Below are 72,089 nucleotides of genomic sequence, written 5' to 3'. Positions count from 1 at the left end.
AAGAAGCCGGGGAGGGGGCTTTTCCTGTCGCCGCAGCTTCCCGAGCGCCCGTTTCACCACCCCGCCCGCCCGCTCACTCGCGGTTCAATCCACAGTGCTCCGTTCTGCCTGCCTGCCTGTCTGGTTGTTTGGGAGCAGCTTCGGCTGAGAATAATAACTATTCGCCTCTTTTTATCAGCCGCTGCTCGAACGAAGAAGGCAGGCAGGCAGGCAGAACGGAGCACTGTGGATTGAACCGCGAGCGGGCGGGCGGGCGGGTGGGGTGAAACGGGCGCTTGGGGAAGCTGTGGCGACAGGAAAAGCCACCCCACCCCGGCTTCTTTGAAGCAGTTTCTTCCTGGGCTGCTGGAAGAGCGATAGAGTGACTGAGAGAGGAACGAGGCAGACACCTGAGGGAGGGAGGGAGACACCTGAGGGATGGGGCTGAGGGAGGCAGGGCCGAGGCGCCCTGAACTTGGTGGTTTGCTGGCAGACGTTTTATTACCCGACTAGGTAACAACATCAGATGTTACCTAGTCAGGTAATGAAACGTCTGCAAGCAAACTACCAAACTCGGATTCTCTCTCCCCCCCGGTCCTTGAAAAAATGTTTCTGCTTGAAACCGGTCCCTGGTACAAAAAAGGTTGGGGACCACTGTTTTACGAGACCAAATACTTTCTACTGAAATCATTTTTTTTTTCCTGAAGATTTGGGTGGCTCTTCATGATTTATAATAGAATAACTTCAGCCATTGGCAGAACTGATATCCTATCTTTTATTCACATAAACCTTTTCTTTGCTGAGATACCAATAGTGAAATACAGTATGACTTAAAGGACTATGGCACAGTACAGGTAGATCCTGACTTAGTTCACTTAGTGACTGTTCAAACTTACAACAGCACTGAAAATAGTGATTTATTATCATTTTTCACACTTAAAACCATTGCAGCATCCAATGGTGCAATGTAAATCACATGATTTACATTCAGATGTTTGACAACTGACTCATTTTTTTTGACGGTTGCAGTATTCAGGAGTTATTTTGCGACCTTCAGACAACAAAGTCAATGGAGGATCCAGATTCACTTAACAATCAGGTTACTAATTTAACTTTGATAAGACCACACCTGAGATACTGCATCTAGTTTTGATCAACATGATGTAAAAAATCAGATAACAGATAACAGATAATCAGAGTTGGAAGGGACCTTGTAGGTCATCTAGTCCAACCCCCTGCCCAAGCAGGAGACCCTACACCATGTCTGACAAATGGCAGTCCATTCTCTTCTTGAAAGTCTCAAGTGATGGTGCTCCCACAACTTCCGAGGGCAAGCTGTCCCATTGGTTGATTGTTCTCACTGTCAGAAAGTTTCTCCTTATTTCCAGGTTTAATCTCTCCTTGTTCAGTTTCCATCCATTATTCCCTGTCTGGCCTGCAGTAATTCACTTAACAAATGTGGCAAGAAAAGTCATAAAATGGTACAAATTCACTTAACAAATTTTTCACTTAACAACATAAATTTTGGGCTCATTATGGTCATATGTTGTGGACTACCTGTAATGATAGTGATAAAAGAAGTTTCTTTTTATCAAGTGATCGAACTTAATTTTTTCTGTTCCATTTTTTAAACTGATAGGTTAAGCCCACTTTATTTAATGAAATGGGCAACTTCATTAAGCAGTTGTTCTCCAGAAATGTTGGAACTGGTAATGAGGACCTAGTACCTCAATGCAAGAAATTCTGAAGCATTCCAGACTGGAACAAATCTGATATACAGGAGTCAGAGGAACGAAGGACATGCACTTTATAATATTAAAATTTGTAAAATTAACTGAAAATATGGGAAGACATGGAAAACTTCCTTCATAAACCCAGATGGGGTGAGAGGGAAAGATGTGTTGTTCCTTTAAGTAACACAGTGCAATAAGAATTTGAAGGATATTGTGTGTGAGCTCTTCAACGCTGACATCTGCAGAGATGAAAGGCCATTAGCATAAATTAATCATTAGTGAATACATCATGGTGCTATCAAACTAGAGGGAGAGAAATCTAGTGCAAAGTTTGGGAGTGGAAAAGTAAGATAACCAGGGAACAGCAAGATTTTTTTTATCAGACTCAAGTTTTGAGTGATATGTGGTCAGTCTCATTAGCATATCTTAATTAGGAATTAGTCTATCATTTGTGGAACAGATTATTATTTAAGACAGATAGGGTTAGAAGTAATTAATTTATACTTTGGAAAGGCAAATTTGGAGGCTGTTTAAATTATCTAGCTTTGTACAATACAAGCTTCCCACTTAACTCTTCATTTTTGCCTTCCCTTTGTATAAGACAAATAGTTCCTGAGAAAATAGTCTTTTAGCTTTAAAATGCTAATGAAATACAATTCCAGTTTCCCACTTACATATGGCCAGAACTGTTCATCAATGAAAAGCAGAAAAATGTTATCAGTAAAAATAATGATAATAAAAGAAATATTGCTCATGTATAAATTCATGCAGGCTTCTAAACAGAGCTTATCTCACTGATGTCTCCTAAGCATGCTTAGTGCAGTTTTGATAGTGTTACAGATCCCAGCCCAAATAATCTGATATCCAGCCAACATATCATAGATGGAAAACAGTCTTGATCAGGGTGTCACAACCCCTGGGACGGATGTGTCACATGCTGGCCATGCCCCCGCCCGGTTTAGCAAAGGGGGGGAAAGTCTTGATATGTCATGTGACATTGCCATGATGACGCGGGTTTGACACCCCTGGTCTTGATACTGGGGTGGGATAAATTCCTGCTGACAATGTTTCCTTTAAATAAACTAAACAGGTATGTAGAAATTATAATGATTGCCTCAGGAGCTGATGAGTGTATTTTTGCCGGAACTTCTTAAATTCTCACTTTGTGGCTTTTCATTGTGGAGATAATAGTCAATAGATGATAGGGAGAAGGTAAATTGGAATCTATTGCTAATTTATACATGACTTTTATTCCATTCACAAGAGTCACTTTTCTCTCAGTTTTAAAAGAATGCTAGAAATAAAACATTTACCAAAGAAAAGGTTTAAGATAACCAAAAGTAGATTTTTAAATGAAACTGAGGTTGAGTCCAATGAGATATTCAAAACAAAAGCTAGGTTTAGAATGTTGTATTTCTTAGAGGGGGGAGGGAGGGAGAGACAGAGAGACAGAGAACATATCTGTGTTATTTAGCATACAAAACTTTTTCCAGGCCTTTGATTCTACGAATTACTTAGAAACTGAAAACTGAAACAAGCATCCACTTTCATTCAACCATTTAGCCATGCCAACATCTGGACAATTTAACAGATTCTGGAACTCCCTGAGACTGTTTCACAGTTTGTTCCTCCTGTTTACTGCAGCCTATTTACCTGTCCCATTTTCATGTTAAGGGGTTCATTCATTCATTTTCAAGATTGCACATCTTTTGCCTAGTGGATGCCTCTAACAGGTATACCACCATATTTTAGACAGTAGTCCAAGGTACAAAAACCTGGATATTTTAAATAAACACTTATTCCAAAAGAGGGTTTCAAAGATATGATGTTTCTCTTTGATTTTATGACTCTCTGCAACTTTATATACTTCTAGACCAGGGGTGTCCAACCTTGGCAACTTTAAGACTTGTGGACTTCAACTCCCAGAATTCCTCAGCCAGCAAAGCTGGCTGAGGAATTCTGGGAGTTGAAGTCCACAAGTCTTAAAGTTGCCAAGGTTGGATACCCCTGTTCTAGACTGAAGTAGTTATACTGAATTCCCACATTACAGCACTACTAATTCTTGCATAATGGCTGATAGAGATATAATCTATCACATCAAGGTTTAGAAGTGGCTGATCCCCTTTATTGGAATAAAGTCTTGCAAATCTTTAATCTCTCAACTTCAATTCTTAATCTGTCACATGATAATAAAGATCTGACCGATCATTTAAACTCCCCAGAGATGATGATAATCCACTGATATAGAGATGTGAGGATAAATCATATCCATTCAGGTAACTTTAGAGGTAGCAAATAACAGAGAAGAGATTTTGAAGTCAACACCTGCATGGTAGGAAACTGAGGTGCTGCAGAAGTGAATGTGAGAGGAAGTTTATTGGAGTCTTTTGGAGAGTCTTTTGGATTTTGCTTGTAATGTTAAACCTTACTGCTGTTGACCAGCTTTAAAAGTAAAAATACAAAGTCAAGACTTTTGTGAAAAGTCTCTGGAAACTCTATTATAGTAGCACGCAACCAGGTCAGCAGATTACAACAGTTAGCCCAAGAACATCTGCGGCTCCAGCTGCTTCCACCAAAATGATGACAGATGTGTCATGCCACAGGCTCCATCTCTTTTAGATATCCATGTGATGTCAAAAGTCTCATATAAGTACGGCAAGGGTGGTACAACAATGCTTTAATTGGATTTGACTGCTTTGACCTTGTTGCTGAGCTGGCTTCTTTTTAAATAGCCTTCCAATGGGATAGTGCAGATGCATATGTGGGTCGTGATGGATAATGTTCTGATGAATCTCACAAGGACCTATCAAAGCCCCACTCACAATCTTTCCACCACTGCTGGGCAATATTGTCAATGTAATACTGCCACTAGCATCTTTTCTCCTAAGAAATCCGTCTGTACTCGTGTTTACTTAGGAGGAAGAAAGTGATAATCCTCCTTCCATCAGTAGCTTTAATAGAGGGGGGAACCTCGGGAGAAGGCCCTGAGGAATAAGAGAATTGGGTGCACAGGCATGAGAGGTCCCTTAACCATCCCAGCTCTCTGAGAGCAGAATTACTTATTGCATCCTTGGACTGCCATCTAGTGGCTCTTTTTTTAAACAAACCTGGAGCCTTTTAGAGAAGGACATGCCAGAAGAGCGGATACCTGGACTCTCTCTCTCTGAGATATTAGCGAACATTTTTAGATAAAATTGATATTCTCTCAAAATTAGAAGGTGGTTGGACAGAGTCCAATAGGGTTCTAAAGGTAATCTCTTCAAGGTTATCCGGGAAGACTTCTGCCCCACTAGGTAGTTATATGCAGCCAAGAGTGAAACATGAGGCTGGATCTGGGCTATTGTGAATGCTTCATTGCAGGAGGGGGGATTTTATTGACCTTGAGGAACAGCTGGCTTTACACCCAGTTACACTGAACAATTAACACTACCAAGTCTCCAAGCCAAACTTCCCTTTCTAGGGAAAGTTGTTGAGAAGACTGGTGGACCAACAACTCCAAAGGGTTCTGAAGAAGCGTATTATTTGGATCTTTTAAAATTAAGGTTCAGATGTGTATATGAGGCAGGAATCATGTTGATTATGCTTATGACCTGATTAGAGGTAATTTTTAGATAAGGAAAGCATGACTTAGTTTGCCGAATTTTTTTGTGACATTCGATACTATTCATAACTGTATTTTCCTGAATAACCTGCAAGGACTGATGGTGGATGATTCAACATTTTCCTGAATTCATGGTTCCAGTCAGTGGGTATATAGGAAGAAAACTTGGGTCTAGGCCAATTCAATGGGTAGTGTCTTAGGACATGACCGTCTTGCCTTTTATCTACATAGAGATATGTAGGGAAAGTAATTCAGTGGTTTGGTGTGCATCCCAAATATCATATTGAGGATATTCAAATCAATTCTAATCAGTGCTGTTAATTGAGAAGCTGTGAGAAAAGGACAAATAGAAAATGAAGATTGCCTTCCCTCAGATAAAAGCCCACACAATTAGTTCCTTAGTATTCGATTTTCCAAAGTATTTACCATCTTTACCCCCTAACTGGATTAAAAGATCACCCCATTTTTCATATATTCTTTCTTTGCCAAAACCTTTTGGAATAGGATTTCTTTACAATCATGGCAGTTCTCAACGTCTATTGGGCTGAACATTACAATTATTAACTGAGCAACAGGTCAGATCAGGGCCCACATTCTATATGGAGGAATGGCTCTCAAGTAAACAGCAAAAATAACTAGAGGTGTGAAAGGTCAATATGCTGCAGAAGAGGGAAGGCTGGAAAGACAGCAACAAAATGTGAGGAAGATGGAACATGTAGTAGAAAGTGAAAAGCAAAAGAATACTGATTGCACTGAGTAGGTTGGGAGAGAAAAACTACTTTTGTGCTGTGGAACTTTGGCAACATAATCCGGGGGAACTGAACTGGAGTTTCTGAACAGTTGCAAGTGACCATGACTTCTGCATTTTAGTTTAGATTCCATTGGAGCAATAAAATTAATTCTATAATTACTTTTATTCAGTAGTAAATTGAGCATAAAGAAATAGTGAATGTTTCAAAATGATGTCCAAATGTTTGGGTATGTCTAGTTTAATGAAAAGAAGGACTGGGGTGACATGATAGCAGTGTTTTAAAATCTAAAGGGCTGCCACAAAGAGGAGGTTGTCAACTTATTCTCCAAAGCCACCCAAAGCAGTACAAGAAGCAAAGATGGAAACTAATCAATGAAAGAACCAACCTAGAACTAAGGAGAAATTTCCTGACAGTTAGAGCAATTACTCAATGGAATGACTTGCCTCTAGAAGTTATGGGTGCTACAACATTGGACATTTTTAAGAAGAGAATGGAAAGCCACTTGTCTGAAATTAATCAGAATAGAGCTGGAAGGAACCTTCAAGGTCTTCTAGTCCAGCCCTTGCTCAAGCAGGAGACCCTATACCAGTGGTGGCTAACCTTTTGGGCTCCTATGCCAAAAATTGTGTGCGCGCTTGCGCATGTGCGGTTGCATGCCAGCACCCAGAAGGCAATGCACACCCCCTCCCATGCCCTCTGCGCATGCATGCACAATTTCCCCCCCTTGCCACCCCCCCTTACCTGCACTGCACCTCACAGCTGATTTTCAGCTGGTTTGAGGCCTTTTTTGGCCTCCCAGAGGCTTGAAAAAAGCCTCTGCAAGGCTTTTCAGGATGAATAATAGGCCCGTTTTGTCACTTCCAGTATTACAGGAAGTGATGAAACAGACCTATTCGGCTTGCAGAGGCTTTTTTCAAGCCTCTGGCTGAAAAAGGCCCCAAACCAGCCGAAAATCAGCTGTGAGGCGCGTGCATACGCAGTGAGGTAAGCTTGCCTGCAGCTCGTGTGCCGGCACAAATGGCTCTGCGTGCCACCTGTGGCACTCATGCCATAGGTTCACCATCATGGCCCTATACCATTTCAGACAAGTGACTATCCAGTCTCTTTTTAAAAGCTTTCAGTAATGAAGCACCCACGATTTCTGAAGGCAAACTGTTCCACTGATTAATTGTTTTTACTGTTAGGAAGTTTCTCCTTAATTCCAAGTTGCTTCTCTCCTTGATTAGTTTCCATCCATTGTTTCTTGTCTTGATCCCTGGTGCTTTGGAAACAAACAAACAAGGAGCAAAGTGACACTTTGGTTCTGGATTCCTTGCCCACTTGCTTTAGCCAGGAATTAGAAAAGAGACAGGACCAGTGGAAAAGAAAAAGGAGGGACCAATTTCTCTAAAAAAGAAAGAATGTCTTTGTTTATAACATACAATAGCACCTCAGTATTTGACTGCTTCAAAACTTGTTGAATTTGGTACTCAACACATTTTAATATGAAAATGTTGTCCTGGTACTCATTTATTTGGTATTCAACAGGCTGCGATAGGAAGAGGGGGATGACCACAGAGGATGGACAGGAAGTCAGCCATGCTGGGAAAATCGCTGACATAGAAAAAGGGATAGACAGGAAGTACTTTCTAGCCAAAACAACGGATTGTGTGGTAAGTCATGTGGTTTATTTGGCATTTGTCATTTTTAGTACTCAACGTGCCTCCCAGAACCAGTTTAGGACAGGTACTGAGGTGCCAGTGCATATTAAATGTACCTTACCTCCAAGAAATTAATAGAATAATACACATGTTTTTCTCCCCCCTTTTTACCTTTACAATAGTTCTGCAAAGTAAATGGGGTTGATGGTAGGACAAGATCACCCATTTGACAGTTGAGATTTGATGTTCAGTGTGTTAGTTAAGATTCTGACATTTTAACCACTAGGGTACTTTCTTTGTCTTAACTTTTCTTTGGAGTTAACATTTGGCCTTAGATGTTGGATCTGCATGGCCCTGTCTGGCCACTATGATTATGGATAACCAATTAACTAGAATAAAATAGAATATAGAATAATGTTATATATGAATTTTCATAGCACAAATATTCTAGTATGTAAATTGTGGGAAATTTCTACTCATAGACATATTAGGGGAGTATTGATACTTTGGCCTTGTCTCCTTCTACTTAGCTGAATTTTATCATACTGCCTATAAAATTATGCAGATGTTTTATAATTTACTTATAAACTCACCACCAAATTGTAATATTTTTCTTTCTTTGCTTTTACTTTATTTTTATTTTTAATGTGTTTTTGTTTTTAATTCACTGGTCAGTAAATTAAAAATATTTATTCATACATAGATACATATTTTGGGCTCCTAGGTTTATAAAAATTGTTGTTCTTTTGAAGTATTTGAAAGAGCTGTACCTTGCTTAATCCAGCCAAAGTGTATTCTTAATTGAATATCTACCTTTATCATATAGTTCTACATTGCCTAAAGTACTTGCATTGGAACATACTATACTATGTATTGTAACAGAATGAAGAATGATCTGAAGTTTCCTTTGTTTATTCTCGTAGGAATATGTAAGATCAACACAAATTAGTATCATTTCAAGTCCATCAAACCACATAAGTTTGGTACTTATCAAGATCATTAGCAAAGCATTTGTCATGCAGGGCATGACAGGGTAGTTGGGAATACAGCATGCTGGCTTCTATAGTTTGCAGTCAATATATAATCCATTGACTTTAACTGGTCAAATTAAGCCCAACCATAACTGAGCAGGGGAAATCTGCTGCTAACCTTCACCTGATTTCTGGTAGCATTGCTTAAAATCAACAGAACACATGTCCTGACATTTGTTTATGCCCAGAGCATAAAGAGAAAAAAAACATTGATATGGAAATAAGACTTCAGAAATTATTAGATCTTCAGTGTATCTGTTTCAATTTAAAGTTAAAAAACCAAAAGTATTTTGATGCTCTAGGAGCCAAAGCTCTGATCTTAAATAGGTGTTCTTGAAATCACATTCCACTGCAGTATAATAAATATACTTAGAACTAGGATGTCTAATCAAGATGGAAAATGCTTAACCAGATATTCTCATGCAAAATGTAGGGAGAGGCTGGGGGGAAAGTACATTTAAATATAATTAATATAAATATTTCTTTATTTAGAAAATTTGTATGGCCGACTAACTCATTGTCAGTGATTCTGGGTGGTCTTCAAGGATACAACTCCAATACAAAAATCAATAACCCCCACCCCGATCCCCATAGTGACAACAGTAAGATGAACCTCTTGATGGGTTCTGTCAGAGAAAAGATTAGAGCAGGGGTGTCCAATCTTGGCAACTTTAAGACTTGTGGACTTCAACTCCCAGAATTCCTCAGCCAGCTTTGCTGGCTGAGGAATTCTGGGAGTTGAAGTCCACAAGTCTTAAAGTTGCCAAGGTTGGACACCCCTGGATTAGAGTGTGGATTTCTCCTTGCCATGTATGCTTTGAATGTTCTGGAAATAATTTACTGAAAAGAGCATTTGACTATTTATTACCTCCATAAACAGTCTGAAGCAGGACAATCAGATTCTTATATTCTATGAGGCTGCCAATTATTCTGCTTCTCAGTGAGAAAAATATAGCATCACTATTTGCTGACAAGATTTTTAGATTTTTAATCTAGCATTTTTTTTTCTTTTTGCATTGCACTTTTGTGCATAACTCTCCAGTCCAATTCACTCTATCAAAGATATTTTGATGATGCAGGGGAGACACTGTAAAACTGGTTTGTTTGTTTTATTTGCCAGTGCTAATGGTCATAGCAGCAGCAGTGAAACAGCTGCTTCACTGTTCAATGCTACCTCCAAAAATACTATATCATAAATGAATTTTGTGAGAGTTGTTAGTATGCCTTGGAACTACTTGGCATGATATAGAGGCCAGGAAAGGAAGGAATGATATGCCCCATTTTTAAACAACTGAAATTTTAAACATGTTTTTTTAAGCAACTGAAATCTATTACAGCCATCTCACTTACCACACAACATATAGCAAAGCCTTTAGTCCTCGGTTTTTTACTTTCAGTCATATTTAATATTCTATTGATAGATCCTGTCCTCTAGAGCAGTGGTCCCCAACCTTTTTTGTGCCAGGGACCAGTTTCACTCAGAAACACTTTTTCAAGGACGGGGGGGGGTCGAGTTTGGTGGTTTGCTTGCAGACGTTTCATTATCTGACTAGGTAACATCTGATGTTGTTACCTAGTCGGGTAATAAAACGTCTGCCAGCAAACCACCAAGTTCAGGGAACGCTAATGCCTCCTCATTGCAACCCTGAGCGACAGATAGTCCCTGCAGGACGGCTGAGAAGCCTCGCCTCTCGGCCCTGCCTTCATCAGCCCCATCCCTCAGGTGTCTCCCTCCCTCCCTCAGCCTCATCCCTCAGGTGTCTGCCTCGTTCCTCTCTCAGTCGCTCTCTCACTCCTCCACCAGCCCAGGAAGAAACTGCTTCAAAGAAGCCTGCAGGGTGGCTTTTCCTGTCGGCGCAGCTTCCCCAAAGCGCCCGTTCACCCCCACCCCGCCGCCCACGGTTCAATCCTCCGTTCTGCCTGCCTGCCTTCGTTTCTGGTGGTTTCGGAGCGCAGTTTCTCTGAAGCGCCCGTTCACCCCCGCCCCCCGCCCCGCCCGCCGCCCGCAGTTCAATCCAGTGCCCGTTCTGCCTGCCTGCCTTCGTTTCTGGTGGTTTCGGATCCTCCGAGCGCCCGTTCACCCGCCCGCCCGCCCCACCGCCGCAGTTCAATCCAGTGCTCCGTTCTGCCTGCCTGCCTGCCTGCCTGCCTGCCTTGGTTTCTGGTAGTTTCGGAGCAGCTTTGGCTGAGAAAAAGAGGCGAATAGTTATTATTCTCAGCCGAAGCTGCTCCGAAACTACCAGAAACGAAGGCAGGCAGGCAGGCAGAACGGAGCACTGGATTGAACCTGGATTGATTGGCGGCGGGTGGGGTGAACGGGCGCCGGAGGAGCTGCGGCGACAGGAAAAGCCACCCCCACCCCCGGCTTCTTTGAAGCAGTTTCTTCCTGGGCTGGTGGAGGAGCGAGAGAGCGACTGAGAGAGGAATGAGGCGGGAGGAAGCCGAAGCCACTGAGCCAGAGAGTAGGACAGGCTTCGGTTGCTTCCTCCCTCCCCTTCTCTCATTTGTGTCCTTGATCCCCGATCCCAGCAGCATTCACCGAAGGCGAAGAAAGCCGCCATTTTTTTTCCTTTGCGGCCTGGTACAGAGTGCTCCACGGACCGGGACCGGTCCGCGGCCCGGTGGTTGGGGACCCCTGCTCTAGAGTTTCTCATAACATGTTCAGGTATATACACATATACACACAAGTTTTTCTCCCTTTCCTTCTGTAATGGATTACCAGGAATTTAACCAAATGTCCCACAGGTTAAAGTCGTCATGAAAACTTCATGTCATTGTCTACAGTTAGTCACATATAAGCAATTAAATAATTTGAAATTATTTTCATCTAGTAAATCTGCACTAGATACTAGCTGTAGACCTAAGGCACATTTTACGTGATGCAATAATATAGGTTCTAGTGTGAATTGAGATTTGACCCGATCCATTAGAATTAATTCCACACCAGCCAGGAATAGAGTAAGATTTAGAATTTATATGCACTCCCGAACTTCAATATTTTATGTTACAGTTTGTGATTCTAAAACACTCAAACATGCATATATTAGGAGGAGTGGTGGGATTCAATTTTTTTTTACTACCAGTTCTGTGGGAGTGGCTTGGTGGACGTGGCAGGGAAAGGATACTGTAAAATCTCCAGCAGAGGTGGTATTTGCCAATTCTCCAAACTACTCAAAATTTCCACTACCGGTTCTCCAGAACTGGTCAGAACCTGCTGAATACCGCCTCTGGAGGAGTTACTAAGAAAAGTGTGAAAAATAAAGAACTAAGTACAACAAATGCATTTTTCTATTATAGGTTGCACATGAAAGGTATGCAGACAAGGAAAAACAAAATCCTGCTTTAGAAATGCTTAGGAAAATAGGTTATCAAAAATTCTGCAGACTCTTCCCCCCTTTGAAGTAAGAAAAGTAACAGGAATTACATTTGCAGATCTGTTTTTCTTTACACAGCACTAAAGAGCCATGCTCTTCCACAGCAAATCCATTGTGTGGCAGAATAATGAACCTTAAGTTTCTAACTAACAAGAATTCTATCCAGCCAATGGAAAATAGTTTTACACATCTCTAAGTTGATTGAATATGTTTATTCACCTTAAATATATAAAATTGATTTCAGCAGATTTGTTTTCCTCCTTCAGTGCTTTTAGCATCTAGCCAGAGTGCATTTCCATGTTGTCCTCATATCCCCATGTAACCTAGAAACCTTCAGGTTTCCATATCACACAATACAGATTTGAGGGAATATTTATTATGTACAGAGGAATTAGTTGCTATGGTTGCAAATTAATATAAGAAATTAAAAGAATAGTATTGCTTTATGGAAATACACAAGAAAATGATTTGATTTAATGAAGATTTGATTGACTTGTCCCACAATTGGACTGACTTAAGTGAAATGAATGAAATATGATAGTCACAAAGAACTTTTGTCCTGCTTCCAGGTTGCTACAGAATGTTTGCTTTTCTATTTTCCTCTTATTTAAAATGCTGGGTAATGATAAGCGGTGAATGGTATTATGGTCTCTCTGTCATTGGCATGAATAAACAGTTATTCAGCCTTATCATTTCCATAAATTCTCCTTGTTAAAAAAAAAGTTTGGGAGAAGAATGTTCCTTTGCTTTTCTGCTCTTTGAACATATTTTTTTCTCAATGTCTACCAATGATTTTCTTGCTTTCCTGCTCATTCTATTTTATAAGAAAAAGAGAAGAGAGACCATTCTGTTGCTCTGGCTTCTTGTGATTGGTTCATTTTGTGTGTGTTTCTACCTTTTCATCAAATCCATAAAACATTAAAATCCTTCGATCTATCCAAGTGTGACCTTAGGGTATGGTCAAAAAACTAAAAAAAGCAACTGACATAATGTGATCAAAGCTCCGTCTACGTCTTATGTGAAACACATGTCTAAAAGAAACAGGCAAAGCTTTGATTGCTCTTGTCATCTTGATTTTCTTTTCCCTCACTCCCTCCAAAGACCCTTGTATTTGTGTGATCTACTCTTTAACTTTACCCTTATACCAACTAATAGAATCTTACATTCTGTGCTCGCTGTTCCAATTTAACTCGAATTTCCACTCAGCACTCTGAATGCCTTAAATGTTATTGACCTATTTAAATCAAGCTTTATTTTAAAGTTCCTTGTGAAAGCAAGCTTTATTCAAAAAATTCAAGAAGGTGTGTACTAGGCCAAATGTCACTAGCCAAACATGTACATGTATTGTACATGTATATGTACAATAGGTGATGGCAAGGCTACAACAGGTGGCTCTCCGTTGCATAAGACGACAACTTTTTCTCTGAGTGTCTGCCTCTGTGGCATTATACCTGTGTATCAGCCTGCTTCAGCTGATTCTGCTAAATTGGGCAGAATGTGGTGAGGAGGTCATAATCATTGTTATCTGTCCAGAAGGGCCCAAACTTTTCCAATGATTCCCAGTTTGGCATCTCACTGATGTCAGTAATGAAGAAAACAAGTTTGCTAACCAGCTGTGTCAACACTCCTAGCTTTCTAGAATGATTCCATTCAAAAAGGCAAATTAGTGGTCACTCTCTACTCTCATATCAAGCAGCTAACTTTTGACACAATTTAAAAAGTGTTTCTGGTAAGGTATTTATTGCAGTTGGTTCAGCACAACCTGAACTCTTTATTGGAGGCCGCCTTCTCAATTGTTCCATCTATAGGCAATAAAACATCACCCCACCATGATAGTAGAGGAGAGAGATGACCATGCTATTAACATGCAAAACCTAGCTAGAAGCATGATGGTGTTTTCTATCCAAGATCTGCTCACCAAAAAGCGGTGGCAATGATCCTTTGTGAGATCTCAACTGGTACTGGGTACCCTGTTCCATAAATAGTTTAATATGAATGCCTTTACATAAAGCCGGGCTCCAGAAATAACCTGTGCATCACCACTTTAGGTGCATAGCAGCAATTCTACCTCAGCCTCTGCCAAGCTGGTTATCCTGAAAATACTAGATTGTCCTCATTTTTCCTTCAGGGGAAGAAGTGGTATTGATATATGCTGCGGGAAAATCAATAAGACTCACATGTCTGAGAAATGGAATTTTATTTTATTTTACTTTATTTTATATATCCCTATTTCTAGGGACACTTGTATCAAAATATTTACAATGGCTACACATAAAATAAATGTTGAGCAATGGCAAGTATGACAGAACAATCTAGCAAATACATGTAAAACAGTATAATGAAGAAAGCGAGAAAGAGAATACTGTTTATACTAAACTTGCAACCCTGAACCCCTCCTTACTTTTCATATCACTCAAGTACAACAAAGCAGAGAGAGTATTAGCAACTTCCGAAGCATATTTTCATTATTTTGAACTGATCTATGTGGTAGGAAGGCAAATGGTAACTATGATGTAATAGGAAGTCTTTCCACTTTAATATAGCAATTTTCTGCTTGGCCCTCTCTTTGCAAAATTTAATTAGCCGATCTTATCCCTTGGGAGATGAACTATATGCAATAAAAACATGGAGGGGGGAGAGTTAAGATGGGCACACACACACAAATCAGAAGTGTCGTTTCTATTATCACAAAATTCCGACTAAGGAACCCTGTTTTATAGTACAAATAATTTCTTTCTTGACCAATGCAATATTAAGGTCTGCCCCCATCATAGATTATATATTATAGTTTAAATGCAAGTTCTAATATTGAAAGCCCCACTTTAACAATGTTCCACCCCCATTATATTCAATGAAATGAGAAAATGATTTATCTAATTTGATGCTGGGAGATGAGATCACATGAGCCAGAGTTGAATGCCTCAAGGATTGACAGCTTGAAGAACACAAACTTTATGGACCCAACAGTTCTATCTTCATAGTGTAGTTGTGTAAAATGGACACATCAAGTTTTTCTAGAAAGTTGCATATCTTAATGACATGCTTTATAATGAGAAAATAGTTTGCCTTTCTCCACCCTATTCCATCTTCCTTTACCATTCACCTCTTTTTCATTCCTCAATGGCCTCTGCCTTCTATCTTGTTCAACAACAGCAGCACTATTTCTTTACATGACAATAAAGAGTGGAATTTAAATATTTTAAACATTAAATTTAAAGGGTACAATTTAGATAATATTAAAACAGGTTGATTTTTCACATTTCGTATCTTTAATTCCAAGGAGTTTTTGTATGAAAACAAAAAGAGATGCACAATGGAGTAACATGTCTCCCATTCCAAATTTGGAAATAGGCACAGTGATAAATGGAACTGGTTATGGAACAGTTAGTTGCTGTTAGTTTGAGGTGCTGGTTAGTTTGAGAAGTAATTACAGTTCTGTCACCCAGGACTTCATTGCTATCCTTTAGCATCAGATGAATGAGGCAAGCACCTCATTTTATTTTATAATGTGCCCAGCTCTAACACTGTTTAATTTGGAAGGGAGGTTGATACTTCTAGTGTCTCACTTCATGATATCTTCTTGGATTACTAGAAATGGGTGGGTGGTGTTCATGGGTGTTATGTCATGCTGCTGAAGGATCAAGAAGGAAATTGAACAACTTATTTATTTCTGCCTTTTTGGCTGTCAGTGAAGGAGAACATTGAAGCCTTTAAATGGAGTCTGAGAGATATCACCTCTCTAAGCTGAAGATTCTTCAACCATCTTCATGGTCTTAAATTCATAATAGGAGAAGTCTACAGCAATTCTCTCTTGTGGAGTTTTCTGTGTTTCAGCATGTTGGGTGAATAGTGTATTCATTATTTCTGGCAAACGTCTCATAGCAAAGTGAGTTCACAACCCTCCCACAAGTCCCCCAATTTCTAATCTTCCCTCTCTATTTTACCCTGACAACTCTCATTTTTTCCTGAGTACAAGATACAGGATCCCAATAATGAAGCTAAAGCAAAAGCAGATCCAGGCAAGTATAAAGGAATATCCGTGGTGACCGTCTTTGAAATAGTGAGAAAATCGGGCCGTATAGATCGAGGCAGCAATCAAAATAAACAGCCCTGTGAAAACAAAAGCAACCAAACAAATAAATAATAAAGTAAAGTAAAATTGGGAAGACACTTTAATTCTTTATCCAAACAATTGTAGATTTCACAATGAAAAGAACTGGAAAGAAAAGGATTAACTTCCCTTATTTGAATATTGAAAAAAAATCCAACTGCTTTGTTATTATAAAATAAAAATATATTTTGTTTGAGGCATATGATTTATGATTACCTTATCAGGTAATTCAAAATTCAAAACCTAACATTAATAATGATAGGATTCAGTTGCATGTCTGCAGTAATTCTACACAGAGCCATAACTGATACCCTGAACACTGAACACATTATTTTCCCTTACCCATTTTTCTGTCTTTTTTCCCTTCCTTATCACCATGCCTGATAAGAAGTTCTTGAAAACTCCAATGCCTGCATATGCTACTTTGTAAACTTGAGTTGGTCTAAAAAAGATTTGTTTCAGGCTCAATATAGAATACTTCTATAGTCTCTTATATAGACAAAGACTATCTGAATGCCTTGGAATTATTATACTTTCTTCTCTGTAGTAGGCCCCTGATATCTATAGTAATGTAACTGTTTCTGTAGCCTGTCATTGAAAATAGTATCTCTTTCCACATACAGTGATTTTTTTTTCATTTTTAACATTGGAGCCCCTTGTCCAAGTTAGAAGGTAACCATGAGAAGGTAACCATCAGTAGCCTTTCACAATTATAAAATACCCTCCATGTGGAATTTTCCATGGTACCTTAACATCTATCAAAGAAAGAAGACTTCACGTTTAAGCTTTGGTTTCTATTTTCTTATTTCTGATAAATATTTTATTGTTTAAGCAATGAACTATGTGCCTCTTGCATCCAATAAAATTATGAAGTAATAGATAATAGTATTATCGTATTAGATAGGGTTCCTACTTGAGCAGGAGGTTGGACTAAAAGACCTCCAAGGTCTCTTCCAACTCTGTTATTTTGTTACGTTTACATTCATAAGATGACGGCCAGGATATACCACCCTTCTCCAGTATTTTGGACTAATTTCCAGTTTGCTACTATAGACAATGGTTTTCCTTACAGCAAATCAGCATAATGGATCCAGTGATGTAGAAGCGTTTCCCCTTCTCCATGGTGAAGAGTTGTACCACAAACATGACCAAAGAGATGAAGGAGAAGATGATGGCCAGGATCATGAAGGCCTGCACAGCCTTGAGGGCAGCTAAAGACACAAGGCAAGAAAGAGATAAAGGAATGCAGGAGTTCAATGTATAGCAATATATCAATACAGCAATATCCATAGATGAAAATAAACAATATATTACCCAAGTCATCATTTGGAACAGAAAGGTCAATGCAACTGCTTTCTGAACATTGCTTCCAGAGCCCTGAGGAGTTTGTTTTGCCAGAAATGGTGGTTACAATCCAGACCTAAAATAAAGCAGAAGAAACTTTCATATTTGGATTACTTCCCTTCAGGAACTGACATCAAGCTAAAACTGGAAGCCAGTTTAGCTGAACTTTTGCAAAATTGTCATTCAATAATTACTAGGTTTTCCAGAAAGGGTGATGTTTTTGTACCAAAAGACATTTTGGATTATGCTGAGATATGATACTAGAGTATTTTTTCAGTTATAGAATACACATTGATATGTTTTGATATGATAATTTTGATATGTTTAAGATAATATAAACTTAGAAAAAAGAGTTTCCAAAATGGAAGGCAATTACTGATGTGAAATATAATATTAATTTAGGGATGTAGTTGTTGCAAAATCCAGTCTAGGTTGGTTATTTGGACCAAAGGACTAGTCTTCCAAGTTTTCATGCTGGAGCCTATCCTCGGGGAACTTCTCTCTACTATAATGTGTGCCTTGGGCTATTCTATGCATCATATTTATGTGGTGCCTTCCTATTGGTTGACTGGTGTGTTGATGGATGGCTATTGATTGTTGTTTCCTTGTATTGCCAAGACCTTGGCTCCTAAGTACCTGATAAGTTGTGGTAGGTCAGTACTCCTGTTGACTGACAAGGGGTCCATTTTCAATGTTTCACTTATTTCCCTAGCTATCTTTATACCAGCATGGCCAACAATCTTAGCTGCTGCTAAATTGAATGTATGTCCTTGTTCATTGCAATGTATTTGCCTTCATTCAATAGTTATTGTTGCCCAGGAAACACTACAATTAGTTAATCCTAATTGGAAGCTCATCTAGAAAATTCATTTTGAGTTTCCCTTATTCTTGGGGAAGGGGAGGAAAGCAGATTGTTTTCCAACGAGTGAAATAGCTATTGATAAAATATTTATTTTAAAAAACTTGTTATGTTCAAACTACTTGCAAAGTGGTATTGAGATTGCTGTTGTTGTAGCAAATTTGGAAATGTTTGAAACCAATTATGATCTAAGATAGAGAAACTGGGGGAAGAAAACTCAGTAGGTATAAAATGAGAACATTCGAACCTAAGAACTGCCAGCTGGATTACACCAAAGGGCTATTTACTCCAGCACTGTATCACACAGTGTCATGTCTGTTTCATCTGAGAAATTTATGAGACAGCTCTTTTCATTGTTGTTTCCCAGAGGCTAATGTCTAAAGTACAGTATGCTGCATTTATTCTGGAGATAGTTTACAGCCACTCAGGCTACTAGTCACCAATAGCTATGCCTTCCTGAAATATCTACATCTCTCTTGAAGCATTTAAAGGGATAGCTATTATCACATTTATCTCTCTTGAGCTTCTTGGCTTCTGATAGGAAGACATATTTACTGCTTTGTCCTAGGTAATGAAAATGAATTAGCTTTGACTTTCAACACCTTAATACAATCGTATACACATTCCTTTGAAAACTGTATGACATGGTGATGGTTGCTCCAACTGATGGTGTTTGTCCTTGTATGCCAGGTATAAAGAACTGCCTTGTACTAGTTCACCTATTTCTTCACCAAGTGTTCAGTATTCTGACAATAAGTCTCAATGGCTTGAAGCTGAAACCTCTTACATCATCTTGATCTGATCCTTTTCAATTAGGACCCAAATACATAGCCTACTGCATGAAAACTACTACTGTTCCACTAGGTGCGATCCCTTCCTAGAGATTATTTCAGGAGAGCTAGCTTATCTGTTCACATATTCCTCAGCCTTCTGTTCACAGGGTTTGGATCTGCAGTACTTCCTCAGCAAGTCTGAAATGTAGGATTATCTTTTTCAAAAAAGAAAATAGAGATTCTCAGGTTTAGATTTGTACTGGATGTTAGGATAAAACAGTCGCTGATGGCCCCTTGACTTTTTGTTGAAGAACTGGAATCTAATAACTAAGATTATCAATTCAGTGAAATATAGAACAGCAAATTCAGGAAGCCATGAAGTGAATGACATAAAAGATGGTCAATTCAGAAAAGTCTACTTTAACTACTGATGCTGAATTTTTTTTAAAAAAAGTTTGCCTCATCATATCTTGCAATAATATATCTTAATGCTTGCTGCATTTACTCTTGTTTATAACACAACATATTTATAATTCATAAAGAAGGCTGAATCACTTCCATTCATGGGCATAGACAGGAGAGGGGGTCAAAATCACAAAAAAACGTACTGCAAATCACATGAAACTTTGCCCCTCCGTTGTCTGTTTTGACTGCCCCACCACCACCACCACAGATGAACTATTCCCATTGTGTTAATACCAGAAGCCAGACTGGCTGCTCCATAAAGTGGCTTCCTTATCATTTTGAGAATTCTCCATTACAATGCAGCCACATTCCCAGATTTTAAAAAGTGAAAATAATTAATTAACAAGTATCCTTTAGGAATCATTAGGTGCTAGATGCCTGCAGAATATGGCGGAAAGGGTCATACTTCTGATGTCATAAATATTGTGGTCCAACTGGATTTTGTCTTGAGCTGAATAGTCAGAGTTATTTGCTTTTTGATGCATTTGTGTCTTAAAAATACTTTTAATGTAATCTGATACGTTAGCTATAATTTCATTTATATATGGACCCCTTAGGCTACAAATATATTTTCTATGCTTCAAGGTTATAGTGCGCAGAATAGAGATCCATTTAGGGCAGATTTATTTAGAGGAGGGCCATTGCAACAAATGAAAATACAGTTGTTTATTTCTTGATATAATTTCCGTATAATTTTGGAGGCTACCCAATTCTTAGGATTTCAGATATCATATATATATATATATATATATATATAAACATAAAGCAATTTTAAAAACAAGATTAATGGGATATATGGGCATCAATTTTTCAGAACCTAGTCTAAGATACAGATCTTAGTATTACTTTATGAAAGGGTATAGGAGAGGAACAGCAGTGAATTCTTATAACTTACAACATGAAAATGGTTCCTTGGGTTTTATTCCTTGTAAAACCCATCGAGATGAATGTAACTGAGTGTTCCTGACAGTGGTGGGATTCAATTTTTTTTACTACCAGTTCTGTGGGTGTGGCTTGGTGGGCGTGGCAGGGGAAGGATACTGTAAAATCTCCAGTCAGAGGTGGCATTTGCCAGTTCTCCAAACTACTCAAAATTTCCGCTACCAGTTCTCCAGAACTGGTCAGAACCTGCTGAATACCACCTCTGGTTCCTGAGCTTTAAAAAAATCTACACATTATTTATACAAAAAAGTAATTAGGTTGAGTACTTCAATGATTCCCACACAGCTGATAGGGGCCCATTTGGTCTGAGAGAATCTGACGGAGAAAACATAGAGAAGCAGAGTAAAGGACAGAGTATTTTTGTTCTGGCTGCTTACTTCATGACATATTTTGGAGAATATCCTTGGGGAGAGAAATCTAACTGCATATTTGCTATTTTCCATATTCAAATGAGAGTCATGAGAATCTGGATTGCATACGACAAAGATATTCCTAAGTATCTCTCTCTATTCTATTCTCATGGATTTTTGATGAGGGGGGATAGATGCCAAATACTGGAAGAACAGAGTGCTGAAAAAACAAAGAATTTATTATGGTTTCCTGAGTTTTTTGGCTTCTGAATATCTTTCCTGTTTTTGTTCAATGTTGGCTTGTGTGCTATGGGTGTGTATGAGTGTGGATAAAATAAGTAGGCTGCTTCAGATAGAAGTATCCAGCAGATGTCATCATAAACTAAAGCAAAGGAGCCAGTTGATATGTAAATATGTATGGCCAAAGCAACAATGAGTAGGTCATTCCACTGTCTTCCTGCTTAGTTCTCTTCTACTGTTCATCAGCTAGTCGTCCAGAATCAATGCTGTGAAATCCAAGGAGGCTTATTTCCTAATAAGTATACTTATTCATACAACATTGGGTGTGGGTCATTGAAAATCAGTCCACAGCTGATTTTTTAGTACACTGTTTTCTTTTCCAAAGGAAATGGTGGAAAAAGTATATGGAATTTTGAATCTTTTACCAGAAGTTTTTTTAAAAAGCCACAAGTACTTTCCCACTACCCCCAGAATTGCTCAACCATGCTATTGAATCATTATAAAATAAATAATTGGGGAAAAAACTGTTCCCTCTTATTTGCTTATCTCCTGAGGGTTGTCCTTATTGTGAGCTTATTGAGATTAGTTTAATTAAGAGAACATAACAAGTTATGTAGTTTAGAGCTAATGTCTCTAACAATATCAAATCAACCATACATTAACTTTACTGAAATATTCATAGTAGTCTATAAAAGGAATAACAATAATTGGGGTATTCTTTTGTATTTGATTATTTGTTTATGATTGATGTTAGCAAAACTAAAACCATCTTAAATTTATCTTTCCAACCTGATCATCACTGGACTTCAAGCCACATTACCAGCTGCATAGACTTTGGATTGTAGAAATTTTAGCAGATCAGAAGGGAACCAAATAAGGCCAGATTGCTTCACTTTTAACCCTGGTTCTTTTGAAGTATCAACCAAGTTAAACATGAAAGGTTTTTAATGTAAGAGAGAGGGAGAGGGAAGGAGGGAGGGAAGGGAAAGTGAGGGAGAGAGGAGGGAGGGAGAGAAAAAGAGAAAGAGAAAAAGAATTAACAAAGCAATTCCTGCTCAATTAGAAAAAAACATTGGACTTCAAAACCTATTCACACAGTCACCAAGTGCAATCACAAACATTGGAAAAGCTTCTAGCTTGTGCTAAGTTAATTTTTTATATCCGTTGTAGGAGAAGAGCCATGCTAGTCTATGGTAGACAAAAATCAGAACAACTTTGGGATCACTTTCCAACTAACACATTTTATTACATTTTAGACATAAGACTTCACTAGCTACAGCATCAAATACTGAGCTATAGTTCCCAAAGGCCCTATGCCTTGTAAATAAAATGTGTTAATTTGAAAAGTGCTATAGACTCTTTCTGATTTGTGTATCTGTGCCTGTCCATGTGCGCGTGTGTGTGTGTGTGTGTGTGTGTGTGTGTGTGTGTGTGTGTGTGTCCATGTGAACTTTGTTTTTAGTAAACTGCATCTAAATACTAAACTAAGTAGTTTCAATTCTTCAAGCAATGTTAGAAAAGGCTATTTTGTGATCAAATTACATACTAGCAGGTCTTTATTGCCTATTGCATATCTATGACATTATGGCATTTTTGACATTTGTAGAGGCCTTGGTGTTCCCTTGAACTTGAATGTTTGTATGTTTATGTGTGTATATGTGTGTGTGTGTATGTTTTTTTTTTTAATTTTATTTTGCAGACATTTCATTAGCCAGCTAGGTAAAATCCTCAGAGGTTTTGTCAATCATAATAACAAATTAAACAAATCTTAAAATGCATGCAAATTTTGTCAGAGGAATTTCTACAATGTGGCCCAAAATGCCAAGTACTACGGAATTTAATGGGTGCATTATCTCAAGACTACTTTTGAGAAATTCTTTGCTTTCTGACCAAGGGTGTGGTAGGGAGCCTATCTTTTTTTGTACAGAATGAAAAAAAATCCTTTTGAAATTTACAGGGTGGGGCCATGGTTGTGCTTAATTTATTCAGTGCATAAATAAATGCCTAAAGTTTTATCTATTTTTTACATTAAAAATGCCTTATCCGCACAATTTCCTGGAATGGTGTATTTAATTATTGGGGGAAAAAATAGAAGAAAGCTGTGTGTGATGATCCAATACTGACATTAGACTTCCTTCTCTTCTGATTCTTGGTTGATTTATTTGATGCTTTAGGAACAAGGTTTTCAAGCTCAACATTTTGGAAGAGTGGAAGGAACAAATTTAGAAGAAGATTGCTTTATGTGGGGTCTTGCAAAATGGTTAGACCAATTTTTTTCAACCATGGCAACTTTAAGATATGTGGACTCCAGAATTCCCAGCCAACATTTCTGAACTTTGAATCTTGTTCAGTCACAGGTAATTCCCAGTCATAGAATCACAAAATTATAGAGTTGGAAAGCACATCAAAGGTCATTTAGTTTAACCTCTTGCTCAGTGCAAGATGCAGCAATTCAGATTCCATGAAGTGCTAATTTAACCAGCAAGTGCAAGCTTATTGGTTTTTAATTATCTATTAAACTATTGGTTTTTAATTATCACAGAGGACAAGTAAAATTGGTACAGCAAAAGAAAAATAGTTACACAGATTCATTATACGGTATAGTATTAACAGTGTATGTGAATGCAAGCAGTCCTAATAAGTCATAAATTTTAAAAGAATTCAGTTAATCGAAATGAGTTAATTTACCATCTTGTTGCTTTTGTTACTGATTTTTTTAATGCAGAAAAGACATTTCTGTAATAATATTGGAAATGAATGGTGCTACTCTGCTTGTCACAGTTTGATAGGAAATGGTGAAATAAAAGTTAAAGCTTTGAGAGGAAGAATTAAATTTGTTTTCAGCTATTATTTGGATTATCCACTTAGTGTCAGGAGTGTCAAACTGGTGGCCTGTGAGCCGGATGCGTCACACACAAGCCACACCCACCCCAGTTCTGGGAATGGGGGAAACATTGTGAAACATCATGTGACAGCAACGTGATGCAGCAAGTTTGTCACCTGTGGCTTAGTTCTATGTTTTTGAATAGATAAAAAGAGATACTAGCACGCTCCACTCAGTGCTAATGTTCATATACTAGTCCTAGAACCTGTTTTAATGATTTCAGTGCTCAACACATCTGGAAAACAACAGAGTGAAATATATAGCTAGCTATTTAAAGGAACATTCTCAATACTGATTAATATTTTTCTTTTGCATTAATTCAACCACATTTATAAATTTAGTTTTAGATATGACAGTACAGAAATGTGCAAAATTCATCCTTTGTTCCTAGGTGTTATTGTGCTTTTGTTTTTGCTGCTCTGTATTTGTCAAGTTCCAAAAATATGTAATCTTGAAATTGAGAGAGGACACAGTGTTTCGGCATGGACAGGAAGGAACCAAGCTAGATTTGTCATATAAACCAAGAATCCTGCCAAATGATGTCCCTCTCTCCCCATTGAGTTTGGCTTTGCCAAAGAGTTCATGAGAATGTTTTATGATTCCAAAACAGACAAGCTGGGAAAGACCTTGTAATTATACAACAGACTGTCTGGCAGGTAAGAGAGCAAAGGATCTTATAATTAGTATGTCCTAACTCACTCAACTTGTTTCTGAGTGGGATGGGTCCAGGTGTTTTCAGGATCAGGATAAGAGAATGGAATGATCTCTATTTCACACCTTTAGGCTGTTTTGAATTGCTGCTTTGTTTTAGTTAATACATGGGGAATACGCCAAGCCTTAGGGCGTTACTTCTTTTGTAATTTTCAACAACCAGATTTAGAAACCTTAACTCACATAAATAAACCAGAGGAGTTTTCTGTTGCTTTTTTTCTGGAGGTAATTTGTTTTTGGAAAGTAGTTCAGCATAAGTATATGGTTGATGAATTGGCTTTTAAGGATGTGTAAATCAAGAATGTAGTGACCTGTCTTCCTCATGCCTGCCACTCTCCAAATATAGTCAATTCTATTTGGTCCACACAACACCCAAAACTGTAATGTGATTTATTTGATCTTGCCTTAACATTCCTCGTGTGATCACATTTTAGTTTGCATACTATGGTTAAAGGCTTAGTATAGTGCAAACTAGCCAACTGTTGTTTATTTAATAAAATGTAGTTAAAAGATCCATAGTTTAGTGTGATGTCTGAAATCAGTGTAAGTCCCAGATTCTTAGGCAGGAGGAAAGGAGAAATTGAAGTCTAACATTATTAAATAATCCTGCATTTAGGGAAATGTACTGGACTCAGTCTGAAAATGAAGGGACTGGCAGCTTAGATCACATAGATCAACAAGATATCTAGTTCTAGCCTACTCTGTGTTATTGTAGTGATAGGATTTTTGTTGCTTTATAGCCAGGTATAAACTATGTGCAAAACTTCCAGCAAGACTCACACATTTGTCTTTTTTCAAAATTGTTGTGCTCCTTATCTCTACCCTGCCCCATAGAAATAGAAGCAGGATTGAAAAGTCTTGATCATCCACCCTTATACTTTCACCCTGTCACTACCATGGTGCCCATAACTATCAGATGTCCCCAAACACAGAAAAGCCTCTGGCTGCAAGGCTTTGAACCAAGTTGAGGAGATTATGGCTGCTACTGCAGAACAGAAATGTTGAGAAGGTTTTGCTACTTACGTTAGCAATAGTGGAGACAAAGAGCATGACGACAGTGGCAATATGAACCACAAAAATTCCAGCCAGTAGTACCAACATCTTGGCTCTTCACTTCAGGAACGATCTCAGATGCAGAGAAATCTTTGGGAGAGAAACAGATCTAGGTTAATCTAAAAAGCAAGCACTGAATGTAAGAGCGTGGTTCAATATTAGTTCTATGCAGGCAACAAAGGATGTATTTTTAAAAATCTGATCAGTGACAAAATGCAGTAAGTTGGATCTGCAAACACAGCGTCGACTTACAACCACCATCGACTTATGACCACGATTGAGCCCAAAATGTCTGTTGTTAAATGAGACATTTGTTAAGTGAGTGTTGCCACATTTTACAACCTTTCTTGCCACTGTTGTTAAGTGAATCCCTGCAGCTGACAAGTTAATAACCCGGTTGTTAAGTGAATCTGGCATCCCTATGGACTTTGCTTCTCAGAAGGTCGCAAAGGGTGATTGCAAGACCTTGCACGGAGCAACAGTCATACATATGAACCAGTTGCCAAGCATCTGAATTTTGATCACATGATCATGGGGAAGCTGCAAAGGTTGTAACTGTGAAAAACGGTCATAAGTCACATTTTTCAATGTCACTGTAACTTTGAATAGTCATTAAATGAACTGTTGTAAGTCAAGGACTACCTGTACTAGCAAATCTTTAGTTTAATTATTTTGAGATGTTAGTGAAACATTGAGTAAAAGTAATACATATTTGAAAAAGGAGCCTGAATAAATAAATAAATCTATAAAAATGTATAGGTGGGTAAACCTTTATTACATTTATTTTAATTTAAATCCTATTTCTTTACTATTTACATTTTATCCCAGCCTTCATTTAAAGCAGAGATGGAAAACCTGTCCCCATGAGACCTTGTTCTACTTTCAGTTCTCACCCAGTTTTCCAACTTTGCCCTGCTTCATTGGCTTTGCATTTGCCAACTTTTGCTCTGCCTTGCTCCCTCTAAATTAACCTTGGCAACATTAGGACTTCATCTCCCAGAATTCCCCAGCCAGCACACTGGCATCCTGGCAACCAAGATAGCACAGGCATAAACAAGGAAAAATACCACAAGCAGTACTCTTACCTTGAGGTAAGGTGGGGCAGCCTATAAATTTTATAAATAAAGAAGCAAACAAACCAACTTGGAAGAATCCTGGAAAGGGCTCCTCCACCTGCATTTATTTTTATTAGTATCCTGCAAACTCAACAAAGGCTTTTCTCTCCTCTTTAATGATTGGGGATTTTCTCCTGGTCTAGTTCTTTATTCCAGGCACATGCTATAATTCCAGGGTCTTTGGAGAAAGCAAATAGGTTATTGCTGACTCAGTTTAAAAGCTCTGATCCCCACTATAGAGACAATTACCTGCCAATCCACATATGCAGGTTCAGTAGTCTATGATACACAAGCATACCAAATAACTTGCAAGCAAAAAATATTGGTTTATGCATGATATAAGGTCTATCAATATTAGATGGCTAATGTTAAGCAGAGCTGCGTGAAGCCCAAGTCACACGTGCCTTTTGAATGTCTTGAGAATAGTACCAAAAGACTTTAAAAGTTTTTCCAAATTGCAACTGTTAAAATGACAAAAGGGAAATATTTTCTGTATGACTAGTAAGGGAAATATTTTCTGTATGACCTAGTAAGTTTTGCATTACAAATTATCATATCATTGCTTAAGAGTTGCTTAAGAGAGGGAGCCATGTAAATAAAAAGAAATAAATTAAATTATATATTAACGCTACTTGATTTTAATTAAATATAAATTCCAATTAAAATTATGGTTTGCCCTGATTTCAACCACAATTTTTTGCAATGCAGTTCCAAGTACACTGTTCAAAGACCCAGGGCAGTCTTGCCAGAAAAAAGGTTGCACACTCTGATGTGATTTGGATTCTGTTTATCCCATCTAAATACTTCATTTTCTATCTAAGTTCATATTATGCTTTTGTATCTCTGTACCTAAAATAGGAATAAGAAAAGATATATGGTTTTGCTCTGAGCAAAACAATGCTCATCAGACAGGTACCATCTTTCATTTCAGCAATGATCCAATCTTCCAAAAAACCCAGCCATGTAGGCTTAATGAGAATTAATGTCAACTGTGGAGTGGGCTGTTGGCATTTGTTGATGGATTTTTATAGTATATAAATATAAATATAATGAAAGGATATTTATCTCATTATGAAACTCTCAACATCACAGTTAGCAATGTATTGTGCTTGGGATCACATCCCACAGAATAGTGGGTGAAGTCAAAGCAAACTTCAAGGAAGATAGGAAATATGGCATGATATTGCAACCTTAGAATAAATGGGATTATTATGGAAGCAGGATTCTCTTCCCACCACCACTACCACCCTTAATCCAATGAATTCCATTTGTGAAGGCAATGTCTTCATATGTATATCAGTGATGGGATTCATTTTTTTTTACTACCAGTTCTGTGGGCGTGGCAGGAAGGAAGGATACTGTAAAATCTCTAGTCAGAGGTGGTATTATACCTAAAGAAAAAAATAATTTGGACTTCATAAGGCAAAGTATTCCACAGAACCGATGGCCAGTTTCATTCTTGTTCCAGACTTAGCCTTCTCCATTTGTTCTTCAGAAAGACTCAAGGTGAAACAGAAATTGGTTTCATATATCATAACAACTTGAGGCAACAAAGGCAACAAACTGGCAGCCATTGCATAGTAGTTGCAACATGATCCTGGTTTTAAAGAAGTGCCTATTACTATCCTTGCTACTGCATTAGGAGAGACTACTTATCTGTGAGTATGTGACCACTCTAGCAGGCAGTCTTCCCACATACAGCCTGCATTGGTTATTTCCAGATGGAAACCTTATTGTACAAGAATATGGCTGGCATCTGCAAAGGCAACATGCTAGGCTACTATCAGACTGGATGCAGTGACATTTAAGAAGACCTGTTGTTGGAGAAGAGGGATCAATGATGTTACTGTGGAGTTTTCTGCACAAGAACAATCCAGGCTTTGTAATGTGAGACCCACCCAATTCTTTTTAATTGTATAAGTCTGTCTCAGTACATTTCTGAAGAAAGCTGTCATTTATTTGTAATTAAGTTGATTCATGTTCCCATTCTTTCCTGACTGAACAACTAGTGATTATCTGTGGGATTTCTTAATGGTGCAGCAGTATGTTTTTGTTAGGAAGTGGAAAAAGCTCAACATCTTAATTATCTGCGATTCTGCAGCAATATAGAAGCAAATGCTAAATCCTGCATGACAGTGTTGGAATCTCTGGTCTCATTGATTTTTTAAAAAATAAGGGGTTTGCTATATATATGCTTCCTGTTCCCAAGATACTATATTAGCACTTTTTTCATCTCTGATGACAATACGTGACTTTTGGTCTACCTCACATCTCTGTCACACCAAAAAATAGAGACTAACCAGATATATTATCATATTATCCCTAGAATGAAATAAGCTCAATGTTATTTTATAGCATTGCAATTCAATAAGGAGCAGTTAGAAGAATTTGTCTTAAGAAATAGCTGGGCGTGGCATGGCAGATTAGCAGTTTAGGCTGTTATGCAGCATTACCCTCAGACTAAAAACAGCTGCAAATAAGAGGCTGGGGCTGTGGAGACACTTGCAAAATAATCACTTTAAGGGTAGAGCAAATTTGCAACTGGATCTCATGAGCTACACACTGTGAGAAAAATGATCAGGAAAGTACAAATATCTATCTTGATTATTTTTGATAACATGAATACAAAACACGCAAGTGAAACTACATGATCATGGAAATGAATTATTGCTAACACTTTATAAGTGAGTATCATTGCGGCAAAGGGACAGACAATAACTGCCATAACTCATGACAGAAATTTAAAATAAATGCACAATCTTAAGAAACAAATATTAGCTGTTCTTATCTCTTTTGTAACTCAACAAGTAGAACTAAAGACTAGTTACTTCTATTTCTCTAAAAATTGGGAGTCAGAAATTCCTGTGATCTATTCAGAGGTAGACAACTTGTTTTGCTTACCAAGGGTTACAAATACAATTCCTGCTATCTTCTAGCTAGGAAAAATTCTTATATGAAACCATGGAGAACTACCACCAGTGATGGTAGAGAATGTTAGGCTAGATGGACCAAACTTATTTCTTGATGTTAGGTTCCTACTGCAAGTCACTCAAAGTGACAAATAAATGCTGATATCCATTCCGATTTGCTAGCTATGCAGCTTTATACATTACTCAGAAATTAGTTCTATTATTTCCAGTAGGGTTTATTCCTAGACACAGATAGTTAAGAAAGCAACTTTAATAAGTGGAGAAGAAAACTGTATTAGTGCCATTTTTGCTGCCAGCAGGCATTGTGCCTGTGATCAGAAAGTTAGAAACAGAATAGCTGTGATGATAAAATATATAATATTGCAGATTTCCTTTAACTAAGATGTCATGGAAACCTTAATCATAGAAATTTATAGAATCACATGTGTTACTCATTTATTTTACCATCCCCATTTTCTTTTCTTCATCTAATTGCAGGCCTGCATGCATGAGAGAACAGTTTTTAAACTTTACTTGATCTGTTTTGGAACAAGATGATATATTTCACCCATTTTTACTAGCTCTATCCAATTTTATCATTTCTTCTCTAGCTCTCCTTCATCAAAATTAGTAACCAAACAGAACACTCAAAATGATAGAAACAAGAGACAGATAACAGATAATCAGAGTTGTAAGGCACCTTGTAGGTCACCTAGTCCAACCCCTCCCCCCAGCCCAAGTGGGAGACCCTACACCATTTCTGACAAATGGCAGTCCAATCTCTTCTTGAAAGTCTCAAGTGATGGCGCTCCCACAACTTCCGAGGGCAAGCTGTTCCATTGGTTGATTGTTCTCACTGTCAGAAAGTTTCTCCTTATTTCCAGGTTAAATCTCTCCTTGTTCAGTTTCCATCCATTATTCCTTGTCTGGCCTACAGGGGCTCTAGAAAATAGCTTGACCCCTTCCTCCCTGTGGCAGCCCCTCAAATATTGGAAGACTGCTATCATGTGTCCCCTGGTCCTTCTCTTTACTAGACTAGCCAAGCCCAGTTCCTGCAACACATATTTTGTGCTGTAATCCAGGTATGAGTTAGATTTCTTCTGTGAATATATTCTCAAAACTTTTTTCCCCTAAATCTCTTTCCTTGCATGTTGAATACTAACACTACTTCCAACCTCTATTTTCCTGCTATTGCTTTGGCCTTACAGCTCCATTATCTTTCTTTTCTCTGATACAATGCAATAAATGGGAGGGTTACAATGATAGCAGGAGATGACATCATAAACATGCATTTTCATTTAATAACTGCAGGTAAAGCTATTCCTTTTATAAACGCCCAGAAGCCCAAAGCCATCCAACCAAGAGGTACTTATCCCAAAATGATAATTCTTCAGGGCAAGGAAGTTGTTGATTTACTTAATTGGTAGTTCTAGTCAGTAATTATGGCTTAAATCCACTCCTATTCTGTGAATTTCAACAGTGATATTAGTAGTGGAAGTTCTATATTTAATAATGGAATGACAAGTTTAATGTAGCTTATTTTCTAGAGAACATTATATTCAGTATCACAAACCACAAAGATTGATTCTGTAAAAACAAATTCATGAGCAGTGTTGGCATTTTTTTTCTAAGAAACATTGCTAACAACTATTACTACATGTATTCACAGAGAAGAACTCTTGAATAGACCCTAACCCCAGAAAAGGGAATATATGATGAGGAACACCTTTGCATTTTGTCTGTTATTTGTCCCTATGATGCAAAACTTTGCTGTAACTGTCTAGTTCAGGGGTCTCCAACCTTGGCTACTTTAAGACTTGTGGACTTAAGGCAGAATTCTGGGAGTTGAAGTCCACAAGTCTTAAAGTGGCCAAGGTTGGAGACCCCTTGTCTAGTTTGTCTTTATTTATTGGAAAACATTTCTATACTATCACTTCTGGTATATCTGATACAGAAGAGAGAATCAAGATGGCAACAGGAATACCTCATTGGAAAGATTATTCCAAAGGCAGTTGGCTACCATTGAGAAGGTCCAGTTCTGAGTAGCCATAAACAGGGTTTGATAACATGCTCTAGGGAACACTTGGAAATGCAAGGTTTCTGAAATCCTAGAAAGTTTTGCATTTTCCATTTTCATATCGAAAGGGTAGACTGAAGACAAAAGAATAAATTATATTCTCTAGTACAGAAAAGAGATGTGTAGTCATTTTTTGATTTGCATAGCTAGTAAACCAGTTATGAACAGAATTTAGATCAGAATTTATCAATAGATGTGATCTGCAATCGCTCCATAAGGATATCATTCTCCCAGTTGCTTAACAACAGCAGAAACCAACCAATCTGCTTCATGCCTTAAATTTTATTGCTGACATGAATAAAGCTTGGGATAATAAACACTGGAATTTGCTGCAAGCTCCAGTAAATTCTGGAATTCAAAACAGTTTTTTGGACTCAGAATTCTTTTAATGTTAAGCATATGTTGTTTGTACCAAGCTATGGTTTGATAGATTTTGAGGCTCCAGTACAAAGCAGATTCCATAATTCTGAAGTGTTTCCATTTCTGCATTTAACTATATTTCTTTAGTGTACGTTTCTTCAGTATAAGTTTGTGATGGAAAGTTTTGCTATCCTAATGAGTTCACCCTTTGATGGCCAATTTGAAATTCCTCCACTAAGATCATATACCTTTGCTGATTACACAACCACTATTGCTATTAAAACAGTGTTTTTAAACTTGGCAACTTTAAGATGTGTGGACTTCAATTCCCAGCATGGTGGCTAGGCAATTCTGGGACTTGAAGTTCACACAATATAAAGTTGCCAAGTTTGAAAAACACTTTAGTAAAGTAATGAAAAGATGCAGCAGTTCTTCAGATATTTATGTGAGTGCCCTCCATTCCACTATTCCTTCCCAACCAACTCTGTGAGCTGTATGACAGTTTTAATTTTATAGAAATAGATTTTTTTTTCTTCACATGTTTTCAAAATCTCCTTACCCAAAAGAAAGACAATTAAATGATAGATATAATTTGTATTTTGATGGCAAATATGAAAAGATGAGGATGGAATTTAATCTAACAAAAGCGTGATGATGTTTAAGTCCACTGAGGCAGGATTTTTTTTAATGCCCGCAATACATACGATAACTTGTCTAGCGCTAACTTGCTTCTTTCACCCAAGTTTTCCATGCCTCTTAAGAGACAAAATAATAATAAAAGAAAACCTTGTCTCTCACTTGTGGTATCAAATGAGCAGATGTTGCCCTGCCACACTAGTATTTCATGATATGCAAGATGTCGGGCCTGAGGATTGTCATAGACCAGGGGTCTCCAACCTTGGCAACTTTAAGCCTGGAGGACTTCAACTCCCAGAATTCCCCAGCCAGCTTTGCTGGAATTCTGGGAGTTGAAGTCCTCCAGGCTTAAAGTTGCCAAGGTTGGAGACCCCTGTAATAGACCATGGCTGGAAAAAATAGTTGCAGGGCAAGGGGGGAAAAGTTGTTTCCATAGAAAGGACAAAACTCATCCCTGCCTTTCTGGTAGCAAGGAAAGCCTTCAAGATAGCTGAGGTATTCATAAAACTTTGGAAGATGCATAGGTGCAGAAGGTATCGTAATGTTTGCAAAGTTCAAAACAGCCATCTTTGTGGCAGTTGCTCATAGGCAGGGATTCCTCTTAGAGGTATAATTATATGTGCCTAAGAGCTGTCTCATTCAGTGGGAGGAAGGGGGTGGATGGGAAATTAGCTTCCCTGGGAACAAAATACTTTTCACCCTTCAGACAGAAGTACCTTCACTAGTCTACAGTACTTCTGATCAATAGAAACCATGGAGTAAGGAGTAATTCCTAGGGAATCTTTTTTTTCCTGATATCCATCAGACATACATATACATATATTTTCTTTTAGCTTCAAAATTGAACAGGAGTCTACAAAGAAACGTCCCATTTTCTGGTATCATACTTATTTTCAACAATACCTCTAAGGTTATTGTAAGCTGCCCAGTATCACTCAGGACAGTGAGACAGGTAACATATACATTTAATAAACAATAAATTATAAGCTTCCAGGGGCATAGGAAAACTCTTAGAAAAATTAAAGGGCTGTAATCCAGTGCTTTATTTTAAAGTATTCTTCATCACCCTTCCCACTAACCGCACCTATCAACAAACACATACAAAGTGAAATATAAATAGGGGCTGGCAGGGAATACCCTCATTGATTTACAGCAATAAATGACTAAAGCTAGTTATTCATTTTCTGATGGATAAGACGTCCAAGGACATGCTCCCAAAATTTCCTAGTTCTCTTGCATTGTGAGAAGAAGCAAAGTGGAAATTCCTTATTCACACAGTGATGGAAGGAAAGGTACTAACCTGGATGAAGCAAACCACCCAAAAGCTGTTACTTGCAAGGTTGTTCCTCTTGTAATTCACTCATCCTTCTGCTTGTGGGTAGTTTTCTGAATATCTGGTGGCATATTCTAGCCTATTTGATACCAGGAGTGCCTTTACCCAGAAGTGCCTTCACTTGCCAAATCATATTGTGAGGCCCCAGGAGCACCACTAGGTTTGTAGCAGCAATAACCCAGTTCCACACCTGCCACTTACTCTCTATATGATGTCCTCCTCATCTTCAGCAACATTCCTTATTGTCTGCCCTTGATATGCCATTGTAAATGCCCCTTTACACTCATAATACATAAATAGAAATAAGTAGTGGTAAGGAAGAGAAAAGAGCCATGGCAGTAAAAATAGGGAGGAAGAGAGGAAAGGAGGGAGGGAGGAAGAAAGAGAAGGGAAGAGAAGGGGAGGGAAGGGAAGGGAAGGGGAGGGAGGGAGGGAGGGAGGGAGGAAGGAAGATTTATTGTTGACAAGCCAGGATTTGGCAGAGAAGGAGAAGTGAAAGTTTTATGTTGCACACGAACTACAATCCTCTACAATTTTATATTTCATAGTAAAGATGATGGTAACGGTACTTCTTATCAGGAAGCCCCTTCCCCTGGCTTCTGCCTCCCTCACAAATGTGATTCACTGGTCAAAAGTTAGCTCTTGGTCAACAGGATGAGTAACAGAGCAAATCAAGTACTAGGACATTTGGAAATTAAAGTGATGAATCAAAAGCAAAAGCATGGTAAGATTTGTGATGCATCAAGTGCTGAGTGACGCCCTAAATAAAATATGCCATTTAGCTAACTGGAATCAGGCTAACTGTATTTGGGAGTCTGGGCTCATTTAAGTCATACAAGGCCAACCATCTCCCTGAAAAGAAAGGAAAGAGGCTGGAGTATGTCATTTTTTGTTGTAATCATGTTTCTGACAAAATAACGTTTGTACATATACTACCTGCTCATTAAAGTGGATTCCAGCAACTCAACGCTATAATTAAGGGATTGTTATATTTACTTTATTTTGGAGGAAATTATATTCATGTTAGCATATTCTCCTGAACCATGGAAGAGTATAGCAGAGTGGCAGATTAGCATTAGAACCTGATGTGCATGCAGGAGATTCCACATTCTGAGATCTCCAGGAACAGAAGGACAGACAGCAGACGAGAGGAGAGAACTTCTCTATCTCTAACCCTGGAATGCTACTAATAAGAAGGAAGAATACTAGGCTAGATGGTCATGTAGCCTGATTGAATACAATAAAGACTGAATAGGCAACATAAAAATAATTGCAAATAAAACATCTGACCAGCATATTAATCACATTCTATTCTTCCTTGTATGCAAAGTAACTGACTAGTTTTATCAGTCACCCACAAATAAATCATGAATTCAGTCTAGAATATATGATGGGAAAATCATTGATGATTCTAAAACGAACATTTTATGCAATTCAGTCATTCATTTAAAAAAATCTTCAATTCTATTCCCATTTCTGCAACTTGCTAAATTGTGGGGATGTGTTAATCCAAAAGCAGAAGGCCATGAAGTCAAATCATCATTCCAACAGGTTCTGGCCAGACCTGATCCTCTTGTCTGAAAAGCTACAGAAAAGCTACAGAACTTGTATCCTCTGTTTTGACACTTCATCCTGATGCAGCAAGTTCAATATTTTAAAAGGAAAGGCAAAAGGAAAGTGGATGTCCATATTGTGCATACGACTTTTAGGACATTTCATTTATGAACCAGTAAATAAGAACCGTTAAATATATTATATATATTGTTTATATATAATAATCTGAGGATATACCAACTGCTCAGAAGTACACAAACATGTGCATGATGAACAATATGATAATAGGATATGCCACTGAGCCAACTAAGCATGTGTTGGCTAGTTTTTTAGGAGAGGTTTTGATGAAGGAAAGCCCATGAACCACCTGAGCAGTGGAAACCCTCAGCGAGCATGCCTGGACAGCATCAGTCAATACTCAAAAAAGCATTCTGGCAAGAATAACTGCTTTTACTTGCGTGGTTAGAGGAATGGAAAACATGAGCATCATCTTGCTTTCCTGGTGGCTGTGATTCATTTGGAGAATGGATGACTCTTCTGAAGAGTAATAAATACAGCTGACATTTGCTCAGAAAGTGACAACCGTTGAGCATTAAGTCATGCAAGAATCTATAGAAGGGAGAGATGCAGGCAGCTGCCTGAAGCTGGAAGGTAGCCAAGAGCAACCAGGGAGGAAAATACTGTATCTCTTTGGTCCCACCCACTTTTACTCCAGACGTGCAGGAATGAGGGAACAAGAAGCAGGAACAAGAAAGGGGGCTATCATGGATGAAAGCCACCCAGAGATCTTTCCTCCCCCTTTTCATAGCATAAAATGAGTCTGGGTAGAGATGGGTGGCTATAGAAAAATAAACAAACAATAGAAGTTTTATAAATCGGGACATAATTAAATTGGTGCATCATTCACATCCAGTGCTTTTTGCAAAAGCTGTTACTGAATTCTGTTTTTCTTCTGGTTTACATATAGCCTAAGTTTTTTGAGCTCTTGAAACTTTCTTGGAGAGAGGGAGGGAGGAAGGAAAGAAGGAAGTTAGGAAAGAAGTTAGGAAGGAAGGAAGGAAGGAAGGAAGGAAGGAAGGAAGGAAGGAAGGAAGGAAGGAAGGAAGGAAGGAAGGAAGAAAGGAAGGAAGGAAGGAAGGAAGGAAGGAATATCAGAGCAGAAAAAGAAGATGAAAGATAAATTATAGTGCTGGAATTTAATGTACTGATATGGAACAGGTCTGATACTTAGAAAAGAGTGGTATACTTTATTGTGAGAGACATAACTTTTTATCCGATGGGTGTGCAAATCTTTGGTGAACAAGTCACATTTAATATGGGAAGGAGCCACTTAGAACCAAGTGAATAAATAGTATCACACATGAGGATTCTCTCTCTCTCTCTCCCTCTCTCCCTCCCTCCCTCTCCCTCTCCCTCTCCCTCCCTCTCCCTCTGTGTGTGTGTGTCTGTGTGTGTGTGTGTGTGTGTGTGTGTGTGTGTGTGTGTGTGTATAAATAAATAAGAAACTATGGGGTCAGCTTTTAGCAATTATACAGAGGCCCCTCAGAATTGCAAAAATGAACTTGGGAATTATTTACACATTTGGTACTGCTGATTAAGTATTCCTTTGAAAAGGACAGGTGAGCTTCTCTCTAACTAACAACATTGTGTTCCTAACAATTTCTCATTTGTATGACTTTGCATTTGTGTCCCATTATGGTTTATGTGCACCACTGAAAATCCAGGCTATGAACTAATATATTATTTTGTAGTATGTGGAAACTTATGGCAACTCTGATAACAAATATGCTGCCTCACATGCTACATAAAGAATTGGGAAATTGTGGCCCTTGTATAAATTCTATTTTTTTCATGTTTCCTTGAGCTTTTGGTAGTTGAAGTTCAACTACATCTATAGGAATATTGCTTCCCATTCTTGCTCCAGACCAGAACAAGCCTTACTCCCAATTGCTGATTGGTTAAGATCTGGAAGACATGGGGTCTTCTAGGTTCCAGCCCATAGGGAATATCATTTGATGGAAGCATGAGATCAGGCTTTTTCAGGGGCTACATGGGGTCAGGCCATATCAAGAGCTGCCCTCCTTTTCTGGAACAGCATTCCCCTGAAGTCAAATTAGTCCCAACTTTTAGGGCTTTCAAGATCCGGCTTTTTCAGTGGCTTTTCTGGGTCTGGTGTTATAGTTGTCCTCTCCTGTGTGGGAGTATTTGGAAATGGGTTGATGCCTGACAGCATGCAGTATTTCTTATGGCGATTATATTGTTGTTGTTATTGTTGTTATTATCCAAACACAGAATATATAAATAAAGAAACTAGGAAGTGGATACTGGTTATACTAATTCAATAAGTGTTCTATAATGAGGGCAGGTCTTTCAAACATCACTCCAAAAATGAGGAAATAGAACACAAGTGGAATTATTATACAACTTCTCTTAAAAATGCATTAGGTCAATGCTTCTGTCTCATTGCATGTTTTTAAGAAGCTTAGGATATTAATGGCGAAGGAGCTTAGAAAAATATTGACAGTGGTCAGACTGTCTAAAATTCACCCCTGAACCCTGCAGGTTTTTGTTTAAGCAAAATAAACAGGGATTGGACTTTTTCAAGGCCTTCTTTCAACTACATTAACATATATTTTCCTAAATTGGAAATATTAAATGTGGGACCTGAATGAAAGACATCTATATGCATTTGTTACATATTGCTAAATGAACAACATAGACAACTACCTATGGAAGGTAGCTATTTTTTCATGTTATATCCTGTATTTCTATCCAGAGGTATCTCTTCTACAATTTAATAAAAAAAAAAAAATCACAGCATTTTTGTTGTTGAAGAAATGGGAAAGTAAGTAAGGATGAAATTGCTTCAATGGAGGAGAGAACATTTATTTGATCCAGCAGTCTTGTTTTCACAATTGACTGTAACCATACATTCACCTGGGTAGCCCTAGGCAAGCCACTCTCAGCTCCAGTCCCAACACGTGTAATACAACGATTATATTAACTAGCAAGGCTGTTGCAGTGAGTGCTGAATAATGTGAATAAAGCAAAGCAATTTACTGCTGGGTAGATCCAGAGCTATTGGTGCTTTCTCAGAGGGAATGTTTTTGTCCTGCTTCAAATTCTCCTTATGATTGTTTTCAGGATGTTAGGATAATAAGGTTGGTTCCACTTAGAACTCTAAAGTGTGTAATCTCTTAGAGCTATAATAAAGTTCATGCTGAAACAGGCAATGCGATTTTTGGCTTTAATCCTCATACAAGTATCTACAGGTACAGGACTCATTCTACCTCTGGAAGTGAAATAAAATATGCATATTTGTCATCTGAAAACTTTTTTTCTCATGCATGCCGATGTGGAAAAAAACACATAAAAATATAAATAGATTTTCACAGGTTGTAAGGAATTACCTGGTGGTTTATTAAAATGCCACATATGACCAACCACTGAGATCTACTAACTTTTTAGTAGCTTGATCAAATACAGATAGACAAGTTCTGTGGACTATATTTATTCAATTTATTGATTGAATTTATGTCTGCCCATCTCACTAGTAGGTGACTCTGAATAACATATACAATCAAAATCCAAACTAACAATCACAAAATTGAGGATCTTCTGGAAAGCCATCAGGGTTGGGCCAATCTCACCTTTATTAGTCATACACAAATACTTTCCCATTAATATACTCTTATATATTATATACAGTCAAGAATTTGGCTTAGGCACTGTATATGTATATAGCATGAGATAAAAAAGCAGAGGAATTATTTACCAATTAGCCCAAATAATTTCCCATTAATATACTCTTATATATTATATACAGTCAAGAATTTGGCTTAGGCACTGTATATGTATATAGCATGAGAGAAAAAAGCAGAGGAATTATTTACCAATTAGCCCACCACCTCTTCCCCCTTCCCAATACACAGTTTAGTTTTCTTGAAGTCTTCACTGCCAGCAGTTGTGCTTGATTTAATGAGTTGCTCTGCAATAAATAGCAAGTGGCAATATTTCTCCTCATGTCAGGAAAACTATTGCTAATTGCTGAATATCAATCAGTTTTAAAGGCACAGTCAAAAGGCTGAAAGCCCTTCAAGTGCTTTTTGCAAGAGCAAACATGGCATTAAAATGCTTAAAACAGGGTTGCTGGATGCTGCTTTTCCCTGTCTATCAGCATCACCTGCAGAAAGGCACCACAGTATATTTTCCAGGTATACATTTTGTATCTTTGCTGGAAAGAGGTGGGTAGTAGAGGTTAGTGTAAAAAGTGTAAAAATGGCAGTCCAGAAAACAGAACTGGAAAGACCTCGTTAGATCCTGGTCTAAAATAATAAAACAATATCCTAATTTATCTAGAAAAACCATACCACCCACTACCATTTTCAACACAAACTTGAAATCTTTATTTTACCCTAAATGTATACTGAAAAGAGGGAATTACTTGTAAGATGAAGAGGCTGGTTTGGATGTATAGGAAGTGTTAAAGAGTTCAAAATTAGCTCATGTAGATATAAGTATCAATATTGGCCATATCATGCTATTTTCTACTTAAGCAATATAAGTCTTAGGGATGTGGATGATCTTGGCTTTGGTCCCCCAAATATCAGCCAGGAGAAAGGAGTTAGAAAACAGGTTAGTGGGGTGGGGAGAGAATGGGGATTTTGCAGTATCCTTCCCCTGCCATGCCCACCAAGCCACACCGACAGAACCAGTAGTAAAAAAAATTGAATCCCATCACTGGGTTAACCCCTGACATAAAATTTTAAAAAGTATAGCTGGGGTATAGTGGTTTGCAAAATGGGAATGCTGAACTATGTGGCTATCATGTGGCTGTAAGAATCAATCAAGACAATAACTAAATTGTAGGAAACATATTGGCATTTCCCTCATCGTTTTGCAGCCTACTAGTAGTTATCTAGTTACGGTGGTCTAATCTGTAAAGCTACATTGTTTATTTTAAAATTCTTTTTAACCTTTTACCCAAATCTCTTCCTGAAAATTCAGCTCTGCCTTCTTTGAGTTTTAAAAACCTCTCCAGAATCATTATGAGAAAAGAGTTCTCACTGCTCAACACTTAAAAGAAGGATTATTTATCCCATTTGAGATTGAATAAAAGCTTTATGTTATATTGGATCTTGAGACAGTGAACATGATGTGGCTTAGTCTCAACAGAGGATCCTGTTTAGGAGGAGATTGAACATCTCTGTTCTTTCCACTTTTGCTTTAGGTTTTGAACAATCTACTAAAAACAAAGCAAAACATTGCAAAAATAAAACACACTTCAACTAAGATTTTCTGTATTGTGCAAATACAGGAGTGGAAGGGAGCAGCTCTCCAGACTCCCTTCTCCTCTGCAAGTAGAATAGCACATTTGTAGGAAAGACACCGCTCCTTCCTTAAAGATAATTTTGAGAATTCTCATGTGCCCTTTTGCTTTGTTACTGATGGCAGAAGACAATTTCTGCTCTGTCTCTTTGAATCCTGTCTAGAAAGCAAACTAATAGTCTCAAACATTTGAATCTAATTCTTTGACTCAGAAGTATGCTACATATTGAAAACCAAAGATTTTTTTAAAAGGCATAGTGAAGACTAGACACAAAAAAGTGGGCAAAGCCAAGGCAAAGAACCTGGCAGAACCAATGCAAGTATGACACTTTATTTCATTAAATTGAAATAAATTAACATTAACTTAATAAAATGCAGAGATCATAATTGCTTGTTGTGTAAGTGATCATTTTCTACTTGAGTCATCTAAAGAATTGCAATTTGATAGTGAGTTTTAGAGAGATTCTGAAGTTGCACTGAGATTGCCTTTGGGTTCTACGGGGACCCCTTTGCTTTAAGAAGGCCAGAAGCCACCATTGGCTTCTTATATTCACATATGCTGGACTAAATTAAATTTCTGTTCAATAAACATATAGTTGGTTCTTGGAAAAAGGAACCCAAATAGCTATCAATGCTCCAGAGGCTGAAGATACAGATTCAGAAGTATAAAGTCTGCCACCATTATGGTTCCTAGGGTACAGATCAATACAGAAAAATATAACTCCTCCAAGTTATAAACTATTTCAACCAAGCTTTGTAACAACATTTTCTCTTACGAGAGGACTGTGACCAGATGTTTCCCTGTTCTGAGAAGAATTAGGGTATCTATCCTGCCAAAGACTTGAGCTGATTGGTTTACTAAGCATATTAATCTAAGCCCAAGCCCTTCTCATTGAGAGTAACTATTTTGAACAGTATTATTTTTCTACTCAGACTCCTGTCCACTTAATCACCTTTTGCATTTATGGTATATCTTCCTGGAGCCCTCAAAGTGAGCTTAGAATTTTTTCATTTGTTTTACATATTTTGATGTTTATCATTATATTAATATAAATGCATTAATAGGTTTCTAATGGTAGCCTGTTCAAATGGAAGTTTATTCTCCAGTTGCCAACTCCCTTTCGTGTGGTCAACCAATGACAGACAGATAAATCAAACTACTGTAGAATGAAGGCATTTTCTCTGAAAGTTATGGAACATAACCATACCCAAGGAAGCTCTAGTCTTCCTTTAGGCACAGAAGGTAGGTGGATAACTTTGAGGCAGTCACTTTCACTCAGCCGTAGCCTGGGAAATGGGAGAATATCTATTGATCTACACTGAGCAAGTTGTGTGTGTGTGAATATATTATACCCCAGTTTACAGCTGATCTTTTGAAGTTGCTTTTAAAAAACCCATTTAAAATAACAGTAAAGCTATTCTAACATTAACAGCCACATAGGACTACATGCCCTAACCATAAATATTGGTAGTCATTTTTTTTTTCATTAGCCACTGAAAAGCTTAAAGGGTAGCAGAAAAGCTAATGTTGGGGAATCACATCTGAGCATCTACAGGAGCTAGCAACCTACCCTGGATTTTTTTTCTTCAAAATTGTAACTTTGGGGGAAGTACCCTGGACATCATAGCAGATTGCACAATGATATCAGGTCACCTTCACCTAACATTGTTCATTCAAATCAGTAGCCATTTGCTGTGATAGTTAAACTGATTCTGGGTTTTTATACTTCTGTACACCAGATAGAAAGTGAAAAGCAAAGCTGATAGCCTATGGCCTGGTTTGTACCAATTCCATTCTTGCCACTATTGGAAATTGGATACTGGATGAGCTGGACACGTGGCCTGATCCAGCAGTGCTGTGTCTAATTAGCTGCATTCTAGGACATGCATATGTCCCACCCTCTGCCATATGATTTTCCTTGAGCAAGAATATTATTCTCTTCCCACAATTACATAAATTAAGTCATCTGAAACTTTTTGGCATGGCTGTTATTTCAATCTCATGCTTTCTATTAATGTGAAGTACTGGCCACCATGTCTTTCATGAATAGCACACAAACTAGTGATCTTGGACACTGTAACATAAAGTGCTTAACTTATGACCCAACTTTGTTTTTTGTTTAAAAAAAATCCTGCCTGTTGAGAATCTTTTTAGCCAATAAGTACATCTGGTATTCCTTTTTAAAATAGGCAGCAAAATGGAAAGGAGCAGGAAATTAGGTGGGAGGACAGAAACTACAGCCATTTGCCTGCCAATAGTCCCATTTTTAATAAATGAGGTATTTTCACATGATGGCCTATTAATATAGACAACCTAAATTTGTACATATTCACTTGAAAAAAGAAACTTAGGGTCCATTTAGCCCATTAATGCATATTCACATATGTATATGATCAGGTCTAAAAAGTCTCTCAGAAAGACTTGCATTCTGCAATCTGCAGAATGAACCATTGAAAAAATGGAGATTTCATGGATGGAATATTATTGCAGTTGATATTACACCAGTCTTTTCAATAAACAGCTGCTAATGCTGTGAATTGGTAGGAGATGGTAGGTCATTACTGGAGAAGTTTCATGAGGCCTTTTATGCCATGATTCTGCACCACTATCTTATCTGGAAGCAAACCATATTTCAATGTGAGCTCCCTAATTGTGGAACTCTCCCATTTCAACTTCTCTTTTTTCACATGAGTGGACTCCAGAAGTAGAACACAGTACAGGACTAATGCCATTGCCATAAGAGGAGATGAACAAGTTCTTCTTCCAAATCAGGTGGAGTGTTTTTATCCACTTTATTACATATTCACAGCAACAACAAAAACCACCTCATTGGAAACATGCTGAAACAGGCCACACCTAGGGAAAACTGTTTCCCACCAAACAGAGTATCTCTAAGCTACTTTAAGTCACATGTTCATATACACCCACACATATATTATTATTAATAGGACCTTTGTGCCTCTTAACTTAGAAAAAAACATCTTTTCAACAAACTGCAATGTAGCCTTAGAAATGCTTTTTTGTTCAATCCCACCTTGGAATGTGGGCTGTCTTCAGGGCAAAAATGCAAAGCAGTATCTATTAAGACATCTCTGCAAAGTGACATCTAATCTCCACCAGAGATTATTGATCTATGCTACTGTTGAACGATTAGAAGTTTCATATTGCTTAACTGCCTACATGTTCATCAGTGGATAGCATTAATTAGACACTGTTCTTTAAAGCTGATATTAGGCAAGGAAAGCATCAAGTGAATTGCAATAATAGCATCAACATTATGAAACGTCATATATACATGACACAATCCACATTCAAATAATGCAACTGTAATGCAACTGTAAAGTTAAACCACTCACCTAAACTACATATGATTTATTTGATAATATTTATAACTTGCCTCTCTGCCCAACATACAGCTAAGGGTATGAAATATATGAAAATAAGTAACAAAACTAAGTAAAACAAATAACATAATAATAAAGTAACAGCCATGAACATTATTAGTAAAAATGTAATAGGTATTATATATTACTAATGCATTACAACCAATATAAATCAATATAAAGTATAATGAAAAAGAGTGAAGTTACTCTAAAGTATTACTGCATGAGTATTGTTCTAAGGAAGCCCCTGTCTCAACCGTCTATAAATGTAATCCACTGATGGGATTTCTGAGGATGAGTGCCAATTAGGAGAAAGTTTCAACTAGGAGAAAGTCCAGATATTCCACTTTTCAGTCATATTTTATGTCCTTATAGATTAGATCTAGCACTTCCTTAATTTAAGACTGGAAACAAACTGGAAGCCAGTGCAGTTGATCTGAGACCATTTATAACGTGATTTGGAAAGTGCACAGACAGTAGTGTTTCTAACTTGCTGAAGTTTGCAAACATTTTCCAAACCATCCTGCATAGAACATTAGATTTATAATCTAAAACTGAAGCAATTAAGGCCTGAGTCATTCCTAGAGAAAGCAATTAAGAAAAATTACTCGCAGTTAAAGATTATATCAGTCTATAGGTTCCCCTCTCCAAAATTTTCATAATCAGTGAAGCCACACAAATCTAGGTGCATCTCCTCCCATTTCCATTGTGACCTTCTCTAATTTCTTAAATTATGGACAGTCATCTTTAACATCATCCTTACACTGGGAATTTTCTTACTCTGAGTAAATTACTTTGCTCTAGGTTCTGGGGAGAAAAAAATCCAATGCCATAGCAGACCTAATAATAAAGTCAAGTTATCTAATCACAGTAACGGTGGAAAACATATTACATTCCACAACTCCTTTCTTCTTTATTCCTGTGTTAAAGAAAAGGGATCTTTCCCAGAATAAATTAATTGGACTCTTCACTGTAGCAGTTTCTGCTTCCTCCAGCTCAGATTCGTTACAAGTTGTGTTTTCCTCACAAGGAATGCAAAAGTTTCATAATAAAGGAATGTGGCAACTCCTGAGCTCTCTGCCACACTTAACACCTTAGACTCTCTCTCCTCCATATGCGGGCTTTAATTTTGGCAAGGAACAGCAGCCTCTGCAACCGCTTTTTCTTTTGTCTGGGATGCCTGCTAGAGGAGTGGAGCTGCTGAAGTACGTGCATGAACAATCAAAACTTAAAATCCATTGGAAACCCTAACCGTGCATGTGGATGAGAGGAAAGTCAATCTGCTCCTAGCTCAATGCAAAAATGGGATCTCACAAAGGCAGAGAAGAAATTGGCAGTCAGAGTTGTGGAAAAGCAGACTTACCTTAGTTAAAGAACTTCTGTGATGAGAGCTTCTTCTGCTTGTCCTCCTACTGCCTTGAAAACCAGAGATGCACTGGAGGGAGTGCCCCAGCTGGTGGGGTTATAAGTTATCCCAGCTGTTGTATTGGGATATTCAGTTGGGTGGTGTCCTTTGACTGTGTTTGAGAAGTTTCAATGAATCAGAGTCTCTTTACAGGGAGAATGAAAAAATAATAATCCACTCCACCCTGTTTTCTTGGATCTGAGCCAGAAGCTGCTGGGCGGGAACCGGCAATTGCAAAGTCTCTTTCTTCATGACTCAGTGCAACAAAAGCAGCAGTGAGAGAAGACTGTATAAAAACGGGAGACTTCCAGCCTGATGAGTAATAAAAGAGGGAACAAAGATTCAAGCTATGTCTGCTTAAGAATCAAAAGAATTCTCGTTGCCAATGATAATAGATAAACAAACACTAACAGATAAAAATGTTGCAGAAATGCCAACAAGATCCAGTACACAACTGCTGGGTACAGAGGGTGGTGATAGTCTCATGAGTCATGCTCCAACACCACTCATCTTTGGCCACAGCGTGGAGAATGTTGGTCATTCATAAAAAAAAAAAACAGCAGTGGAGGGGGGGGGGAAATGGAATGTGGTGAATGGTTTATTGGAATGTCAAGTTCTCCAATTTCAGGGTGTGTCCATCATGGAGTTCTGTGAAAACACTGTGACGCCAGCTAATATCTTCAATTTCAGAAGGCATTGGCTCATATAAAGTGTGAATTTGGTGGACTGATGTCTGGCCATGGGCAAACCACGGGCATAATCATTCCCTAGCAGCTCCAGATTTGGAACCTTAGGCAAGATGTTTCAAGAATCCACCTCCAGGAGCAAGCTATTTCTTTTTACTATCACTGCTGCATTTTCATTTGCTATTTACACCCAGTCATAAAACTTGCCCAGAGGGAGAATACATACAAATGATAGATAATCTCCTTAGAGAAATCAGACAGGATCAAGTTATACCAGTCACCCAAAAAACTGAGTACCAGGGTATAAGCAATAAAGCTGCTAAGAACAGCCTGCCATAAAAGCAGAGGTGATATTCAGCAGGTTCTGACCAGTTCTGGAGAACCAGTAGCGGAAATTTTAAGTAGTTCGGAGAACCGTCAAATGCCACCTCTGACTGGAGATTTTACAGTATCCTTTCCATGCCACACCCACCAAGCCACGCCCACAGAACCGGTAGTAAAAAAAAATTGAATCCCACTGACTAAAACACCACAGTCTCCTGATATCTAGCTTGGTATCTTAACCACTAAACCAAACAGTTTCTCAGTTCCTAATTGTCCCTACAGTTAGTTTAAACCTTGAACAGATAAATGTATGCAAACCTTTCATTAACATCATTTAATTTGATTAACTTCTCCCAGACATCCGTTGAAGTAGTTCAACTTTTCAATTCTCTTCTCCAAGTTACCAAGTAGGTGTGCTTACACTATGTGAAACCTGCCCTCATTGTTTAACTCTAAAATACAGGAGGCAATAAGTGGCAGCATGGTTACATGAATACAAGCTATTTGGTAGGAAAATCAATATAGTTGCAGAAAATACAAGCTGTGCCCTTCACATCCAGGGTAACAGGCCACTCAAGTTACAGTTTGTCACACCAATATATATTTGCCTGAATGCTGTATGGCTCGTTATATCTTCATTTCATCACAGTTACATAAATTAAGGGGAGAGCTGAGTACATATGCATGGTAAAATGATATGTTTTGCCTCGTTTTCATCACATATCATCAGATCTTGCTTTTCTTCTTTTGCTGAGCAGGGTCTGGAAATTATAATTTCCAGAAAACAGCAGAGAGGAAAAGAGCTATTTGTTGTTCTCTTGCTACATCTTTCAGCCTCCCTCAGCAACTGTTCTGAACTAAACGTGGGTCTGGAAAAGGATGGAAATGGAATGGGAAAATAAGGGTCTTGAAGAAAGACCAAATCTCTGCTTTCTGCTGCTCTCTATACTTTGTGTGAAAGTCGTGTCCTCCTGACTATACTTTTAAAACTGGGGAAATAGCAGCTAAACAGAGAAGATGTTCAATAACTATCTGGTGATGCTTTGGAACTGTTGCAAACAATCAACTTGTTTACCGAAGTTCTGAAAGACTGAAACACAAAGGCTTTTAGGAAAGGATCACTGGAAGTTGAAGTACTATTTTATTATTGTATATAGAGCATGCACAAGATCTGAAGACATCCATGTGATATCTGTGGCATTCTACAAAAACATGTGATGTCCTTCAGAAGATTGTGATGAATTGAATTTGTCATGCACAAACCAGCAGGGCTACATATAAGAGGCTTTATTGATACTCTGGGGGGGATGGAGACAGAGTGTTCCAGTTTTGTAGTGTGGAATGTGTTATTACATCCCCCACTCAATGACTCGTTCTTTCCAAGCCAAAAGTAGGTTTACCATTGTATCTATGTCATTCTTATGTACTGTAAGTATACTGTGAAGCATTTCAGATTTGAAGGCAAAAAGGTATTTTGTAATATGCAAAGGTGTGAACAGAACAAATCTTTTAAAGCCCTTGTATTATTTCCCAAGTTAATACAACTGTTCTCCATGTTTCCCTTAGTGTTGGGAAAAGATGTATTTGCTTTAAGGAATTGCAAAAATGCTACACATTATGTTTGCATCGCTATTCACCTCTTTGCCTTCAAAAATAAAACATTGCCAGACCCTACTCTGTTTCCCTAAAAATAAGACCTACCCCCAAAAATAAGTGCTAGCCTGATTTTATGTATACGCCTAATATCCCTGGACGCCGTAAAAGAAAGAATATCCAACCTTGAAAAAAAAAGACACAACGCAAAAACCTGAACATCCAATAGCTACAAACCACATCTCTACCCAACAACCACAACCCAATCCAAAACCCAATCCACAAATAAACACAACCCAGACAAATATTGATATCCCAATCCTCATCAGAGAAGCCGTTGAGCGTTAACGGAAACGTCCAAACGCCATCTTATTTGGTCTAGAGGACATCAATGTCAATGATGACATCACAACTGTCCGAAAAATCATCAGTGATTATCAAGCATCAACCATCTCCGCTGATGAAATTCTTGACATTTCCCGCATTGACCGAGAGCTCAAAAACAGAGATGGCTCTGTGGCCCCACGCTTGTGCAGGGTCATTTGCAAAAATGAATCAAGCAAACGTAAATTCATTTACACTATAAATTCACTCGCCAAAACCAACACCAACCATAAGAACCTCCATTGTCGCCCTGACCTAACCATACAGCAACGTGCCCGCTCCCGTGTACTCCGTACTGAATTCAAAAAACGTCTAGACAATGGAGAGAAGGACCTGTACATTGACTACCATGCTGACTGTATCAAAAGTAAGCCACACAACCCGCAACTCGGCTTTAACCCTCAACCACAACCCTACCTCAACCGATCCACCATCACCCAAGACTAGGCATGCACGCCCCTAACTACCTCAATTCCAACTACTACTGGCCTTAAATGCAAACTACTCAATGCAAGAAGCCTCGTGAATAAAATACCTGAATTTTTCCTCCTACTAAATATGGCTAAATTCGACATTATATTTGTCTGTGAAACATGGCTCAATGCATCTCTCCCTGACTCCATTACCACAGTAAGGGACTATCATGTTTACCGATCAGATCGTGAAATTAGTAGAGGAGGTGGTGTTGCTATCTTCTATAAAAAGTCCTTACATCTAAAAAATATCCAAGTTACCCAGGAGCTTGCTCTTCCTGAGACCATCATCTGTGAACTATCCTTAAATATCACAATTCGATTCTTACTATGTTACAGAGCACCTGATTATGACATCGAACATGTAAACAAGCTAAATACATTACTAACATGGGCTGCATCCTGCCCATACCCTTTTATCTTTCTTGGTGATTTCAATCTACCTCATATTGACTGGACCCTAAATGAATGTACAACTGAAATCATACACACAACCTTCTACAATGCTATTACAAATCTGGGACTGGAACAACTAGTAACCAACAACACTAGACTAAACAACTGCCTCGATCTCATCTTCTGCAATAGTTTGAATTTAATTTACGGAATACAAACTAAAGAACCCTTTTCCAGCAGTGACCACAATATGATTGACTTTTGTCTCAACATACGCCCACACAAAAATCACCACAATGATGTAATCCCCAATTGTAACTTCAAAAAAGGCAACTATGATCTTATAGACAACGATCTCTCATCCCTTGATTGGCAATCTCTATTCACTGGATGCAATACTGTTGAAGACCATTACAACATATTTTTACTTGAAGTCAAAAGAGTCATCAAACTATATGTACCAACAACAACTCCCAAAACAAAACAAAAAGCAGATTACCCATAACAATAAGGAAACTTCAATCCAAAAAGAGATCACTCTGGCGGAAAAACAAATCTGGTCACGTTGCCAATTTCAAAAGCCGATACAAAAATTTATGCCACCAGATAAAGACCGAATGCATCAATTATCACATTAAACAAGAGGAAAACCTTCTAAGCACCAATTCCACCCGTGCTTTTTACAATTTTGTAAACAACAAACTAAAAGACTCAAGGTCCATCCCACCCTTGATAGGACCTGATGGTAAAGACTGCAACGACGACACCATTAAAGCCAACCTCTTTAACACATTCTTCGGCTCAGTATTTGTAAACAGCAATGGATCATGCCCAGTATTTCCTAGCCGTACCACAGATAACAACAATGATCTAATACATATCGATTTTACAGAAGACAATGTTGAAAAAGCACTACGCAATCTAAAACCATCTCTATCTATTGGACCGGATGGAATATGTGCCTACTTCTTAAAAAGCTATCCACTGCCATAGCCAAACCTCTAAACATAATCTTTGAAAAATCTTTCAGGACCAACTCCTTGCCTAACCTATGGTCACAAGCCACAGTCACCCCCATCTTCAAAAAGGGAGACCCAAGCCTAGTTGAAAATTACAGACCAATCTCCTTATGCTGCGTCACCTGTAAAGTCATGGAATCAATTATTAACCAATCCATCATCCTCCACTTAGAGACAAACAACCTACTCTCCAATAAACAATTTGGTTTCAGAAAAAAACTATCCTGTAATCTGCAACTCTTACACTGCAAAAACATATGGACGACACAACTCGACCAGGGCAAAGCAATAGACGCAATCTACATAGACTTCTGTAAAGCCTTTGATTCAGTGGTACACGACAAACTACTCCTAAAAATAAAATCCTATGGTATCTCTGGACAACTGAATAACTGGATAGAAGCATTCCTGGCAAACAGACAACAAATGGTCAAAATTGGGAGCGTCCTATCAAATTCTGTACCTGTCAATAGTGGTGTCCCCCAAGGCAGTGTTCTAGGACCAACTCTCTTCATACTCTACATAAATGACCTCTGTGATCATATTAAGAGCAATTGCGTTCTTTTCGCTGATGATGTAAAGCTGTTCAATACCACAGACAATACTGCTACCCTTCAAAAAGACCTTGACTATGTATCAGAATGGTCAAACAAATGGCAACTTCAAATCTCAACAAATAAATGCTCTGTCTTACATATTGGCAAAAAAAATCAGAAAATAAAATACAAGCTGAATAGTCAAGATCTTGTTGATGACCCAAGCTCTGTAAAGGACCTTGGAATACTCACCTCTAATGATCTAAGTGCTAGAGCCCACTGCAACTACATAGCCAAAAAGGCATTAAGAGTTGTTAACCTAATCCTACGTAGCTTTTTCTCTGGTAATATCACACTACTAACCAGAGCATACAAAACATTTGCTAGACCAATACTCGAATACAGTTCATCAGTCTGGAACCCACATTACATATCTGATATTAGCACAATTGAGAAAGTCCAGAAATATTTCACAAGAAGAGTTCTCCCCTCCTCTACTCGTTGTAGAATACCTTATGCCACCAGACTTGAAATTCTAGAACTAGAAAACCTTGAATTACGCCGTCTTCGGTCTGATTTAAACATGGTATATAAAATCATACATTGCAATGTCCTACCTGTCAATGAATACTTCAGCTTCAACCATAACAACACAAGAGCACACAATAGATACAAACTCAATGTTAACCGCACCAAACTTGATTGCAGGAAATATGACTTCAGCAATAGAGTGGTCAATGTCTGGAATACTCTACCCGACTCTGTAGTTTCTTCCCCAAACGCCAAAAACTTTAACCTTAGACTGTCTACTATTGACCTCACCCCTTTCCTAAGAGGTCTGTAGGGGGCGTGCATAAGCGCACCAACGTGCCTACCGTCCCTGTCCTATTGTTTCTCTTATTCTTCTTTTATTTTTCTTATATGTACCCATTTCATGTATTCACAACTATGTATACACTTATACTTATTATCTTGTAAACAATTGGCAAATCAAATAAATAAATAAATAAATAAATAAGCCCTACTCCAAAAATAAGCCCTAGTGAAAGGATTGGGCAAAGCCAGTATAGGAGACAGTGAGTGTGCGCAGTCCAATGGTGTCCAGCATCAGCCACAGCCCGTGCCGTGCAGGTGAGTTGATTACCTGTCCAAGCAGCAGGCGGAGGCATGCAATCTGGGAGGCCACAGGAAAGCCAAGAGTCAGTGGGCCAGGGTAGCGGCTGGCCATAGGAAGCTTATCTTTGCACAGTGGCACCGGCAGCAGACAAAGGCAGAGGAGGGGGTGGATGGTAGGAGATCTTGACACGCTGTGCAAGCCATGGGAAAGCTGAGAATCAGTGGCCTGGAGTAGGTGGGTGGCCGGGGGAGGCTCGTCTTTGCATCTCTCAGCTTGCCTGCATCCCACACAGTGCATCAAGATCACGTACCTTCTGCCTTTTGCCTCTGCCTCCATCTGGTGCCAATGTCGCCATGTGAAGATAAGTCTCCTGTGGCTGGCTGCCCACTCTAGCCCACCAACTCTCAGCTTTCCCACGCCCAAATGTCACGTTTGGATCGCTTGTCTCTGCCTCCATCTGCTGCTTGGACAGGGAATAAACTCACCTGCACTGCATGGGTTGTGCAGCCCCAAAGTGTGCTGACCAAGGGACCGGCGAGCTGCAGTTGCTGCCAGATACTGTTGGTCCCTGTGCGCTTCCACCTCTTGTCCAAATGCTCAGGGGCAGTGCACCCAGGCAGACTGATCACCCTGAAATCATGTTTCCCCGAAAGTAAGCCCTAGGTCTTATTTTTGGAGAAACTGATCTTCTATCTGAGGACTACCATGAGAGAATTACTAGTCAGCCTGCACAGAGATATTTGGCAAACTGTCCACATTTTATAGGATTCTGAAAAGTTTCTTTTTTCAAAACATGTTCCTCTCCCAAGTCTACAACTAGCTCTTAAGCAGTTTCTGCAACTCCATGTGGATCTCCTCCTCAAACCACCAAGCAAAATTTATCAGGCATGGATGGAAAGAAGCATGGCTTAGAGAATCTCCTGGCTATATCTTGTGACATGATCAAATTTACCCTTGATCACATAGCAATTTCTATTTTAATTCAATCTGGCTAGGTGACCAGCCAGGATTTTAAACACAGTTACACAAACATTTCAAAAAGTTGATTTAATTCAATTAGTATGGTTACCCACCCCAGAAGACTCTGGGCAGCTTACAAAATTAAAAAAATAACAGCAAAACAATCAAAACAGTTAAAATGCACATAAACAAACAGCCTGGACTAAAACAAGTAGAACAACAAGCTGGACAGAATCCTACCAATATATAACAACCATATGCCTTATCTATTGTAATCCTGGGTTAGCTCAGGGCTTGGACAGAAGTCTTAATTACCTTCCACAGCTCCAGAAGAATGGGCACCATCCATATCTCGGGAGCCATGCTATTCCAGAGGGCAGGGGTCACAATAGAGATGGCATGGTTCTTCAGACCCACATTAGGGCAACATTTAATTGAATGGATCTAGAGTGCATCTACTCTGCCTGGGTGAGAGAAATAATTGTAGATAGGTGACCATGCCTTATGCCATGAAGGACTTTAGAACAGGCGGGCGTACCTTGAATTGCCAGTTAAAATGTGAATGGTTTTCAATTTGAAGTGCCCCAGTTTGAGTGTAAATAGTTAATTTACACTCAGGATGGGGAATTTCAAATGAAAAACCCTTGTTTCACGCTCAAAATGAGATGTTTCAATTTCATGCTCAAAATATTCTCAAAGTTATTAAAACAACCCATTTTTGATGCAAAACAATTATTCATACCATATTAACAAAAGAGACAGAATAACAGAGTTGGAAGGGACCTTGGAGGTCTTCTAATCCAACCCTCTCTTAGGTAGGAAACCCTACACCACTTCTGACAAATGGTTGTCCAATCTCTTCTTTAAAACTTCCAGTGTTGGAGCATTCACAACCTCTGGAGGCAAGTTGTTCCACTGATTAATTGTTCTGTCAGGAAATTTCTCCTTAATTGTAGGTTGCTTCTCTCCTTGATAAGTTTCCACCCATTGCTTCTTGTCCTACCCTCAGGTGCTTTGGAGAATAGTTTGACTCCCATTTCTTTGTGGCTGAGATACTGGAACACTGCCATCATGTCACTCCTAGTCCTTCTTTTCATTAAACCAGACATATCCAGTTCCTGCAACCATTCTTTATATGTTTTATCATCTTTGTTGCTCTTCTCTGCACTCTTTCTAGGGTCTCAACATCTTTTTTACATCATGGCGACCAAAACTGGATGCAGAATTCCAAATGTGGTCTTACCAAGGCATTATTAAGTGGTATTAACACTTCACATGATCTTGATTCTATCCCTCTGTTAATGCAACCTAAATTTAAATATTCAAAAAAGGCAGGCATTACTATTTGTGATCCTTGGAAATAGGTAAGAGAAATTGGAATCAGTAAAGTACACAAATAGCAAAAGAAGTAACTAAGGCAGCTTTAACCATGCAACAAAAATAAATAGAAACATGCTTGGGAGCCAAGCTTGTTAGTTACATGCATATGTATAACATTTAATGTAAATTTAATTTAATAGTTGTTACATTAATAAATTAAATTAAATGTTAAATTTAATTAAATTGCAAATTAAATTACTTGTCATATTTCTAGGTCACCCAACCACCAGATTACTCTGGCTGATCAAACTTATATCTAGTCATATATGTAGATCATTTGAAATTAGTGGGCTATCAGACATCTCCATCTACTCTATGACAAATTTGATTCAATTCAGAGGTAATGCCCCTGGGTTTTCTGTGCACCTATGCAATACCTAGTTACAGGTAGTCCTCAATTTACAACACAATTGAACCCAACATTTCCATTGCTAAGCAAAACAATTTGTAAGTGGATTTTGCCCCGTTTTATATGCTTTCTTGCCACAATTAAGTGAATGACTGCAGTTGTTAAGTTAGTAACAGTTGTTAAGTGAATCTGGCTTCCCCATTGACCTTGCTTGTCAGAAATTCACAAAAGGTGATCACATGACCCTGGGACACTGCAATTGTCATAAATATGAGTCTGTTGCCAAGCTTCTGAATTTTGATCACATGATCATGGGGAAGTTGCAATGGTCGTAAGTGTGAAATATGGTCATAAATCTTTTTTTTCCAGTGCTGTTGTAACTTCAGTCACTAAAAATATTGTTGGAAGCCAAGGACTATCTGTATACTTCAGGACTAGAATTTCATAGAATAACAGAGTTGGAAGGGACCTTGGAGGTCATCTAGTCCAACCCCCTGCTCGAGCATAAGAGTCTATTCCAAATATTAACCTCTACCTAGCATCGAACTCACAGCATCCTGATTGTGAGGCGAGAGCTCCACCCTCCCAATGTGGATCTCTACAAATTTCTTCTGCTTTGATATAGCCTGTTAGACTTAGCACGTGGTCTACACAGTTCTGCTCTTGTCAGAAGCCAGCTTGTTCCACGGGTAGATGTTCATCTATTATGGGACCTATCTTGCTTATAATTAATCTTTCCAGGAGTTTGTAGCAGGAGCTGAAAAGGGCGATTGGGCGGTAGCTTTCAATTCCGTCTTATGGTTTGCCAGGTTTTAGAAGTGATCTTATTTTAGCTTTTTTTAAATGCGGATGGGAGGCAGCCATTGGAAACTATATCTGAGAGGAATTTACCAATTCAATTCCATGTGCAACTTCTGGAGGAATTCTGGATGAATGCCATCAAGTCTGGTGATTTACCACATTTCAGACTACCAATGCCAGTGTCAATTTCCTTTCTAGAGAAGGGACAAGAGTATCCAGAAAGCATTCAGCGGAAAAGCTGAAAGCACTTTCTTGATGAGAGTGAAGTGTCCTTTTACTTTTGGACTTTGGAGAGAGATATGACTCAAGAGGCTATTTGATCAGGGGTTTCACTGGGTGTTTGTCATGTGAATTGTCTAGCTCTATCCAGTTTCCTGAATAGGCGCCAAACTTTTCTGCTAGATTTGCTAAAATTTAGTGATTCTGTGTATTTTCCCCACTTCTGATGTTGAGCTGCATTCAAGCTGTGTAAGAGATCATCAGTGATTGCTAGATCACCGCTCTGTAGGGAGGTCTGATAGAGTCCTTCAGTCTTTTCGTTCCATCCTGGGCTGTACTTTCTTCTAAATCTTTGAGATGGGTGTCTTTTTGCTGAAGAGATTATTGCTTTCCTGAATCTATGATAGTGCTGACTACTTGGTGGAATCCACTGTATAGTTTTATCAAGATTTTTGGCAAATTTGGGCCATCTGGCTTTTTTGAAAGTTTCTGTCAGCTGTCTCAACTTGTTCAGTTAGAAAAGAAAGACTCTCAGGTCCATGGTTAGCCAAAGGTATACTTTACTTGAGCCAAGTAAAAGAAGAAGTGAAGTTGGATCTCAGGTTTTCACAGCCACAGCATATGGTTAACTTTTCCTTGCTCCCTTCCACCTCCCTGGTTATCAAAAAGTGTCCAATTAGGGACTAACAAATTGTTTGGGTAACAGTCCCTGTCTTTGCAGCTGGCTGCCTTCCTTTGTTTGATCTTGGAATGGCCAGCAATTCTCACAGAACTGTGCAATGCTTAGTTTCGATGCCTCATTGTAACCCTCCCTCTTATCCCACCCCATAGCTCCCTCCCCCACCCACCCAGGTTGCTATGGCAGGCTGTCAGCAGCAGGCAATGCATAACATAGCTGAATGGCAGCCCTGACAGTTCCATCTGGGTCTAGGGGGTGGAACAAATTAGGGGAATTTGGATTCTAACTTCTAGCAAGATAGAACTGTGTTAGCTATGTAGGAATATATCCATTACTTTCCTGTTTATAGGGTTGGGCTGCAAATTTGGGCCTTCTGTGACAAAGCACAAGTCTGGATTAGTTTTGAAGTTCCATGCCACCAATCAAAACGTGCCCTTGTCTTTGGCATTGAAAATCAGTTGGACTTCTTTGCTGATGCCCAGTTGGACAATATTTCACTGTTGTCACCAGTGGAACAGTATTTCCAATTAAGATGCTGGCTATTGAAATCACCTACATGTTGGGTGAAGTTTGATGTTCAGGCCATGCTGTCAGAGGTGGTTTATAGACGTTCACTATTGTTAGATCACCTTGTCTGGATACCATTAAAAACCAGATGCTGACCTAAAGAACTTATGCACATCAAGTCCATGCCAAAGTTTGAGCCAGCTCCCTTTATCTGTAAAGATCGCAGGAAAGGATGGAACTGAACTTTCCTTTCAGCCAAACACTCTGTAAGGAACTTGCTCTGTTCATAGGAGATAGTTTTCTTTATAGTCAATTCTAATACATACATAAAGTCTCCCTCCCATTGTTGACAGTGAAGTACTTCGATCTATATATCTGAAGGAACTAAGCCCCCTCACACGGATCTTAGCCCTGATGCTATAGACCAGGGCTGTCAAACTCGCAGCCTGTGGGCCAGATGCATCATGCGCTGGCCACACCCACGGCCAGTTTTGTGATGGGGGGAAAATTCCTGATACGTCTCGTGACATTGCTGTGATGCCGTGAGTTTGACACCACTGCTATAGGCAATGTTAAGGCCCAACTGCGTAGTACCTGAATTTATCACTTTAAAGAGATGTCACCTGAGTGCACAAAAAAGCCTACATTCTTCTGTTTTCTAGAATGTCATTGTTACTATTTCACATATAGCCCTCTAAAAATATTAGCCACCTGCTTTTCTGCAGATCCATACCTGAATGCCACCCATTCTCATCTATGGGAAGGTAATTTTTTTTAAAATGTTTCCCATGCAAGAAAAAGAGATTCAGAGACAACATATAATCTTTTCCTGTTGTTAATAACAATATCATTCTAATCCCTTTCCCAGATACTTCTAAAACATTAATTAAAAGTCATTGATACACAGTTCTAACTTATTATTTATTTACCTATTTTACTAACTTGAACACAAAACCCATAATTATCATCCACTGGGCTTTCTATAGTTAGAAAAATGGAATAGTTTACTTGAAGATTCAGGAGGAATTCATTCAAAACTTACAATGCTTCACTTTTAGAAGAAGCACTTTTAAAGTCTGATCTGCTAAATGTTCACCTTTCACTATTGGTCATCCCAACTCTTATTTTAATACCTAATATTTTCTTAATAATTAAAAAGAATCTTCAAGGGTATCATTTTATCTCATAATTTAGACATCTAATCTCTACATTCTAAAAAAATGGGGTTAACATTTTATCAACCATTACTCTCTGAGCAAATAAAATTTCTTTTGAAAATTTAAAAAGACATGCATTTTAGAAAGATGCTGATTCTACCACTCTTTCTTCATTCATTGAAAATAGACATGACAAGTAGACCAGTATCGATGTCATTCATTGCTGGGTAAGAGGAGGGAGGGCTGTATTTCATTTTTTTTTCACAAGCAAGATACAAATAAAAGAAAATTGTTTTTATTTTGCTGTGTTGCTCAAATAAATGGTGGTGGCCCTATATCACACTTTGTAAGCCCAGAAGATCCTAGGTGCTAACTTATCAATGCCTGACAATGCCTGTCTAAAGTCCTGCATGTTGCTAATTAATGTAGATCATTCAAGCAGAGTTTGAACACAAAGAATGTTCTTTGTTTTTACCTAAAACCCTGAGATTTATCAACTAGAATTGGTGAAAAAGATATGAACTTAGAATTGAAAAAAGACAATGTCCAGGAATTGATTCTGATCATTGGAATTACACAACAGTTGCAGACTTCCCCACACAGAAAGTCCACTCCACAATGAACATATTGACTTAAGCTGGATATTTACTGGCAAACTTGAAAGAATTGGATTTTTGCAAACTTCCAAACAAAGTTGCTTGAATAGTGAGATGGGCAGCATAATAAATAAATAAACATGAGAATGAAAATGTCCTCATACTTATATTTATTTTTATAAATGTATGCATGTGAAGAAAATACATGTATGTGTATAATAAATAATCTACAAACATACATAAGTTTTTAGATGATATATTTTATCAATTAAATCAACAGATATATTTCAAAATGTATTTTTAAAAACTGTGCACAGATATTTTACTACCGTTTTGAACCAAGACAATGCAGACCCCTGCAACCCCCAAAGCTGCACCAGAAGGATACCTTGGTTGATGGTATCGAAGGCCACTGAGAGATCAAGTAGAGCAACCCCATTGCACTACCCCATTCCGCTCCTGCCAGAGATAATTAAAAAGCTTCCATCCCATATCCAGGCCTGAACCCTGACTGGAAAAGGTCTGGATAATCCATTGCATCCAGGAACCTCTGGAGCTGCTGTGCAACCACCTTCTCAACAACTTTCCCCAAAAAGGGAAGATTGGAGACAGATCGAAAATTATCCAACAAGATGGAATCTAGCAATAGTTTCTTAAGAAAAGGCAGACCAGAGCCTCCTTAAAATGCTCGGAAACAACCCTCTTCCACAAGGAAGCATTCATCACCCCTACAACCCACCCACATGTCACCTCCTGGGAAGCTTTTACCAGCCAGGAGAGGCATAGTTCTAAAACAGATGTGCTCATACTCACTAGAATCCTGTCCAGTGTCCACTTCCTTAGAAGCAGCAGAGTTAAGCCATTCCCGGTTAACAGAGCAAAGACTCGACCAACATGCCTCCACTGGACCAGCAACCACACAAAAACTACCCTGGAGTCGTATTTATACATTAATGGGGAAACACATTTTAATTCATGAAAGAAACTTTAGTTGATTAGCTATACCAACTGAGACAATAAAGCCTCCAGCTGGAATTGCTACCTTATTTCTATAATGCCTGATAACTTTATCTTATGCTACTTCTATGGTGTGTACAATTTAAAAGTTAAAAAATATAGATATAGCCTAAATATATACAACCATGAGAAAGTAAGTTGGATCAGTTTTATAACTGCAGTCCGCCCTTTTTTTACCATATTGCCTGGTCCACTTCTGCCACACACATATGCTAAAGCTGAAAAACATTGCACTCAATCCTGTAGTCCTGAGATTTGACTACATCTGGAAAATGAAACACATACAATATGCAGTGTGTTTGGTATGAATTAACAATGATGTGAGGACTGAGGTAAGCTAGCTTTAAAAGTAAACATGCTTGCAAAGTCATAATATTACAGTGATCATACTGTAGAAAGTAATCATAGCTTATTAGGCAAGCATCTGCTTTTATAATAGGCCTTTCCCAGTTCCAAACTTCCCTCCACTAAAATATCTGTTTCACATTTTCCCCTGTTAAAAATGCTTGCATATTTCTATGCTGAATCTCAGAAAATCATTTCCTGCCCATATGGTCATAAAATAGAATGACAATATAATGCGAAAAAGAAAAAAGCAAGAAAAGAAAACTGACTATAAATGAAGATGAGGAAAAGGTGCATTAATTCTCAATTTATTTTGTGTGGGGGTGGGGTGGGGGGTGAGAGTCACATGAGTGTGTTGCTTCATCTCGCCTGGTTGAGAGCTGGGGAGGAGGAGAGTGGCTCCCTGCATGGTGGGTGAGGGTGACTGGGCAGAGGCTGTTATGAACTGAGTGGATGTATAGTGAGTGTGTGAGGGATATGGAGGTGGTGGGTGTGATCCCTCTGCTGTGAGGAAGGGGTGGTACAGGCTTGAGGGCACTGAGAGTAAGTGCTATAGTGCCTGTTGGGTTCATTTTCCCCCTGACTGTTTGCCAGTTGGAGGAGGTTCCCCTTTTAGACCAAAAAGAGTGTTGAAGATGGAATGGCTGGCAGGAAAGTCAAGGTAGGGCAGTGTATTTCAGTGGAGTCAGGTAACTGGAGATATGGGACGCCAGGGGGAAGCCAATCACTTGGAATGAGGCCTCGATATTTAGTACCAGGCTCTCATTCCGCCCCCTTGCAGTCACCTCATTTACCTGGTCAGCAAATCTGTGGTGGCTCCGGTTTTAGGCTGCTGCTTTTAGATGTCAGGTCAGCCTGTAATAAGAGTTGCCTTTTTCCTGACTTGAATCTTGCAGAGAAGACTGTTCTTCCTTGTATCACAGAGACCTGCTGGGCCCAGAGGGAAGTGTTTCTTTCTCAGAAATGTGCCCAGCAGGTTATTGAATATGACACCAGCTAGACCACAGGGCTGGGGAGGGGCGTGTGGCTGTTGTCATTAAACCCTCTCTGGTAGATTCAGGAGCATGGCTCCACAAGTACCCAGCTATGAGACCCTTTTTCTTAGGTTGGGCTCAAGGGCTCAAGGAATTGATGCTACTGTACGAGCCTCCCTGCTGTATGGCAGCTTCCCTACCTGGCTCCTGGATCTCACTGCAGGGCTGGCAGTGGAGCTCCCCAGGCTTATATTTCTGGGTGAGGGGGCTTCATTCTACCATCCCTGGGATGGGGTAGGAGGTAGCTCAGGATTTCATGGAAACCATGATTTCCATGGGCCTGTCCTAGGTCATCCAGGGCCCAACTAGGAATGGTGTTCACCCACCTGATTTGGTGTTCTTGTTGGAGAAGTGCCTATGTGACCTGGAATCAGTGGAACTATCTTTGCTGCTTTGTCATGGTCAGATCAAAATGAGTTTCTGTGCAGCTGTACCCCCCCACAGGGAGGCAGGACTTATTGGATCAGTCTGCCCCCCAGTGACTAATGGACCCAGATGAGTTTCAGAAGGAACTGGAGGTTATAACTGCAGATCTACTGTATAGCCCTGCTGAGTTATTAGTCACTTCCTGGAATAGGTAGGATAGGATTGTGCTTGTGCAACCTCTCCTAATCCATAGATCCCTTCATCTCCTGTGGCATATGGATGAAGAGATGACTAGAGTGCTGCTGGTGGAACACAAGGTAAATCAACTCAATCAAACATGGGTAAGAGCCACTATTAAAGCCTACCTGGTGGCAATTCGGGTGGTGAAGTGTAAGTAGCTCTCCTCACTAATTGTTTCTGCACTAATCAGCCTGCTACTCTCTAAGGTGAGCCATCTTCTTCTGGAGGAGAGGATAAAGACGTCCACCTGAAGGAGTGTGGAAGAATTTGCTGATTTTATGAAAGACAAAAATCACTTGGCTTTGTTCTCAGTTGGTGTAGCTAATCAACTAAAGTTTCTTTCATGAATTAAAATGTGTTTCCCCATTAATGTATAAATACGACTCCAGGGTAGGTGTTTTTTTTTGTGTGTTTTTTTTTTGAAGGATGCATGACTCTCACAAGTCTTTGAAGGGTCTTTGGCTCCTCTCACCTGTACTAACAGAAAGCTGAAGCTAGAAAATTACTTTTTCAAACCAAAGGCAAAATTTCTCACAGCTTGTTTTTTTGATATGAAACAACTATGTCAGACATCCTACTCACATGGTACAGTGTTGAAAATAATAGACAAAGACATTCCCACAGGCTCCAAATTTAACAGAAATTACTTTGAATGTTCTAAAATGGAGTTAGAAGCACATAACAAGGAGGGAAACAGCAACATGGCTCAGAGAGAATACTGTTCAGACAACTTACTAAGCCATTGTTTGCTTTACTACAATTAACAGTTATTAGGTAAATTAACCCAATATGTTTCTCTTGTATTCCTATCCCATGGATTATGCTTGGGTTGTCAGTGGCTTGGATGTCATTATTACTTAGCTATTCCAGCAATTTTGAAAAAAATGGCTATATTCTGCAGACTTCAGCAACACAGTGGTCAATGTCTGGAATACTCTACCTGACACTGTGGTTTTTTTTCCCCAAACCCCAAAAACTTTAACCTTAGACTGTCTACTATTGACCTCACCCCTTTCCTAAGAAGTCTGTAGGGGGCATGCATAAGCGCACCAACGTGCCTACCATCCCTGTCCTGTTGTTTCTTTTATATATTTTCTTATATGTATTCATGTATTCATAACTATGTTTTACTTATACCTATTATCTTGTAAGCAATTGACAAATAAAAAAATAAAAAAAACAATGAACAGATGCCCTTCCAACAAATTATGTCCATTCTAGGCTGGAATGCCCCATGCAATTGTGTTTGGGAGAATACAATTTCCATTATTGACAGGATAGCAGTGGTATAAGGCATTACAAACTGTAAAAAAAATAGTTTTGGGAATCTCTGCAAAGATACATAGAATTTGGGCAAAAGTTTCTAGAAGAGTGAAAAGGAGCTACCAGTTCTAAAGGAAAGAAGGTAAGTCAGGAAAATGGGATAAAGAGAGTGAGGCAGGTTATCCATTGTGTAGAAGAGGAGAAGAAAGGGAGAGGAGCAGAAGGAGCAACTGATAGAGCTTGGAAAGGAGAACATAGGATCTGGGCAGATTTTATCAGGACCTAAACATGACGGAACAGTAGCAGCAGAAAACAGATGGATGAGCAAGAGAACAAGACTAAAGGGCAGATGACTGCAATAAAATTGCTGAGAAGCTGCTGTGCCCTAAAGAAGTATGCAGAATGGAAGTTTGCCACTGCGGTTTCTATACTGTGTTCTTATAGTTTTCAGGAGTAAAAGACAGCTGAGAAATGAGAGGGTAAAGGCATATTGGCCATTTTGTCATGTAGGTGAATTAATCTGCCAATTTGGTTAATGTGGTTGCATTACTTGTGGTTTCCTTCTGTAAGTGTGACAGCTATTTCACTATTGAGATTCCCTTTTTTTGTTGACAGAGGCTTGTGCACACAGAAGAGAGGAGGAATGGGCTGGAAAGAAGAGTTGGGTGTGAGAGAAATGCATAAATCAGGAACACCTAAAGTAACTGCATACCTGAGATTCTTTCACATTCGTTTCTGGGCCAAAGAGGAGTTCCTACTTACATTTCAAGTAATACAACTCTTTCTCTATTTGTCATTCATAACTTCTCTAAAAAGAAAAGAAAATTTGTGTAACAATGTTTCACAAACAGATTATTAAGTCTCCCCACCCCACCCTGCCCCACCCCCAATTAAATAAATAATGCATTTTTGTGTAGTATCTTCTATCCCTCATATTGCAAACTGATTTCAACCCAAATTCAATTCATACCATAGCCTGGAATAAACTTTTACCTCAACGTTAGTATATTCTATAGTAATGAGGACTATAGTCAACTCAAAATAGGGGTGAATCACTCGTTCATTCAATGGTAGAAAATACAAAACTTTGCATTAGAAAGCCCTATGCTTGATCACAGCATTAAAGTTGGCCCAGACAGGCAAACAGGCACAGGTAAAGGATAGATAGTACCTGGCTCAACACTACTGCCTACCAGAGGAATATTAGGTGTCTTGGTGGATCACCACTTAAATATGATCCACAGGGTGCAGCAGCTGCCAAAAAAAGCCAATGCAATCCTGTGACAGACCTGTTCTATACCGCATTACTGAAGCCACATTTGCAATACTGCATACAATTCTGGTTACCACAGTACCCAAAAGATACGAAGGTCCTAGAAATAGTGCCGAGAAGAGCAGTAAAGATGATAGAGGATCTGGAGGCTAAATCCTATGAAGAAGGGCTAACAGGGACTAAGTATGATTAGTTTAATGAACAGAAAACTTAGAGGAGACATGTTAACTCTCTTCCAATATTTGAGGGGCCTGTCTCAAGGTTGAAGGCATTAATTTATTCTCTATAGCACCTGAGAGTAGGACAGGATGCAGTTGGAAGCTCCTCAGAGGAAAATCCAACCTGGAAATAAGGAAGAATTTCAATCACTGGAGATTTTCAAAAGATTGAACAATAATTTATCTGACGTGGTATGAGGACTCATGCCTTGGGCAGGGAGGTTGAACTGATGATCTCCAAAGACCCGTCTAACCGCATGATTTTGTGAAAAGGGAACTGAGTTTTCCAGGCACTTCAAGCCTTCCCAACCTAAAAGGAGACTTAGATGAACCCCCATCTCTTCTACAACTTGCAAACTATACTCTCCCCTACCAAACACTCTCACTAGCTGGCTAGGGTTACCTGCCAATCCATTTACCACCCGTACCCATCAATTCCCCTGAGAGTTGTCACCCATGAGAAGGATAATCAACCTGTATCAAGAAAAACCCCACTTTGAGAATCAACGGCAAAATGGCTTCCACAAGGGCTTCCTAGCAGCCTTCTAAAACCAGCCTTCCAGTGCCACTACTCCTTCCCAGCTCAGCTAATCCCAACCATCCAATTCCCTCAAAGATGAAATCAAACAGTCCCTCATGGTCTCAGATAATCTCATGAGTGGCCTCTTGATAGGGAACCATGAGAAATATTCTGTTGTACCGTCTGTCCCTGGCACAAGTCAGTCTATCACATTGCTGCTGTCACAAGCATAACAAAAACATGGCTGGGCAGATTTATCATTGCCTACAACAGGATAACACAGTTTCCATTAGGCAGAATATTCTCACCATCCCTGCCAAAGTCTCCGGATCCAAGTCAGTCCAGTTTGCCACCAAAGGCAGCCTGGGAAAGGCTTGTGGGTCACCAAAGAGCCAGCATATTTTCCACAACCCCAACAGCCTTCATAACGCCATAATAAATGTTCAACAGAGTCCATGTTGACATGACCAACCATTCTCACCACTGTCTTACTGTGTTTATGTGCTGGAAGATCTGTGTGTACTGTATGTATAGTATTTTACAGTCATTCTATTTTATTGCTTTAGATTTTAAACTACCTTGTTTTTGTCTAGTTTAGATGGTGTTTTAGTTTGCATTTTGTTTAACTTTATTGTATAAGCTTTCCTTCCAACCGCATTTTTAGTGTGTTTTATTGAAACTGCCAAGACAGAGCTTTGGCTATTGAGCGGTTTAAATTTTTAGTAAATGAATACAATCGGTAAAAACATATGCATTATCTATTCAATATTAAACAGGAAATTCATTTAAAAATACATGATGAACACAGCAGATGCTGCCAAACATAATTTCAGCTTTACTATCATTGTTGGCTTTCCATCTCTTTGTCAGATATCCCAGGAGGAATTTCAGAATGTAAGACTGAATCAAATGCCCTAATTATGAAAAAGAAAAGAAGAACATTATTTTAGAAATGGTGCATAATAGTTCATTTACCTCCCCACAGCATCAGATTTTTTTATTCTGTGTCTCTTCCTCCCTTTCTCCAATTGCAATGAAGGTCAATTTTATCTTCCTCATAATAATATGAGGCAGTAGGCAGCAAAGAGATACAGAAAACCCTAACTCTTGGCTGGGGTTTAAAGCTGTATTTGCACCTAAGGAATGGTAGCCTTTTCCACTGCAGAGAAGCAATCTGGGAATCCCCTGTTCCAAATGGGAGGAGGAAATATTCACATCTGGAGGTCATTTGAATATGAAGAATTTATTTGGACGTTTCTCCCTTTGAAATCTAATCTATGGGTATGTCTATCCAAATGAACTTTTTGAATGCTGTGGCTCATTAAAAAAATTGGCAAGGGGGAGGACCAAGCTGCTAAGAACAGCCTGCCATAAAAGCAGAGGTGGTATTCAGCAGGTTCTGACCAGTTCTGGAGAACCGGTAGCGGAAAGTTTGAGTAATTCAGAGAACTGGCAAGTACCACCTCTGACTGGAGGTTTTACAGTATCCTTCCCCTACCACACCCACCAAGCCACGCCCACAGAACTGGTAGTTAAAAAAAATGTGGATCCCACCACTGCATAAAACCAATACCTCCAGTTCAAAGTTATGCATAGCACTGAGGATCTTATCCAGGGAATTTTTGGAGTCAGTGTTCCTTCACTGAATCCTAACTTATTTAATACTATTAAGTCTAGCAGAGTTTCTCTAGATTGCTTTACATGTGCTAATCTCCTACAGGGGAATAATGTCCTCATTATCAGGTATGCACAGGATCATCTCACAAGTAATTTATCTGTATTGGTTCAATAACTGAAATGCATCCCTACATGATGAAATTGGGACTATGGAAAAGAAACGTCTTTTAGTGGGAGATGGCTTCATGTCTCTTTCTTTTTTCGGAGTACATGTGTTAAACCAAACAAAGACAATAACTATTGTAAGAATTGGCTGCAATCCTATATCTATTCTCTTTGGAATAGGAGCAACCGAACTGGCTGGGACTGTAATGTTAGAAGATAATTTTATCTTGGAAAGATTTCTCTACAGATGTGAAACACTAAGGATCATTAGCATTAACTCAGAGCTCATTATTTCAAAATAGGGACATGTCTGTCTCTGCAGTTAACCAGATAAAGATGCAGGATATTTTAAGAATGTTGATTGATAAATTGCCAGTGATGTGTATCACTAGCATTCCCTGAGAATCTGCTGACGACTGATTAAAGCTGGTTTGGTCAGATATGTCCACTGGGTGTGGTCAAAAAAAAAAAAAGTCAAAATGGTAGTAATGAAATGTAACTGAAGCTCTGCTTGTTGGTTTTTTGTTTGTGTGCAATGAAAGATTGACAGGTCCCAGTGTAAATGGCAATGAAAAAATGGGCCAAAATAATTTCAAAATTATTTTTCATTATGACATACAGATATGGATATTATAAATTACAACTTTTTCTTCTGCATAAAACCATTTTGTAAAAGCAGCTTATAAACATCATGTGAAAATAACAGTAAAAGCAACAGATATAACATTAAACAAAAAGTAAAATAAATGCTGTAGTATATTAGAAGTGTTATCCCAAGACTAGGACAAAATACCAGGTGTCTCAGAATAGTAATGAAGAAAACTTTCAATTAAAATCTGAAATCAGGATGTGCAAAGCCATTACTTAACTACTGCATAATATTGACCAAGTTGCTTTAACTACTTGGTAAAGTAACATTTGTTTTAAAAGCTTATCATTCAAATTATTCTTCACCATATTTTTTTATTTTAAATGTCTCAGTTTAGGCCTGTGAATTCCTAAGGGCAATGGGTTAATTTTTATTCAGAATCTTCAACATAATTTCTCCAAACAGTCATTTAAAGTTTTAAATAGAGACATCAATTTATGAGGATGAACCATTGGCATAACAATCAAAATGGATTCAGACATGTAACATGTGAGCTGGAAGATACTCCAAAGGTCATCAAGTCCATTCATAACATAATTGCATTAAAGCTCTCTTTGTTGCTCATCAGTTATGTTCCATTGATTTCAAGAGGAACTAAGTACTAATACTTTACCATAAATCTACTAATTTACCCTAGTTCAGGAAGAATATACACTGAATAATCAACAAAGGGTATAAGTGAAGCACATGTAATTTTAGAAAAGATTGTTGAGAATATTGTGGGGCTATAACTTTAGAAAGGTCTAGAATATACTAATTATCTAGACCTGTCTAGACCCCAGGTTGATTTCAGATTGGAAATATAAAACAGAATATTCACTGTTTTGGTTTTCTTTCTGGAGTCACTCAAAGAATTGAATATATGAAGCCATTGGGGAGAGGTTAGTCATTTGTTTAGGTAAGGTAACATCTATATGGTGATGGTATTCCATTGTTCATTTGTATCCTGTTGTCAGTGAGAGATGCAGTGGAAACTTTGATTTGGTGCCTGAGGACTGTAAGGACAGATGTTGGATACAGTGAAACACACTGATTCAATCCAAGCAAGATGGAGTTGCTTTTAATTAAGAAATCTAGGTACTAAGATTGTGCCAATTTTGATTCTTGATGGGGCCATACTTTCCAGAAAGAAGGCTCACAACTTGGGATTTTCCAATATTCTGGGTTCTTATTTAAAGAGCAGGTGGAAACAAGATTCCCTGAAGATAGGCACTTGTGCCTTGCCATCTTTCATTTACATTACTATAGTTAACTCAATGATAACTTTAGTTGGTGCAGAATGGAAAGGTCTGCATGCTTACTGGACAACCACAATACTGCTACATTACTTGCTGTGAGAGTTGCACTAGTTATCAATATCTTTTCAAGTGCAATTCAATATGCTGGTCACTATTCCTAAAATTCTGTATGCCCCAAGACCTGGGTAGCTGGTTGCACTAACTCAGGCAGTGTGGCAGAAGGAGGCCCCATGCAGGCATCCTCTGTGGAAGTTCCCAATCTCCTAATGAAACAGCCTATTCCCAGAAGGAAGGGTAGCCTCCACTCTTATGGCCTTCTGGGAGCTGGTAAAAAAAACCTGATTCTCCTAGAGCAGGGATGTCGAATTCACATTGTCATGGTGTCGTCATGTGATGTATTGTGACTTTTTTCCCCTTTGCTAAACTGAGCGTGGGTGTGGCCAGCTTATGACACATCTGGCTGCTGGTTTGACAGCCCTGTCCTAGAGGATCTACAAAGGTTAGTTATGAAGTCTTGGCACCTGTATTAGTCAATGTATTAATAGAATTTTTAAGTTATAGTATAATGATTTATTGACTTTCATTATTGTTGTTTTTATGCACTGCCTAAAGTACCTCCAGAATGAGGATAAAATCATATGTATAAATATTTATTTAGTTGCTCAATTTCTATGGCCACCCTCTAAATGGTAGAATGGAGGTCCGATGGCAGAATTGACACTTAATGAAATTGAGTTTGGGAACAGAAGGTAGGTCGTTGACATTATGCATTGCATATATTTTTCTATCTGCTTGTACATATCTTATGTACATGATCTCATTTTCATGAATACAAATGTGTAGAAGACACATTGTTTGCAAGGAGACTGGGCAACATTTTAATTGACCCATGGTTTGCAATTATATTCATACCCATCACATTATTCCCTTACAGGAAACATAACATTGTGCAAAGTATAGAAAAGGAGATTTTTTAAAAAATCAAAAAGGAAATGTTGAAAAATCTAGTTTATGATTTCCTGTGTACTTCCATGGGTTTACTATTCTGAAAACCATCTTTTCTTTCACCACTTCCTAGATCATTTTTTTAAATTTATTTTTATTCCAGAAGATCCTTCAGCCTTGCATTTCCCTATCCTTACCCATGATTTCAGAAAGGTGTATATCGGTTACAAATGTTGAAAGGAGATTCTTAAAATCTTGCCATGCGCTTCACTGCTGCATATTGGAAAGAAGGACAAGGGTTAACATCTAATCGCTTCTCCAAACATTGCAGTCAGGGGAAAAAGGGGAACATGATGAGGGAAGCAGTCCTACAATCATTACAGCAGGAACTGGAAAGAGCTAAAGGAGTTCTTGTGGAGTGTGTGCCGTGTACTTTGAATGTCTCAGACATGAATCAAAGTTACAGTGGGAAAGAAAATCAACTATAATGTGGGATTTTATTTTTGTATTCTCACTATGCTCTTTTTTCAGTCAAATGATTGAATTGGCATGATTTTTGTTGAAAGGAGCTATAGCGCCTGAAGACTAACTAAATGGTCAATTTTCAAACTGGAAATTGTTCTTTTTGTTAAAGTAATCAAAAGAAGAAAAGGAGGGAAAGGGAAGGGAAAGGAGAAGGAAGGGGAAGGGAAAGGGAAAGATTTGCCCCGAGCAATGATCACCCAAAGGTAGAAAAGCATTCCTCACATCAGTAAATTTCACCAAGAAGAAATGTAACTTTTTTTTTTACTTCATTCATTTAGTGATTGGAACTATCATGCATTTTCCATTGCCAAACCTTTTGAGTTATTGTATTATTTCTTTCATTTTCTTTAAAAAAAAACCCTAAAGGAAAAATCCATTACCTTAGTTTTGTGACTTGATTAAACAAATACATTAAACAGAAAATGACAGGATGGTTGCAAAGTGTCTTTTTGCACAATTGTACTAGAAGCCATTTGCCTTGAAATACCCAAAGGTCACGACATTTCTTCTTCTGTGTTGTCTGAATAATATTCGGGGGTGGAAGTAGTGAAATCTACTACATCAACCATCAATCTTCCCAGGTCTGACATTAAATTCCTATAATTCACAGTTGCCAATATTGTTGGCTAGGTTAACTGTGAATTCTGAGGTACCCAATGAAGTAGAAAGACCAAGTATATCCTATTGACTAAGTCTGCCCTATATTCTTTGGAACAAAGTCCTATTAAAATAAAGGGATTGGGACACCCAATTTCCATAACATATCACACAGTTAACTCCTAGAGACATACAGGAGTGCCCATATCACATTTAGACAAATATTAGTTCTATGAGCCTGAAACTCCACCATTCTTGAGACAGCACCCATGCCTGCAGCTTACTGTAACTTACCAGCATGGGTGTGATAAATTGTAAACTAATGGTTTATAGTTCTGCACATTTGTTGCAAGCTACTTGAACTTTAAACAAGAAAAGTATTTGTACAAATAACTTGTGTCGAAGAAGTAGAGTTTCCACCATTCTTTTGCCTGGGTGGAGATAAGATTATCTTGGTTTCCATTTTCAAACAAAAGCTGCAAACTGCAAGCGCCAAGTTAAATTTTAGTGCTTGAGAAATGTATTTGGCATAAATATTTCTTGTAAATATTTTCAATGTCAGAGAAAAATCAATCAAAATCAGGATAGACAGATACCTTCAAGCAACCACATGAATAACTGTTAAGAAATAAACCATGTAAAACTGCAAGACAGCAGGAGCAGGATGTGAGAGAGGACTCTAAAATCCTTTGCTCCTGTGGTATACCCAGATAGAAACTGGCAACCATGCAAGGAAGGGAAGGTTAGCTTATTGTTTTTATTTTCATGTTGTGAGCAGCCCAGAACTGATTACAGTCAGGTGGTGTCTAAGTTGAATAAATAAATAAATACGTTTTCAGTTGAAAATGAATGATAAACACCAAGTAACCCCCCCACACACACACACACACCCCTCTAATTCTGAACAGAAACACAGTTTCTAAAACCTGATTTGAATTGAATATATATATACATACAT

The 72,089-nt window shown here is 38.6% G+C and overlaps 1 protein-coding gene across 1 annotated transcript; it reads right to left on the bottom strand.

The window, feature by feature from the left end:
• Positions 1-14,290: 14,290 nt before the first annotated feature.
• Positions 14,291-46,461, bottom strand: EMP1 (epithelial membrane protein 1). Its single transcript, XM_026694597.2, has 5 exons — positions 45,902-46,461; positions 25,813-25,932; positions 17,536-17,641; positions 17,292-17,432; positions 14,291-16,220 (listed from the first exon to the last, which is right to left on the bottom strand). Exons 2-5 carry the CDS (start codon positions 25,888-25,890, stop codon positions 16,066-16,068), a joined length of 480 nt encoding a protein of 159 aa, XP_026550382.2. The 5' UTR covers positions 25,891-25,932; positions 45,902-46,461; the 3' UTR covers positions 14,291-16,065.
• Positions 46,462-72,089: the final 25,628 nt, after the last annotated feature.

Source organism: Notechis scutatus, chromosome 6, assembly GCF_049901735.1.
Source record: "Notechis scutatus isolate UNSWTSFEM ecotype Mainland chromosome 6, rNotScu1.2, whole genome shotgun sequence".
Lineage (NCBI taxonomy): Eukaryota > Metazoa > Chordata > Lepidosauria > Squamata > Elapidae > Notechis > Notechis scutatus.
The sequence above is the reverse complement of the archived record's forward strand: the minus strand, read 5'-3'. Positions and strand labels throughout refer to the sequence as shown.

Bases quoted from the DNA above. Each gene is read 5' to 3' on its own strand.
- EMP1 (XM_026694597.2), bottom strand. From the start codon at position 25,890: ATGTTGGTACTACTGGCTGGAATTTTTGTGGTTCATATTGCCACTGTC. The intron at 17,642-25,812 runs GTAAGTAGCAAA...GCTTTATTTTAG, and splicing joins TTGTCTCCACTATTGCTAAC to GTCTGGATTGTAACCACCAT. The intron at 16,221-17,291 runs GTAAGGAAAACC...TTGTTTTCACAG, and splicing joins ATCCATTATGCTGATTTGCT to GGCTGTTTATTTTGATTGCT.